At 42.8% G+C, this 56,659-nt stretch overlaps 3 protein-coding genes across 3 annotated transcripts; 2 read left to right on the top strand and 1 right to left on the bottom strand.

Moving 5' to 3' along the window:
- Positions 1-3,861: 3,861 nt before the first annotated feature.
- On the bottom strand, positions 3,862-5,019 carry LOC133884170 (uncharacterized). The gene has a single exon (XM_062323523.1). The coding sequence runs from the start codon at positions 5,017-5,019 to the stop codon at positions 3,862-3,864; it is 1,158 nt and encodes a 385-aa protein (XP_062179507.1).
- Positions 5,020-29,173: 24,154 nt separating this feature from the next.
- Positions 29,174-40,925, top strand: LOC133884782 (serine/threonine-protein kinase STN7, chloroplastic-like). Its single transcript, XM_062324332.1, has 11 exons — positions 29,174-29,613; positions 29,687-29,776; positions 30,146-30,265; positions 30,426-30,530; positions 31,276-31,444; positions 31,530-31,623; positions 31,785-31,878; positions 31,963-32,019; positions 32,792-33,205; positions 33,405-33,633; positions 40,789-40,925. Exons 1-10 carry the CDS (start codon positions 29,227-29,229, stop codon positions 33,561-33,563), a joined length of 1,689 nt encoding a protein of 562 aa, XP_062180316.1. The 5' UTR covers positions 29,174-29,226; the 3' UTR covers positions 33,564-33,633; positions 40,789-40,925.
- Positions 40,926-42,756: 1,831 nt separating this feature from the next.
- On the top strand, positions 42,757-48,651 carry LOC133884780 (putative clathrin assembly protein At2g01600). Its single transcript, XM_062324331.1, has 15 exons — positions 42,757-43,006; positions 43,173-43,242; positions 43,431-43,528; positions 44,376-44,514; positions 44,604-44,731; positions 44,865-44,957; positions 45,056-45,106; positions 45,673-45,738; positions 45,819-45,884; positions 46,000-46,080; positions 46,166-46,243; positions 46,667-46,843; positions 46,926-47,001; positions 47,092-47,213; positions 48,019-48,651. The coding sequence occupies exons 1-15, from the start codon at positions 42,917-42,919 to the stop codon at positions 48,370-48,372; spliced, it is 1,689 nt and encodes a 562-aa protein (XP_062180315.1). The 5' UTR covers positions 42,757-42,916; the 3' UTR covers positions 48,373-48,651.
- The last annotated feature ends 8,008 nt before the right edge of the window (positions 48,652-56,659 follow it).

Here is a 56,659-nt window from a genome sequence, read left to right as displayed (position 1 = left end):
GTATGACTAAATTTTAGTTTAGATTTTGACTTGTATCTCTTGCTGTAAATAGAGTATGATTTTGCTTAAGATGTGCTAGTAGCATATCGGGTCCTGAGAAGGGCTGGGGTGTTACATCCTGCCCGAGAGAACGGAGCAGCGTGTCGATCAAAACAAGGGCAGCTTTTATACCAAGCTTCTAGTCCCCATTCCGATTCACACGCGCACGTACTACAAACACGCTGGAATTTCCGTTCACAACAATGTGTTTAACCGGAAAGATATGTATGCATGCAAGCAGCCGGATTCATGTGGTACAGGGGAGAGAAAATAAGGAGAATCGCACTGTGTTCTATCTCGTGTAAAAGGCATGCAAGGTGATGGTAGCCTAGAAGGACGCTTACATAGTTACATGATGTGTATGTTGTCATGCGGATTCTGGTTGTTAGGCCACTCCTAATGTTAATTTCTTAGACACCAATTAGGTGTCCACTTAAGAAAAAAAAAAGATGTGACAAGTAATTTAAAAATGAAAAAGAATAAGGTGGTTTTTTATATATAAAAAAAACTAGCTCTTTAAGCAATCTAGGTGATTGTGAGATAATAAATTGTTTTAGAAGACATTAAGAAACAAGCTAGACTCATGTATCCATTAGAAACTTATTTTCTTAATATCAATTTCTTACCTTTTCTTTTCTCTTAGACATCATAAAAAACAAAGCATCGGATGTGGCTTTAGGATTTGAGCAATAGCCACTAGCGTTTATTACATGATGAATCTAATAACATCAATCTTATATTATCAATCTATATAATTTTGTAACTGTTGCTGATCAAAACTAAAAATACTTAAGTTAGGACAAACATAAGAGGATTTTTTTTCAGCTATCGCAAGGGCGCTTATTTAGTGTATGTTATGATTTAAATTCTGGAGTGTAGTAGTATTTCATATCCCATGACAATTCAAAGAATTGCGATGGTGTGAAACGGAGTGGCTCCCGATGAAAATCCTGACTCACACGCGTTTATAAGCGACCAACTCATGCACCAAGTGTGGCTCATATAACAGCTCAAATCGTGCTCTACATAAAACTTTGTTTCGATAATTTTTTTAAAAAACTTTTCTCAGTAATTATTTTCTCAAAACTTTACTATGTAACTTGTTCTTAGTAAACTTTTGAGTAGAAAAGTTTTTTGATAACTTTTTTTAAAAAAAGAAAAATTACGAAGGGAAAAAATTCCTAAAAAGGTAAGTTTTGGGGAGGGGAGGTTCGAGCTACCCTCTTGACGTGTGCGCGGAAAAAACTTTTCCTCACGTGACTGCACGCAGCTAACACGTGGACTACTGTAGCTTGGTCTCATGCAAGTTTTTTCTCGAAAACTTTTCCTCAAAACTTCTTAGCAAACTTTTCTTCTTATTTTTTCCTTAACACTTTTTTAGGTAAACTTTTCTTGTGTAAATATTTTTGTAAAACTTTTCGAACAAAAATTTTCTCCTGCAAGTGTTTTCAAAAACAGAAAGACATGGAAGAAAAAAGATTCCGAAAAAGAGAAGAACGGGGCTGTCTGGAGATTCTCGCGCTGGCGTCCTGCACGCGCGCTAATTAGCGGCGTCCGGCTGCCGAGCACACGGTGCCTTAGTTTCCATCATTACCAGGGCGCTTAATTGCGTTAGAGACTAGAGAGCTCCTACACGTCTTTTGACCGCAGTCCAGGTCAATACGGTCCGGCCCGAACATCTGGCAGGAGATCGAATTACTTCCCTAGTAACTACACTGATTCACTTGGTCAAAGTACGTTGAAACAATATTTACCGAGGGTGGTTTTCGCGCAAATGCCTCGGCGTAATCAAGAGCCAACGAACGGAGCAGGAGAAACGGGGAGACCGGGGGAAGGAAAACGGCGTCGGGCGCGCGTGAATCGCAAGTGCCAGTTCTCACGGTTAGGGATGAACGCGAAACAATTCATAGATCCACCTGATTGCTCAGGTGGTGCTCATCCAAGCTCCAGACTCCAGAGATGAAGCAAATCCCGCCCTGGCCGAGGGTCGCGCGCCAGCTAGTGCGTGTCAGCTCACGGCGAGTACCTAGCCATCGCACCGGCGGCGGCGGCGGCGGCGGCGGCGTCATGCATAGTAAATCGCCGCGAGCCTTGCGCGTTGCGCGCGTCTGGTAATCTGGTTCAGCCGGCGCGCGCGTGGGCGAGGACAAGGGAAATGTAGCCCTCGTGGTGCCATCCAGATGTGTAGTCCGATCTCCAATCAAGCTGGGCTGCGTGAAGGCGGCGGCGGCATCAACAGCCCTGGGCCTTGCGCGCCGAGGTCACTGCCGACGAGGCGGTCCTCCTCGTAGCCCTGTCGTCTTAAGGAAGGGCGTGTTTGGTTGAGATTCGGATTCTGAAAAAATATTTTTTTAAGTAGTAATTCTAAGAATTAGATAAATACTTTTAATACTGTTTCACGTTTTAACAAGAATCATCTCACTAATTTAGAGAATCACTCGTCGATTGGTTGCGAGAAACTAGAATCTATCCAGAATCGGAGTTGATTCTCGCAACCAAACGGGGGCTAAGGTATGTTTGGTTCAGTTTTTCAGAAGTAGAAATCGAATTAAACAATTTAACTGAAAAGTTAATTTTTAAGAAAATGAATTAAAAGTTGAGAGACTGGATCGATAAACTTTTCTAACTTTTTATGTACTAAGAAACTAAAATTTTATTATTAAAAAATTAATAATAAAAAACCATCATCCAGAAACTAAACAAACCAAAATTCAAAAGCTTAAGTCCAACCAAACATGCACTAATTTATGCGACGCTAGAGCAAGTCAGCAAGATGAATGAAGAGCGTGCGAACATACGTAATTTACGTTGTGCCAACTGCCAAATCTCGTTGTGCAGGGTTCCGAGACCAAAGAGAGTCGGAGGGGGGGGGGGCGCTTAAGGGTATGATTGGCGCATGTTCTATTACTTGTATAAATCGTATACGTAGGCTGAGTGAATGTAAGACTGTTGTAGAGAAGAGTATTTTGTTGGTTGTCTGGATAGACTGAGCTGAATTTCTATTTGGTTGATTGAATTTGATATCGTATGAGTGAATGTAAGAGCAAAGATTTTGATTGATTGCTCACATAAAGGTGATTTTATGACACTAACAAATAGACTTATTTGTATAAGCGGATGCAACAGCCTGCATCCGCCCAACCAGACTGCGGACGTACATTTGTATCCGCTAGGACACATTGAAACAGTGCATACAAGTAACCAAACACACTTCTCTCTGAGATTATGCGCATCCATAGAGTCGAGATCTATTCATACAGCCAACCAATCACTCCCTAAGTGCATGCACAATGAGTACCTAAGATGATGTGCTAAAAAATAGTTTATTTATATCATGCGTGTTTATAGGAAGGAGCATGCGCTTAAGTTTGCTTAGGTGTTTAAAATGTGCTAACAATGTACTCGAATCGTTTTAAGCACCCATTTGTATTGGAGAGAATGATTTTCTTAAACGTGCTTAATGACATGACAATATTCTATTTCCTTAAGCACTCGTGTCTAAGCACCCTGTTTGTACATGAGCAGCGGGAGTCATGCTTGTGGTGTTTCCTCGACCAAAGAGTATGCGATTTTTCAACCCATCAAATCCGTTTGTGAAACTAAAACAAAAGGTGTTTTTTCTACACCCTCAAAAGATAGACGATATTCTTTAAAAGGAGGAAATTAATCCGATTGGATATCAAATCGTGCAAACCTTCAAGAAGTTTTGAAAGCTTAATTAAGATACATTTGTGATGAAGTTTTAAAAGGTAAAAGATATTGACAAATGTGATGAGCTAAATAGATATATATATTTACACTGGTAGACTGCATCTATGGAAACTAAGCAAATGGAAGACTTCTGTTCTTTCTCTCCAATGCCATGTCGAATGGGCCATCAGGGTACAGCTGCCTGCACAGCTCCATATAGGTGGAGTAGACCAATCTGTCCTTGGCGCCGCTGCGATGCTGATTGGTGTGCTCACAGAAGTGTCTTAGCTGCTCTAGGGTGCACAGCCCCAGCGTTTGTCCGAGCAACAAAAACAACCAATTGATCTTTTCTTTCTCTGCTGCGATCACCGGGCGTAGGCTGTTCTCCTGACCACACTCGTCACAATCTTGTAAGGTTGGATATAGCCACTCCGACGGCGCGCGGTCATGCATGGTCTGGATGTTACGCGCGATGAAGTTGTACAATTCATTGAACTTGGCCTTGATGTCAAAAGCTATAGTCTTGTTCATGTCGCAACGCTTGCAATGGACCTCGCCCACGATGGTGTCAATTCCTCGCTCCAAAAGCTCCGCAAGCGAGTGGTGTACAACAATGCGATCTGTCGCCCATGGGAATGGCGGGCTCTCGATAAGGCTACCGTCGGTAGGTGCTTCCCTGCCGCGGGGGCCGTTGCCGTTATCTGCCGGCGACAGGCCGTTGTTGGCGGCGGCGTGGTCGGACGCGGTGCTTGGCGAGGAGCGGTTGGTGACACGCGGACGCTTTTTTGGAGGTGCAGATGCCTCCTTTGAGGCAGGAGAAGTAGCCGACGGCACCACTCCTTTGCGCTGAGCTGGAGGTGCGGCATTAACATCGCCATGGACGGGAACGACGCCATTACCATCGCTAGGAAATAGCGGTGGTAACAAAGAAGACACCTGATGATCAGTCGGCCTGAGGACATCTGGGGCGAGGAAGGCATCGCTGCAGTTGACTTGAACCACCGGGGAAGCAACGTGCGGTGCAACAACGGCCGGAGCAGATGCGCCGGTTGGCACAGACGACGTGTGGGCTGCCGTGCCATCGACGAACGCCGCGCTCAACACAACGACGGGGCGCAGCGGAATCGGCATTGCCAGCGTCACCGGCGAGCAGTCGTCAGCCAGCGCCGTGGAGCACGCCCTCGCCGCGGCTGGGTTGTTGACGATGGAGCCGAGGGACAGTTTGAGGAGACTGTCGTCCTCCTCCATCTCCTTCGCCTCGTCGGGGTTCTTCGGCTTCGGATCTGCCATGGAGTAGTGGGCGTTTGGAGCAAGTAGGAGTATGGCGAATGGCCGGCGATGGGGTTTTAAGGAGAGAAGCTAAGCGCGTCGATCAGGACCCGGGCCGGAGGGTTCTGTTGAAATTAACCAGGAGAGAGACTGCGTGCATGCATGTGACTTGCAGCGGCCACGGTTTTGGAGACCGACCTGCGGCGCGCCGAGGAATCGGGAGTATGTTTGTTGCTTGGATCCGAGTTGTTACGAAATGTACACTCCTATCCGATTGAACAAGATTGCAATCCTCTCTCGTGATCGAACAAACGTGTCAAACTACTCGTGCAACAAGTATTTTCTCCACGAAAGTACTACACAAATATGACCTTACAGCTGGTTGATTGTCTGCATTTAAAGATCTACCTAGCGGAGCATATATACTTGTCCCGAGCAAAAAGGATGTGTTCTTTTTTGTAGTCTCTCATGAAGTAACGAAATTCCTATAGAAATGTTTTACTCTAGCATTATACTCAGATCCACATATTCTGATTTTAGAACAGTTTCTCTTTTCTGTCAGTATTCCTTAATTGGCTGAAGATCTTGCAGCAGCACTTAAAGCAAGCAGAATGAACCCTGGAAAGACCAATGCCAATGATACGGTAGCAGATATATTTGCAAGATATGTGTTTTTGCGAAAATATGTGTTAACTTGTTAACTTCTTTAGCAGCATTGTTAGGTGCTGATAATTTGATTGTGTACTTACATGTGCAACCCCATCAAGTTTGGGTCATTGGAAGTATTCCTGTATAGATAGTATGCCGTGCTACTATATAAGGTCAACTATGCAAACCTCTAATAAAAAACATCAGAAAATGGCACCGGTGAAATGCTAATGCAAATCGTCAAGCGCTAACCTTCAGTTTTTTTCACCTTGACATCATATCAGATATCAGAATGCTTTAGTCTAAGATGAAAAATGACCTTTGTAGCAATGCTTTGGTGATCATAGCGGCAACCTTTAGCAAGTTGAATCCTCTGCTAGCATGTTTCAGACGACCGTGAATTTGCATCCACCTTAATTTTGTGCGTTTTATCTCCTCAGACAATATGCTTTTGCATAGAGAGGGCCCATACTAAGTTTATCTCATCCAGCAGGGCCCCTGTTTCTTTTTCTTTGTGTTAAATCTTGTCTCTAATTCAAAGTGTCAATCTTACTCTGTAATGTCTTGCCGCTTAACGTGTGGAATTTATACGGTCATGATTTCGATATTTTTACTTTAAATCCAATGGCAATGCAAACAATGCTCAATCTTACGCAGATGGTGTGAAACCAGCCAGCATCAGACCGATAGTGTGGGTTTGCTTGGAGTATAAGGTTGGATGAGACAAAGCCATTTTTGTTTTTTTATGAGATGAACTAGTTTTCTGTTTGGTTGGATGGATGGGATGAACCAACTGTTTGTTTGTTTAGTGGTATTATGGTGAATATGATGAGTCAGTTTTTTATTTAGTTGGATGGATTGGATGAGTTGAATTGAATGTGATGATTTTTTAGTGAACACCTCAATTTATTCATATTCATATTTATATGCATTCCATAAACGTTTAGAATTTATGCATCTTTGAATTTGTTTGAATTCAAATTTAATTAAAAAGATAATATCATATGAAATTGCTAGGGTTGAAAATAATTTTAGAAATTATTACACCAGATGAAAGGAATATTAGTGAGTTTTCCTAGATTTTTGGGAATTTCTTTGAGGTCTTAAAAATTGCTAGAATTTATAAGAGTAGTCCTCTTTGGAGATTTTTATTTTGAAATTTACAAGGGATATTGAGATGAATCCTTTTAAATAGATTCATAATAAATTATAGAACCTAAAGAAAAAGTTTCATCATTATTAAAACATGACAACCCATTATCCAAATAAGGAAAATTTGAAAGTAGACGGTATCCAACCCATGTCATCCGCTGCTGATAGGAACAGGATGAGTCACGGACGAGCAACCGAAGCTAGCGGACTCATCCAGCTAGTTTTTGGGGATCGGATGATTGGTGGAGGTGGATGACCCCAGCTGAGTCACCTAACTATGCCATACAACCTGCTTGGTTTGTGGCCTATATTAGCTATGTTTTATCGCTACAAATTTTTAAGTCACATTGAATCCACATATCATACTCACGTACTACACTTTATTAACACTATTTTAAGTATTTGGTATGGTCACGACGCAAACGTCTCAACTTTAATCAAAATTTGGTTATACCTAGATTTTGGCTATGGCCGAAGGCTTGGCATGTTAGAGACACAAACCAAATAGCCCATAATTATCTAGGTCCAATTCGTAGTTCAGTTCAATACGGTCCGGCCCAAATGAGTTGGAGAGGTGATTTTTTATATAAATTTTAAATAAAATTTGCAAATATTTACGTTCGTTTTAAAAAAATTACAGATTAGACACGTTTAAAAATATAAAAAATACTTAATACTCTTAAAATTTAAAACACTATCAAAATAGTCATAAAAATTCTAAAAAAATATGTAGTACTCTCCAAAAAATTTCAAATCAAAATAGACACATATATTTACAATTTTTTATTTTAAAATAAAAAAATCCTGGAGAGTTATTCCTCACTCCACATATTTCAATTTCCAATGGTGCAAGCACTTCGTAACAATACAGTACAGTACTTGTCTGTTTACTGGGGGTGGATTCAAATGCCTCGGCGTAATTAATCAAGATCAACGGCCGGAGCAGGAGAAACAGGAGCACGAGGGAATCCACGTTGCACGTGCGCGAATCGCGCCAATTCTCCCGACCGGGTCATGGTCATCCGAACTCCACAGCTGCGCCGCCCTAGCTGCCGATTGCTATCGCCATGTTTTACATAGCTAAAATTTATAAATTTTTATTGAAAAAGAATTTTGTTAAAAGTTTCTTATGTTTTTATCTGTTGGTTTTTACAAGAAATTTTTTAGATTTTTAGCACATCAAAAATTAGAAAAGACATTCTTAACTAGCTTATCAGATTTTAATTCATTTCATCATAGACTATTTTTAAAAAAATCACGGTTACCGATCTTCTCGGTCCGGTCCGATTTCAGAAACCGAACGACAACCGAAATTTGAATTTAAAAAATTCGAAAAAAAAAATCAAAAATCAAAAAAATCTTTAAAAAACTAGACACAATTCTAAGACCTTATGTGAATTTTTTTTTTCAAAAATAATGTTGTTTGCATCATATTCTATAGGGATGAAGTTTTAAAAAAAATGAAAAAATTGAAGCGTGCAGTTCAGTTATTAACTCATGTTAAGGAAAAGTGTAACATGCAAACACATATTTTTCTTGTGTAAAATGTATTTTAAGAGAATCTTTAAAATTGATTTCACTTTATTTAGAGTTTTATTAAATTCTCTATGATTTTTTACAAAGTTCACAAGCATAAAGTGAATATGTTAAGAAACAACACTGTAATTAACTTTTTCATATCTACTATTATTTTTTCTATGTAATTCATAGTATAAATAAGCTAATGGAAGTGGTTTCACTAATTTTTGAGGTGTGATGGGTCAATTATGAATTAATCTAGTCGCAACATATTTACACAATCATGCAAGTTACAATAACTAATTCATGAGTTATGTATTTTTAAAAGATATAGGATCATGTAAGAAGACTAACAAAATTAGTTTCATAATTTTTGGATTAGCAAGAGTAAACTATGCATTTAACTTGGTTTAAAAAATACAATTTCTCACAGAAAATTTTGAACTTTTTTATGAGTATAAATACTTTTATCATGTAGATCATGTCACAAGGAAACCAACAAAATTTGTTTCACTTGATTTGAAGCTCAGATGAATTAATTATTAATTTTAGAAGATTAAGATAATTTTTGGATATTTTGTTGAACTTCACTGAAAATCGAGAAAACCGCTCGATAAATCAAGAAAACCAAGCGGTTACCGAGAAAACCGAGCGGTTACCGATAATGCAGAAAATTCGAGAAAACCGCTTGATAAATCGTAAAAACCGCTCGATAAATCGTAAAAACCGCTCGGTAACCGGTCGGTTTGGACCGGTTACCGAAAGGCTAAAATCGCGATTTTTTTTTCAAATTTTAAATTTTATCAAATGAATTTTCTCTAATTTTTTTTAAATTTTTGACCTGTAACCACGATTATCGTGAATTTTCAGTTACCGACGGAGATCAGTAACTTTAACCCTGCTGCCAGCTAGGAGCCTAGGAGCCTGGAGCGCGGTGCTTGGTTGTTGGTTCCATCCTACGAGTAGCAAGCCGCCGGTGTTTGGTTGTTGGTGCATTGGCCGAAATATTATTTCATCTTAAAATAAAACTTCATCTAAAAAAAGTAAGCCATCGCACCGGCGGCAGCGTAGACCGCCGTGACCGTGAGAGCCTTGCACGCTGTGTGTGTTTGGTTCGGTCAGCGTGAGCGCGTGCACGAGGCCAGAGAAAATAAGGATGAGCCTGAGCAATACGTGAATTTATTTTTATTGAATTAAATCATCTAACTAGTTATTTTAAATAAATGAAAACAACTAATTAGTTAATTAAGTTTTTTTTATAGTAATTAGTTAATTAAGTTGTATGTACTCCACTCTCATTCCGGAAAACACAGCCCGCGTGGTGGAATCCAGTTGTGCACGGGCCGACGGGGCGAGCACACAAATCGGTGCCGTGTCAGTCCCAACGAACTCCAAGCAGGATGGGCTGAGCTACGGTTCCATGGGCCGTCAACAATGGGCCACTATTGTGGGCACTTTTCCTCTCGACGAAGGAATTCTGTCTATATATATTTCAAATATTTCAAGATTATATATCCGTTTGAAAAATAACGAGATCTATCCTATCATCGTCTGTTCAATGATGAGAACAAGGTTTTACCCGTTGAACGAGAAAGACTTTATTAGCCTGGCTACCAACGAATTTAATAACCAGAGAGAGAAATATCCCATCCATTCAGCGGGCGAGTACTTGATCTCGCCCGTTAAACGGGTGGTACCTTCATCTCGCCCGTATAACGGGTGGCATATTTGTATCGCCCACCTTCCGAGCAGTACATTCGATTTAATTAAATTTTAAAAATATATGTATAATTAATTTTTTAATATAGATTTTGAATTCGATAAATTGAATAATATTACACATTCATTCAACAAAAAATAGTAGTTATGCATATATTTGTCTAAACAGTTCATTCTATCCTTAATTTTAGTTGGATATCATTTTGTCGATATTTCTTTATTTAGTTTGTATAAAAGTGTGTGGAATTTTTTTTATGAAGTAACTTTGTGAGAATATAAAATCTAATTTGTTCAACAATAGCACTCGTTGGGCTCAAGGTAGCATTACTAAACCTATAAGTCTGAAAGCAAGTCATCCCCTCATTGCTCAGTGCTCCCTGCAGCTTCGCAGGGCTGATATCTCCAGGTCTTGTCACCAAAAACCTTCCCCGATTGACAGAACATAGTTATGAATCATAAATATCATAAAAATCGGCATGAAATTTATATACGCTAATAAATATTACATAAGATATGGAGTTTTTTTCTTCGTTGTGCGAATGGATCATAACTATAAAGAGATAACAACAAACGTTGGCATATACGATACGCCTAAAGGTCAACCTAATAGCGTATTACTGCTAAACCTAACATACCTTAGGGAATAAAAATATATCAGAGTACAGTAGATATTTTCTACTGAGTGAACCTAGGATATTTGCCTTTTTCTCAGGGCATCGGGGCCCTCCACCTTAGCACGATGAGTCCTCTCCTACTTTATTTCCCTCTCTGCTTCGCGTGCTTCAGCTGCATCGCACTCCTCCGCTGCCTTTCTAATGCGCTCTTCCTCCTGATGCTTCGGTCGTAGTTCCTCCTGTTGTTGCTCATACTCTTGGTATTTCTAAGCTTTCATCCTCCACCGCATCTCTATGTCAACTCACCGCTAATGGTGCTCATTTTTCTCCATATCCAGCCATTTCATGAAGTCACATATAGGCGGAGGAGACTGAACAAATGATGCGACCCCTCACTGTCAGCGTTTCAGATTGATGTAACCTCTCGCTGCCACCTTTTTAGAGCGATGTGACCGCACACTGCCGACTACTCAGAGTCTAGTGACCGCTTGCTACAGGAAGGCATCCAATGCATGCACTATATACAAATTGCATACCTACACTTGGTCCATACACTATCGGTCCCTTGTTATAAAATGCGAGGTCGAGGCAAAGATAAGGTCATGCCATCGCAGTTTTCTGAAAAACCACTAGCATCTGATACTTAATACCACACCATGGATGTCTCCTCAAGTAGACATTTCTCATGGACATCTAAATTTTCAATGATAGCCCTATAGAGTGTAAGGGAGACCCATGCAAAATGTGATGATGTGTTCAAGGAGAACCTGAACAAAGTGTTGTCGAAATGGCAAAAAAATGACCTGTTGTCCTTGTTTCACCACGAAGGAATGATGGCGAATGGTAAGTTATGTGACCTCTATGGACCTAAACACGCACTTGTTAGAGTATCGTCAGAGATATATCAGGATGTGCGAACTTGCCGACATAGCAAAGTGTTTAGCAAGTGAGCACACACCATATTTATGCACCCTCAGCAGTACAAGGAGCACATTAAGATATGTTCATCATTATTGCATGTATCAATTATTTGTTTGGATGCACTACTAAGACACGTTTATATTTTTGTATGCTCTATTTATACTAGTTATTCCCTCATGACGAAGAGTTGTTGAACTAACCCATCGAGAACTTTTCAGGGCTACATCTGCTCGTCGGTGACGGCTACCTACTCGAACATAACTGGAGAAACAGAGATGGTCATTTGAGACCTTCACACCATTGCTATAGAGGTGATGGTTCGAGCTAGCGTGAAGAGGTGGTCGTTTGACAACCACCATAAGAGAACATGCTTCTACCACTTCCGCAACAACCGAATGGGTTGGTTCTGACGATGATGACTTTATGATTACTCCTTAGAGAACTCCATGTCGTTGCGAATTCTCTGACGACAGGGTAAATGACTGGAATCCTAACTTTGATTATTTTCTGTATACACCGCCACCACGTAGACCAAAATCCCCAAAATACGATTACCATTGGATGAACTGGGAGATAAGGCACAAACAACTTCAAGGATCATTTCGTCCATAATATTTATGCTAATAATGTTTACCTTAGCATTTTGTTATATTTTCTTGTACCGTGTTCTTCGTAACTGAATAAATTGAATAAATTGGTCTAGACTGGTGTTTATTTGTGGGAACCGAACAACTAAGCATCCAACATATAACATGCTATAATAGATTGTTCAAATTGTACACAAATATGTAAACAAATTATAACATAACACATTACAACCTCGTATATTGTGACCGTCTCGGTACTAACACAGTAAAGTACAATAGTGTGTATATGAATATCCATCACACCACAAATTACAACATTAATTGATCTCAATGAGTCGATGAAGCCGGCGATCGATGACTATGAGGATGTCTCCTATCTGCAGCAGACTCGGAAGGACCTGCTTCCGCGGGGTTCACATTTGAGACACCAACAGTGTATTTCTTGTAAGTGTGTCCTGTTTTGTTGCACTTATTGTACCATTTCATGCGACATCTAGTTTCTGCTTCATCCATATCATTACGGAGCCTTATAGTCCTGCGCCGCCCATTCTTCTGTTTTATCTTGTCGGGATCATATATAAACACAGCATCGAGCGTAGGTTCCTTCATGAAAGAACCATAAATCCTGAAACCATAGACCTCATGGTTCTAGGTGTCGAACAGAGCTTCTTTCTTGAAGTAGTCGGAGACGTACCTCCGAGTCCTTATCCCATCACAACACACGCGGCAATCACATGGGAGCATGGCTTATGCAGTAGCATCGACTTATAGCAGGTGCAAACACACCTATCATCGAAGATGGTGTACTCGTGGATAACTCTCTCACGCTTGCCCTCTCTCCTTCCTTTGTTCCTGCATAGAATTTCGTATTTGTGCTATGGGGTTCCCATGATCTTCACCTGGTGCATCTTTGTCTTCTCTGCCTTGTCTTCAATGTACTTAGTCATCTTTGTTACATAAATCATACTAGCATTATTCAGCGATGTGTGCGCTACTGCATAGAGGTTCTTGAAATACTTGTATATCCCTGTAAGTATGAACTCTACAATCCCCATCAGGGGTAACCCCCTCACACTTTTCATCACTCAATTGTAAACCTCTACAAAATTTATAGTCATAATGTCGTACTTAGCCACATTTGTGTCGTAGAGAAGAGCTCACTTCTCCTTGGACTCATTCTCAATCCACCTGCTAAATAACCTAGTAGATGACCCTCTCCTCCATGTGATGCTAGCTTCATTGTCATTTGGCAGAGACTCAAGAGGTACCGGAACATCCTCTTGTCCTATCACGGGCCTCCCTACACGTTCTTGTGTTTACTTATTCGTCAGCTCATCTAGTGTCTTTCAAAGAGCATCAAACTTTTGCTACTAGTTCTGACTACACAACCTCTTGAACGTGTTCATGAGATTCTTGTTCTTGAATTAGCGAAAGAAGTTTTCACTCAAATGCTTCAGGCACCATCTACTCTGCAGATCTAGCCACACAGATCCAATCAAGCCATTGTTTATTCCATTTTACAACTCCACAATTTTCTTGAGCATCACTGCATACCGGTCATGTATAATGCACATGTTCAATCGAGCACCAACAATTATCATACTCACATGGTACAAGAACCAATACCAACTGCTGGTGTTCTCACTCTCCACAAATGCAAAGTCCAATGGTAGAACTTGATTATTCCCATCATCCTTAATAGAAGTCAGGATCTGTCATGTGAACTTGCCAGTAAGGAAAGTATCGTTGATGCACATGATAGGTCGATAATGCTTGAAAGTTTCGATACATGCTCCTATTGTGAAGAAACATCGCTTCAAGATGTACTTGCTAGATTTGAACAACAATGTGTACTTATCAATATCATAATATGTCTCCGGGTTCCTTCGAGCAATGGTCTGTAGCAAATGTGGCAAATTGTCATATGACGCTTCGTAGCTCCCAAACATCATCTCAATTGCCTTCCTCTTCGCTCTCCTTGATATAGTTGATAGTATACTTGTATTCCTCCTTAATTTGTCTGATTATGAACCCTGGTTCGTAGTTCAGATTGTTCACAATCTGGGCATACATCATATTGGCGACAAAGGTTGAGATGATGTTCCTGTGGGTGGGTTCAAGTTCATCCATCATGCAAGTGTGGTCGACCACAATCGACACCTCCAAATAGTAAACCCACTTCCCCTTGAAGTCGTACACCCACCACAGGAAACCCTCATTCGTGCACTTCACATCATATTCCTTCTTGCTTGACTTGACAACATAAAACTGTCGTCGAAGTAAGGTCATTCATTGAGTCATAACATCCTTTATGACCTGACTGGTAGGATACCTGGCAATCATTCTGCGTATACTCCTAGACCACTTGATTTCTCTTATTCACCACAAGATTGTTCCAGTCCACAAGAACTGGAGCATCGTCCTCATCATCCGAGATATCATACTCAGGAGTTTTATCAGCCTAAAGTTCATTTCGCTCCATCTGTCCAATTAGAGAAGGGATTCGTTCTCCTTCATCTACCTCACTGGTCGGTTCAGTCGGATAATCCGATGAATGTGCTCTTTCTCATTATTCTCCTCCTCCACGTACCCTCCACCCTGCATCTCCTTAATTCTCCTTATTCTTACATTGCACAAGCAGCATAGGAGCCCAACCTCTATGCACAATATCCTGCAAGTATTTCTCCTACACTTCATCTTCCTAGAGTGGGAATACCTTCTAGTATACATCTTCTCTGAAATAGTTATCCACAATACTAATGATCATATCTTGAACCTCGAGGTCTATTTTGAAACCCCACATCAACCAGACATACAAGTGTGATAATTTTGTGCATTGGTCTGGATATACCCTTGTCCATTGATTAAATACGGACAATACTACCCCTTTCAGACCATATAAGATTTCACTGTCCCCATAAAAATTCTAAACTATCACATATTCAACATACCTGGCAACCATCGACAAAAACTATAAAATTAATGTGACAGAATAGAAAGAATCATGCTAATACATCTACAATGTAAAATTCATTACAATCGTAGCCCAACATGTAATCTATACTACAACAACATATTCCCAATTCGCTACATAAAACATATCTAAATCTTACATCTATCATATCAATTATGACTATATTATATCTAAATCTTACATCTAATACCTAACATATGTCTAAATACTACATTTAATTACTAAAATATACGTATAAATATAATCTAATTGCTGAACTATATCTAACCCTAATTCTAAAACTAGATCTACATTTTAACCTACGTCTAGTGGCTATCCTACCAGGTTTGTAAAACAAAACCTAGATCTAACATCTAACCTATATCAAAACCTAGCACTAGTTGCTATCCTACCAAATTTGTTAAAAAATAGGAAAAAAATTACCTCTTTTTTTCCAACAGTGCTTCGCTGCACAAATAGGAATGAAATGAGATGCGATGCTAACGTCTCCACCCCTCCCCTCTCCTCCCTCTTCTCTCCTCTTCTCTTGGCTGAACAGGAATGAAATGAGATGCTGATGTCGGTAGGGCCGACCGCGCCGGCTTAGATACTCAAAAGATTTCGTCCGTTGAACGGACGAGACTTTTTAGGTGGGTCTGCGAGGCATCGCAGCCACGAAGATCTCGTCCGTTCAACGGGCGAGACCAAGTTCTCACACGCTGAACATATGAGATCTTTCTCTCTCTAGTTATTAAATTAGCTGACAGTCGTGACCCATAAAGAATGGGCGAGACATTGTTCTCACCCGTTGAACGAACGACGGTAGTATAGATCTCATTATTTTTTAAACGGGTATGTAATCTTGAAATATATATATATATATATTTATATATATATATATGTATGTATGTATGTATATAAATTCCTCGATGAAGAAGAAGAAACTGGCCTTTTTCCTAAGCAAGAAGAAGAAACTGTTTTTTCACTCAAAGAAAAACAAGTGGCTTTCATCGTGGATCTTACAAATTCCAGGCTTGGCGTTGGAGATTGGAGCTGATCGCGGAATGGAGGGCTTGGATTGAGTTTCGAACATGTGCCAACATCCTTTGTTGCATGAAACGGCTTTAGTATCTTTTACCGTGTAACAGAGCCAAAACACATCTTTGTTGTTGTACAAGCACTAACTGGCTGAACCAGTTTGACTCATCAGCAAAAACAAGAAAGGTTCAGCTCATGAGCCACGACCCCAACCGACCAAACACTTTGATATTCCTTCATACGAACAGTGGCTTGGGTTCTGACTTACAACGCTAAACAAAACTATCCGGCTATTTGACTTTGGAGTAGGTTGACCTATGGCCATCTTGCTGCGTTTCTTTTAATTGCTTCAGTTTTTTTTTTAAGTGAGGATGGCTTTTTTAAATATTTGACTTACGATCAACAGTCGCATTCAAAGATACGCCGAACCAACTATGAGCTGTGTCAAATATTTTTATACTCAGAAATGTGAACAATGCTAATCTTCTGCAGATTATATTCCAGTCCTCAACATATCTCACAAAGATGTCACATCTCACATGCCATCGCATCGCATCGCATCACACTTCCATAGCACTTCCTAACCTCGTCGGTTAAACCATCAAGATCAGTGGATTTTCATGTAGATGCCACTGAAAGGTTAGGATACCTAAATTGCAGATTAGCAATTTAATTTCTGGGAGTAAACAATGGCTAGGTATCAATAATGGCCCCTTTGCATGTCGATTTCTTACGTAACATGAACAGCAAAAGAACCCACGCGCGGTGACTTTTTCCTTGCTGATCTTTGGTTCCCTTGCAGTCAGGGGTGGAGCTAGGTACTGCTAGGGTGATGCATTGGCACCAGTGTAAATCAGAATTTTAATAGTAATTGTTTTAGTTTAACCATATGTGCATATGGTGAATTAAACTCTAGAACTAATATTACTTTAGATTATGTATTTGGTACACCGTAAATTAAGTTCTCGTTTCGCTCCTGCTTGCAGCAATAGCTCATACTTCAGAGCTACTGGTCGAAGTACAGCAACTAGCTGTACAAACGACAAAGTAATGGACCGTGGTTGGCTGCCTCCATTAGAGAGCAAGTAAGCTGTTAGACTCAGTTTACGAACATGTTTACAGCAGTGGCCTGAACTTGGACATGATTCCTGAAGCAAGTGTTAAGATTTGCATAAAATTTTACTGTTGTTTAGACTTTTTTCCGGTTCTCTTATTGGCCCATTCGTCTTTGTGCGGTCCAAACCCACTTGGTGGTCTTATGGGGGAGGCGCATCAGGGTAGCTAGACGGTCTGGCTAGGAAACAATCACATGAGAGAGATGGTGGCGGCTAGTGGAGAGGCGGCAGCGGCACAACCACCTCCGACTCTCTCAGGGTTATGTGTTGGAAGGCTTCGCTGCTGCCTCTATAGGGGGGGGGGCTTCTTCTTTCGGTGCAGACTCAGAGAAAAAATCTTTTCCCCCCATCTACTTTCACCGCCTTCTTTGATTTTGGTCCGTTGATCTGAAATTGAGCCGAGTGCGATTCTGGTGTTCAGATCTTCGGTGCTCAGGAAATTGATTGGTGGAGGTGTTGTGTTGGTGCTCCTCGAAGATGTATTCACCGAGGCTCGCCCGTACCTATAGTGATGGTACGATTGAGGTGTGGTATCTCCGTCTTCTTCTCACCGGCGGCAACTGGCGGGTGATCGGATTTCTGGGACAACGGCTGTTAAGCCGTGCCTTGCCTCGTTTATTGACTTATTTGATTGCATATCACTGTGAGTATTCAAGTTTTTCTCTCTTTCTATGTTCTGGACTGCACATATGCTCGATGATGATGATGAAAGCCATTGAAATTGGGCGTGTAGTGTAAGTACAATAGTCAGAAGCAGGATAATTCTCTGTTTACCTTACCGATCCAGGTGATTGTGCTATCTGTGGTTAGTTACTCTCTAGTTTAGACTTGTATACCGAGCTCTATCTTATTTGTCTCTATGTAGACGGCTAGTTTACTTGTTTCCTGGTTTCAGTGCTGTTGGTATTGGTTGGAACTGTAGAATTTGATGATTTAGTCTCTTTTGATCTGTTGGTCTTCAGCTTGTTTAACTTCAGTTTGCATAGCCTATTTCCTATTGTGATTCTGATTTGATCAGCATCACTGTCCTGGATAAATAGTTTGGTTTCAGAGATTTTTTTTTGTCCAATTCTGTCACTAGGTGTGATCTTAGCTGCACGCATAAGTTTTGATGTATTGTGTGATTAGCTTAGGAGCAGAATTTTAAGTTTCGAGGCTAGCTGTATAGAACCATATGAGAGCAATATTTCATTCTATTATCTTACGGTTCAGTACTGTCTTTTATATATATGATGAATGATCTTTCTATTTATACACTTATGGTTCATTCTTGCAAGTTCATGTATATACTTTATATTCCTCTGAGCTTTTATCATATTTTTTTAAAAAAAATTTAGATACATATACTCTTATTATCGAACGTATTACTACAGCAAGTGGTCGTAGGGTACGCATTCCTATCGCGAGCTCTGATGACGGGCAAAACGCTGGCTTTTGACGACCCTAGGCAACTAAGAAGGAACAGCTTGTTTTAGGTTGAAGTCTTTAGGCGATCCAATGCAAGAGCAGCGGTCGACTCACTACACCATTTAACCAAAAATACTGCTAAGATGTATCTATTACAAGTTGGGCATGTATCCATTCTTATGGGGAGAGAATAACATTTAGCCAAAAAAAATTGCTGAGATAACTGAGCCTCCATAGTTGCCATGCACTAATCGGCATTTTTAATTTGATGTATTTTCATAATACATGCCTAGTCATTCAACGATATAGTCGTTGGCCAATGCAGAAGATAAGGTCATATATTAGCACCTGATGCAATGCTTGAGTTCACTTTTTTTTTTTTTTGAAAAAGAAAGCTTCATTAACTCTAATAGTTGCTGATACAACCACACAAAAAATTAACCTTGATCTACTCTGCATCTCTCTGATGCACACGGCCAAAATCTAAAATACAGCAAAATGCTACATGAAAGACAAAGCATAGTAAAGTCGAACAAGATGACAACAGATCTCTTCTTGGCTTCGGTTCATAAATGAGCTGTGATTCAGTTCGTAAATGAGTTGTGCATCTCAAAATTTAAGAATAAGAGGCAGGCCATGGATGCAAGTACCTTGAAGCTTCTTATTTATTTGTGGTCCAGTGCTTACTGCTCACTGTACCCAGTAGTACTATCAGGCTTAACCTAATGTAGCACAGATTTTCATGGTTCATTTTTTTTGCAGTTTAAGTTTGAAAATATGCATATTTCTTGGACAGACTGTTTTGATTGCTGCTAGAAAACTAAAAGTACCATGGGCTACTTGCCAACTTGGTGAGTTATTTACCAATTTGTGAGGAATCGATTCTTCTAAAAAAAATTGTGAGGAATCTACATGCTCGTTAGTCATTACTAGTTGAAAGAGAAACCGTAGCACAGGAAAACTGGGAAAAGCATGTGTATAAGGAGTATCATTTCCAAACAGTATTCAAATGCTCAGAATGATACAGAAGTAAGGATGTTGTTTGAACTTTGAAGAGCTTGTGCGGATAGCAGTTTTGTTTTTCAAAGAAAATCAACTAACAATATTCAAAAAAAGAATTGCACCTGACGAAAACGTGAAACTGCAATGATGCTATTTTTCAGAGTTCCACGTAGCATTGAAATTTGCCAAGATTTTATTGATATATTCAGAATTACTTGTAATATATACTATGTCCTTCTTTGATTATGTGCACAAATTAATTTTTTGAATACAGAAGAATCCCTCTTCAGATTTTTTTTCTAGATGTTAGCGCGGCCGGCACCTTCAGATGGTTACATATGCAAGATCACGCGAACAGCTGTATTAAACAGAATCTGAATGTGAGACAAAAAGGAAATACCAAGAGACAACTTTTTCTGATTTTGCATTTCTTATAGAGCAAATACACAAGAAGATGAGATGCCAACACCTAACAGTACATCCTTGCCACTGTAGGACTTAGGAATAAAAAGTAGTTACACAACACACAGAAGTTAAAGATGGAGACCGTCAGTAGCTTCCTGAACTACCCTATGTACATCAAAGAATCGTCAATCCTGCAAGCTAGAAACTGAAAGATCAAATCAACAACACCTAGAGTCAGTCAATGGTCAGGAAGAACAGCGAAGACAGCAGCAGGAGATCAGTCATGGTAGCAGAGGAGCATGACGACGCATCGCCGGATGATGTAGAGCCTGGCCTTCTGCTCCCTCAGCACCCTGCTGAGTCCTCCTCCCCTCTGCTTCCCCTGTCCACTCCTTGGCTTATTCATCCTGGCTGAATGAACAGAGGCTCCGAGGGTGGGGAGCTCGGCAGGAAGACTCTGTGCCACTGCTGCTGGATCTGCTTCTGCTGTGGTGTGGTCAAGTGAGAGAGCATCTGGTAGGTTTATATAGGAGGTGAAGTCTCGCATCTTTGCCTGGTTTATTCACCATGGCTGCCTAGTGCCTACTTGTGCATATCATAACAACATCTTGGAAGGGGCATTATACCCTTTCTTGGAAGCGGGAGGCTGCCACTCCACAAGCACATGCAGCATCCCGTCAAGTTGCACGAACTTTGATGCCGTTCTAGGGGACAATGCCTCCTGTTGACACCGAATCGATTCCGTAATTAGGATTACGATGCTTAGTAGCTCCCTCTGGGATTCATGTCCTGCAAAATATTCCTACCTGCTATATATGCTAGTGGCTTTTTTGACATGAAATTGATTCCATGAAGATGCAAGTAGCTAGGCAACTCTGTTTGCAGAACTGTTTTGGACGGCTGCTCATTGTGCACACAGTCTTCAGTCTTTGTAAGGTCGCACTATTCTAATATCAGAAATTCAAGGGAGTATTTTTCTATTCATGAAATAACGATTTTGTTGAGCTATCATTAGTATGGTGCCGTACAAGAGCATGCATCTGAAAAGGAGTACTAACCTGAACTGCAATGCTGAGCCAAGTTTAAATTTGGATAAACTTCGAAAACTTATTCACATCGAAACAGCTGAATCTTTTCATGTTCATTGAGCACGGAAGCACGGACATGACTTGCAGTTTTCATAGCCGGAACTGATTAGGCAGCAGAGACTCCACGCATCGCTGATGCAGTCGAGTGAAGCTCCATCTGCTCGGGTCATATGACAATCACATGCTCGGATACCATGCTTAACCTGCATTTTCGTGCAGCTGAAAGGTCAGTGATTAGGAGCGTATTATTGCCGTTCTTTTACGGGTGGCCGTACGACATCTTCGAAAACCACAAGTGTCACATGGGGGCCGCGTCTGAACACAGCCAGCCTTCGCCACCTCAAGGTGCCTGCTTGGTGTTGGTGCTATCTAATTATGTGAGCAGGCAGGAACAGCTAGATCCATTTTGTTTCAGACTAGCAAAGATTCATATACATGGTTGTTCCCATGTTTGTTTCAGAAAAGGATTAGTCATGAATCATCAGGAGAAGATCTTTCATGTATCTTGTGATGTGTGTGGTCATGTAACTGAGAAATTCAACACTGCTGATTGTGCATCCGTATTTTCAGGACAGGATTCTGACTTTTGTTCAATGTAAACTGAGACAATTTTCAGGACAGGACTACTACTTTCCAGCACAAAGATTCCTGAAGTCCAGAGCGAAAACAAAGGAGAAATTTTTGTTTAGTGCCCTAACCAACTATATGATATCTTTGAATAATTATAGGACAAGCATATAGTATATCATTAAAGATGCTATCTACAAGTTAAATGTATAGAAGGATCCTAATCATCCTAGGGAGTAGGGACAAGGAATCATATCTAGGATACCTGAAATAATAGTATATGTGTCATGACATAATTTTGATTCATATTCAAAGGAAATTACATCATGACTCATTTTTGAGACAATATCCATACTTCAAGTCAAAACAAAGTAGCAAAATATACATGAAAGGAAAAAAGAAAATGCTTATGTGCTATTCCACCCTGCACTGTGTGCTTCTTTTTAGATAATGGAATACAATTATCCCAGCCTTCAGCATCCTGCACTATGTGCTTAGTTAGGTGACCTTGCGATCTGGCTGATGAACTATACTATCCTGAAACCTCTAAACAATAACATCATCAAGATTTCATTCCATGCAATGCCCATTTTATTCTCCTTTGACTCTGCAAATTAAATCAGTTGTAGTCAGAAGCACAACAATGTCACACCCGGTTTAAAAAAACAAACCAAATGCATTCTACATGTATACCAAAATCAAGTTTCATATATGCGGCGACTTCATAAGTGATAACATAACAATGTCATCACATAGCGATAAGATTCATTATAAAAGGACCCGTAGGTCTTAAAAAACACTAAAATAACTTCCAGCGGTAGCGAATCTTTCATCCATCCACAGGCGTTGTCCGGGGAGCGCCAGCCTAGAACATGGTCTTCAGGTCGAAAACTTTCTTCGCCTAGAACTCATCATCCATCATCCGGGACGTCCTCGAAGTCTTCACCTTCTGAGCAGTATCAAGAGGTTGGGAGAAGACAAGCGTGAGTACATAGAGTTCAGCAAGTGTGAAACAATATAACATGAAGGGTTAAGGCAAGAAAGGCTCGACTCAGGTTGATTGCATCTATATCATCATAATCTAGGACTCAAAAAGGACTTAGCAATTCTATTTACTATGTGTGACGACACCAATATTAAAGAAACATCTCATCGAATTCCATTCGACTACTAGACTCACAAGATATCCCATATCCGGCTACCAACTCATCAGGGTACCATCGCCTAACTACCCAAAACCACCATCTAAGATCCTCACTAATCATAAAGAAGTCCAAACCCGCTCTTGACCGTGAGCACAGTTGGTCAATCAGTTTTATACTCTGCAGAGTCTGCACACTTTATCCATAAGTTGTGATCAACTCTTTTACCGATACTCATCGGTACCTTACACACTTTTGATGTGTGCATCGAGAGATCACTACAAGGCCTTTACAAGGTGTATCCAAATCCGTAAACACCCACTAAGGTTTCACCGCTAACAGGGATTCCATCCATTGCAGAGATCTTCTCTTGTACCACTCAACCGTTCACATGGAAAGTACTAATAAACCTTAAACATGGGATTCATATTGATAAGCATGCATTTAGAGAGTAAAAAACACACTTTCTTATAATAGGATCAATGTGATCAAGGACACTTGCCTTCAGCAGCGGGTTGCTCAAAACTTTTCAAAAGACTGGTCCTGCAGATTCACGAACTGATCGTCTCCTAATGCAATCACGCACGAAACAAATAAGTACAAACATCTAAGAATAATACACTAAACAGAAGCAAAGTGCTATAAAAAGCCTACTAACAGATAATACTCGCTGTACGATCGTGTGAGCGCAAGAAACGCCTAAAACAGAGCTTGTAAAAAGTTATGAGGGTTTTAAGCTATAAGTGCTTTTTTGAAAAAGAACATGGGCTAATTTGTAAAAACAGAAAGTTCTGGTGCTTATTTGTAAATTCAGGGACCTATTTGTAAATAAGTAAAAGTTTAGAGGGCTAAAAGTAAAATAACTGTATTGACAGGGGCATAATTATGAAAATAGTAAAGTATAAGGTCCTAAGTGCAAGATCACCTAATTTCAGAGATTAAAGGATTTATTTTTGAATTGAAAAACCTAATTAATGCATCAGCGGGCTGACTGGGCTCATGTAGGTGACATGGCCGATACGTGGCTGACGTGTGGCGCTGACGTGGATCACATAATCTGACTGGGCTTATGTGCCACATGTCAAAATCATATTGTCTCACGAAGGGGTATCCGAGCTTCTAATCGCGGTCATCCATCTATGATCGCTTGACCGAGAGTGGTTATGGGGGACACGGCCGAAACATCACCGATGACGCTCGATAAGGAGCTAAGACCTACCAAATGCGACGGGAAGCAGCGTAAAATAGAGACAGGGCGACGGGGAGTCTCACCGAGGCTTCACGACGACCGAAGATGGCTCGGAGATGGATGACGATGGCGAGATGACGACGACGATGATCGGCGCTTGACGGGAAGGCGGGTACGACGATGAGGAGGCGAAACTGAGGACCGGGGAGGCTTTCTGGGGGTCATGCAGTGCCGAAGAGCGGGTCAGTGGGCGTCGGGACGCTACCAGGCAAGCTAGTGACGGAGAGGAGCGGCGACGCTTACTGGAGCTCAGTGGAGATGGCCGTGCAGTGGCGGAACGACATCGAGGAGTGGCGGAGAAAACTTCCCATGCCCCTACAGTGCCGATGACGTCCCCAGACGCGGCAGGGAGGGCTTGGGCACGACGATCAGCGACAGCGGAGCTCCGAGCGGCAACAAGGGTGGCTCTGCGAGACAGGGTTGAGCGGGGATGGGGGAATTGGGAGCACAGCAGGGTTGGACGACATTTATAGGCATGAGGGAGTGCATGCCGTTACGGAGACGTGGGGTGTGGTGTGGGGCGTGCGTCGGTGGTTTCGATGGGCGACGGTTACGAGCACGGCGCGCAGGAGCGGGTGTGGCTGGAGTAGAAGAGGGAGATGATAGGCGAACTCGGGCTGTCGTTGAGAGGGAGCTAGAGAGTGGGTTGGGCTTTGGCTGGACCTCAAGAGCGGGAGATGGGTTGGGCCACAGCAAAAAAAAGGGGAGTCACAAACAAGCATGAATAGATTACCGAGGGCTTGATGCCCCAACTCTCAACTCATGCACAGAATGCATGCCGGTTGAGTGGGAGGAGGTTATTTCTTTGGATTTGATTTGTTGCAAGAACAGCTTAGTTACATTTGACCGCGATAAATAAGGACGTTGTGTCCATGTTATGTAAGCATCCCACGATCAGCGAGATTTTATTCCACCGACCTGCAAGTAGGTGAGGAGAAGGCCTGTAGCATCTGGTTAAGATTGAGACAATGAATCGAGAGAGAGAGAGGAGTTATAATTTTGGACATTGAGGTGGGCTCATCAGCCTGTAAAGCCCGCGATTAAAACTCCAGTCAAAGGAGCCCAATTTGGACGGGCCATTACTATGAACAGTGTAGGTTAGTTGGCCCATGAGCCATGGTCACATGAGGTTGGAAGTCTACTCTATAAAAAAGAGTATTAGAAGGAAAACTCTCTAGATGTTCCAGAGGCCACTAGGCGATTCGACCGGCCCTCTCGCCTTCGATGGCCTCCCGGCGTCAGAGGAGAAGGGTGGCCCGGTCCCTCTGGTGATTAGTAGTTTTTTTCTTGGTATTTTAGTTGCTAGGTTACTTTTTTAGGCTGTCTCGGTGGATTTAGTGTGAGATACATTGGTGCTTTTGTTTCTCTATGGCTTCTCCAGTTGTGTGAGGTTTGTATGTGCGTTTATGTTACTTTTAGGTGAGATGTTCTTTATCCTATGTTCTGCAAATTATTGTCTTCGGGCCGTCGATTCTCAGTCCAGCAGCGCCGAAGTTATCGTCTGGCACTCCATCTTTGGTGCAGCGAGGGTGGAGGTGTTATCTTTTTGGGTTATTTAGTCAACTGACAACTCGGGGTCGTGTGATGCTTCGGGCGTCTGATCCCATGTCTCTCAATAAGAGCATGTTGAGTCTAATGTGCTTCTCATTGTGGCAATAAAACACTTAAAAACTTCTTCGCTGGGATGAATTTCGGCTTCAACTTGCAAGCTTGATGGGCCCTCTTGACAATTTTTGGTGCGGCGGGGGTTCGTTAGGTGGTTGCTTTATTTGCCGATGACAAAGACGACCAGGAGATCCTTGCAAGGACTAGGTGTGACTTTTGTTTTTTTCACAAGGTTGTCTTTATAAGGACTGCAATGTAATACTTTATATATATGTGTGAAATACAACCTGTTTTTTTTTAAAACACTAGAATTACAATGAAGATGTATAGTGTGCACACACTACACACGACATGCAAATACGCCTCTTATGGTTTATCACATGTCCAACACGTGTGCCACCACGGACACACGCTTCAAACATTGAGTGCACTCGTATGTGCGTAAATAGGTAAGTTGCACCCCACAACTCTAAACGTGAGTATATTGGTGCCATCTTACAAGCCATCTCATGCATTAACACGTAATCTTGAAACGATTAAACAGATAACTCATAAAGTGAATTGTCTTTTTTAGTTGTCTCGTAGTAATTCCACAATATCTTATTTTGTGCATATAATAAATGAATATTATAAGTTGTGTGGTAATGATAACTCATACAGTTATGCGAAAGTAGTTTCATAGTTTTAAATTTTAGCTTATGATATTGTTGCTTCGCAAAACAATGATTTCTTTCTCTCACCTCTTTCTTTCCTTCACATCACCTAAAATCCTATGGTATTGCATAAGATGATACATAAGATGGCTAACATGTTCCAATGTACTTACCCTAACACTCATCACAAAGTATTTTAGATGAAGCAAGTTTTATTTCAAAATGGAATAATGTTCCGGTCATTGCACCGAGCATGTACATGTAACCAATGCATTGAAAAAAAAAAAGAAAACACACACAAAACTCAGTATGCACAAAGTAACACTGAATTTCAAACCAATAACTTCGACTGATAACCACAATGCATTATATGTCTTCAAATCCTATTTGTTGCTATTTCCACCATCCACATAGCTAGGGCTGGATGAAAAACTCATAGCTCATGAGTTGGCTTAGCTTGTTTTCGGCTTGCCTCTATTCAATTTTAAACGAGCAAGCTGAAGATTTAGCTTGTTTAGCAAGCTGAAGATTTAGCTTGTTTCGTTAGCAAGCTGATTCAAGCTAGCTTGCGAGCCAAGCAAGACCCATGTAGTTAGCCTTGTCTGTTACGTGATCATGGGCTCGGAGACTGTATTGCTGGAGGCCAAAGTCTTGAAGTGTGGCACCAGACAACATACATCCCGACCTGAAATGCAACCGAGTGGATTTGTTCCCCATGTTCAAGACGCCACCACTCCTGCTCAGTCACTCCCTCACCACGCTCGCTCGACCACGCCCTTGCCTGTCGAAGCCCATGCTTGGACACAACCATGCTGCCAACGCGCAGACACGCCCGTGCATGGCTGCTTTCCCACTTACCGTCGCCAAGGCATGGATGCACCCACATGTGCTCGCTCCCCAGCAGGCGAACGCCCACACAGCCACAACTCTGAACGTCCGCCATTGCAGGTCACCTCACCCCACAGCGCGTGCCCACTCCCATCATATCAGTTGTTTTTATATTCAGCTTATGAGCCTAACGAGCCAACTCATAAGCCTAACCGAGCTAGTTTTTTTACTCATTTTGTTAACCAGTCAAGCTAAACTAGTTTGTTAAACTAACGAGTTGGACCAAGCCGAGCGAAGATGAACCGAGCTAGCTCGATATCTAGCCCTACACATAGCTTAGAAAACACGAGCCTTCAGTGACCTTGATGACTCCAAAAATCCGATGTCGGCCCACAAATAGAAGAAGAGAAGGGGTACATACCAATGCCAACCAACTTGGAGATGGCATTAACAACCTCTCCGCCGGTCGACCAGAACAACATCAAATATCCAAGCCTTCACACATAAATACTACCACTAAGGCAACTCACAAGCATCCATATCGAGCTCTATTGGCAATTTGGCACCCAGCACAAGCTATGGTTCCAAATCCCATCGAGTGCTAGAATTAGTTCATTTGCTACTTAATGTACTTGAATCAGGGTTCGTTTGGTAAAGCTCTCTCTGATTCAAATTCTCTACGGGGAGTGATTCTCTGAAGGAAGTGATTCTGTGGCTGAAAGTGATTCTGTGGCTGAAAGTGATTCTCTAAAATAAAATATATGGAAGAAGTAATTTTCTACGGGAAGTAAATCAGAGGAAGCTGCTTTTTTTAAGCTCTCCAAATTTTAGTTTATTTCAGAGAATCACTCCCACGGATTCCACTCATAGAACTAAAAGCTGAAAACTAATGTTTAACAGAGCTTTTACTGATTTCAGCCGAAAAACTGCTCCAAAAAACTACTTTAAAAATTCTGTTAAACAGACCTCAATCATGCAGTGATGCAAGTAACAACAGAAGTGACAGCACTAATTTGCGCCCCAGATATTTTTCTTAACCGCGCAAACTTGACCAGTAGTTCTACGAGTCAAATCAGTGCCTAGGAATTGACCAGCGTGTCGCACCGGAGACTGAGAGCTGATTCTGGCCACTAGCTCACTGAAGCTGATGCTTCACTCTATGTCAATCTTCCCTAGCCACAAATTATGGCTTGCCCGTTTTTGTATTTTCCCCACGTACCTAAAGTTAAACAAAATCGTGACAGTCTGAGCTGTTCCAATTTCCATCCATAATCTACTCCAGCATGCACTGTTTAGTAGCAGTATTTGTGAAAGTCGCAAGCATATAAGCGTTGCTATAATTGCAAAAAATATTTCCAAATATCGTGGAAATTGAACCAAATATTTTTTTAAGCACAATCGAACAAAATCTTATGATTGTAAAATTTGCCATTTAGTATGTTTGGTTTGTATCTAATATTGCCATGTTTAAATTTAGAATATGTTTATCTTAGCTTAAGATTATGAGAATCCAATTCACTCTGTAAAATTTGTGGAAGTTTCTTCCTACCAAATTATGAATTATATAATTTTGTAGTACAAATTAACTCGTGAATGGTGATAATCAGCTTTTATTTTGTAGTCCAGTTTATTTGGTTAACTGTCATAACTATATTAAGTTATACTTTATTAGTCATCTAGTCCACACTTCGTACATTTAATTTTTTAACTAATTTTATCATATTTATAACTAAAAATTTATTTACCATATTTTTTTAGCAAGCCACGTTTAAATAAGTTTAGTCATGACAAGGCTATCCAGAACCAAAATCTTGCAAACTTTGAGTCCGCACGCCCGGCCAGAGCCTTTGTTTACAACCGACAGGTGGACCCGAGGCCACGTGTCAAGCCCATCCGATCCCACACGTTTGGATTATCTCTCGACGATAACTGGGAAATCAAACGAAACTCACACGGAAGAATAAATTGCGCGAGCCACAATTTTCGAACAAAAGAAAAAAAAAAGGAAAAATCCAAAATGGCCGCTAGTGGCCTTGGCCTCTCCACCTCCTTCCTCCCCGGCCACGACACCCTCCTCCGGCGCCGGCGGCTGGGGCCGGTGAGCCTTTCCGTTGCGTCGTTCCGCCCGGTGACGGCGGAGCTCGGCGGCGCGGCGGCGGAGCTGGGGCGGCAGCTGGTGGAGGCGGTGGGCGTCGGGCTCCCCTGCACCGTGATGGCGTGCGGCGACGTCATCTACCGCAGCACGCTCCCCCGGAACGACGGCCTCACCATCACCGCCCCGGGCGCCGCGCTCGCGCTCGCGGCCGTGTCCTACCTCTGGGCCACCCCCGGCGTCGCGCCGGGCTTCTTCGACATGTTCGTCCTCGCTTTCGCTGAGCGCCTCTTCCGCCCCACCTTCCGCAAGGTGTGCACGTGCTTCGATTCCGGGTCCTAACTCTTATACCGCCTCGATTCGTGCTGATTTGGTGCTTGGGCAGGACGACTTCGTGCTCGGGAAGAAGCTTGGGGAGGGCGCGTTCGGGGTCGTGTATAAGGCGTCACTGGCGAACCGAGAAGCAGCGGAGAAGGTAAAGGCTAATATTGCATCCGCATGTGACGGCTTCAATTGTGTAAAATTCTGGCAGCTAATGGATATTTGCTGCTTGCCTTAGACGAGAAAGTGGAGTAGTGGGGTAAATTGAAAGTAGAAATGCTGTGCACCTGGGCATATTGATTATTGAAAAGTGCGTGCGTGATACTAATCTCAGAAAAGGGGAAGAAAATTAATTGTGCTCCTGAAGGAAGTGGAAAAAATGTGTGGGTGCACGTTCAATATTGTGGTCGGTTGGTCACAAGAGGGAAACTGTGCACTGATTCCAGTACAGCTAAAACACTGGAAATTTTATGAAACAAAGCTATCATACTAATGGCTGTGATTTCTTTTGTTCATCTTGAAGCAAGGGGCTGTGGTCGTGAAGAAGGCAACAGAGTATGGCGCGGTGGAGATATGGATGAATGAGCGTCTCAGTAGGGCATGTGCTAGCAGCTGTGCAGATTTTCTTTATGGATTTCGTGAGGTATACTCTCAGTTAGGTGCTTATGTTGGAGCCTTTTTTGTTCACCTGGCCCCTTCTTTTCTCTTAAGTCTTAACATAGGATTTAGTCCAAAAATGGACTTAGCTTTCTTTACTAGAATTTGATTGATTCCTGAAACTCGCATTGCATGTTGCTTTTTAGAGCAAAGCTAAAGGTAAGGGAGCTGATGAGTATTGGCTAATTTGGCGTTTTGAAGGCGAGGATACACTTTTTGATCTCATGCAAAGCAAGGAGTTCCCTTACAATGTAAGTGCTACAATCAAGCTTACAATCAGTCTTACGTCAGTCAAGTTGCTTCCTTCATAAACTTCAGTTGAACCAGTTTCTTTTCTGAGGTTTGTCATGCTATTCGCTTGTTTGCATGAACTGCAGTTAATTTAATTGATTATCGCCACCTTGATATCGAGAGCTTCTCAGTTATACTTGCTTGCACTGTGTTGACTTGCTGAGCTGTACTATAGAGATCAAGTTGATTAACCAGTTTCAATCTCCTTGATATGTTATCAGTTGTATTTGTTCAGGACTATGCTACCTTAATGGCATAAGCGTAATTTGTTTAGCTCATCAGATTTCATTAGCTTCAGTTTATGATCCTTGGTTCTAGTGTTTGTGGGTGTCCTTGGTCGACTTGGCCTTGTTGATCCAGCTTCTTTGTTTTGTTGTTTTTTGTTAGCTTTGTTTTGTCTATTTTCTGTTTTTTGTTCTTTGTACAGTGTACCTTCTTTATTCCTTCTTACTATAATGACGGGTAGCTCTCTTGCCGGTTTGAGGAAAAAAAAGAATAGTGACTCAGATATGTCTTCCTTTTGTGACGTTAACATTTTCATTGCATGGCGAATTGGCAACCCTTTCCTTATCATCTATTGGTGATGAGACAACTTAAACCTTCCATGTAACGTGTTCTAGATTCTGAGTCAACAGAAGCCACACTAATTTACATTGTCATGAAGCAGCTGTTCTTAACAATTACAGTTCAAATTTGGTCGATCAGGTGGAGACAAAGATTCTTGGCGATGTCCAAGACTTGCCAAAGGGAATAGCAAGAGAGAATAAGATCATTCAAACAGTGATGAGACAACTCTTATTTGCTCTTGATGGACTTCATTCAACGGGGATTGTTCACAGAGACATAAAACCCCAAAATATTATATTTTCAGAGGGTAACAACAAAACATCAGTTTGTTTGTAAGAGAGTCTCATGATTAAAATCTTTTGAGTCAATTTTTCATATTTTGTCTTTGATAGGATCACGAACCTTCAAAATTATTGACCTTGGAGCAGCAGCTGACTTACGAGTAGGCATCAACTATATTCCCAATGAGTTTCTTTTGGACCCAAGGTACTCAAAAAGACACCTTCGTGTTCATGAACTGAATAACATGCCAAAATTAAAGAATAATTTTCCCACCACCCACAAATTTGACCTTTTGAAGTTGTTACTATGATTTGCTAATATGGTTTGACTAGTAATTTGGTTTATTCTTTACCAATGCTTTGAAGGTATTCTGCACCAGAGCAATATATTATGAGCACACAAACACCATCTGCTCCTTCTGTTCCAGTTGCAACAACTTTGTCTCCAGTCCTGTGGCAGGTATTCTTTAAATTAGTCACTAAAACATTTTTTCCTTTGAGTCCTCATTGCTTGAGCTAATGCAGTAAACCTTTTCATTGACAGCTGAACCTTCCCGACAGATTTGACATATATAGCTTGGGGCTCATATTCTTACAGATGGTAAGTTACTATAGGAAACAGCATGCATCTAAAAGAAAATAGATAGAGCACCCTTATGTATTAAAAATCTGAATATTAAGCTATTTAGATGGAGTACCTTTATGTATTAAAAATCTGAATATTAAGTTATTACCATGCATGCGAGGTGTGGGTACATCTCTAGAGCACACAACTAGGAAACTTTAAATGTTTAGTTGCACGACAAGCTCTCAAACTGTCCTTCCAATATCCATGGTGAATCTTCTTGTCCATTGGTTTGAATGTCAAAATACTGATCTCCCCACCACACTACACTGCTGCTTGGACTGGCTCTTCTACTCTGTTAATCTCTTGTCAAAACACCTTCCAGTTTCTAACTATTTGCTTCCACCGACTACTGCATTAGTTATTACTGACATGCAAGTTTGTGGCATTCGCTGATCAGGTTATTATGAGTTATGACTAGTATATCACACGTGTCTCCGCATATCTTTAGTCCATGACCATGATATATCACATGCATGTATGTTTTCCTCTCTTCGCTCGACCTCCTTTTCTACCTCTGCTTGCTCAGCTAGCATGTACATTCTGCCCATGTCATCTTAATATATGCGGAACATGTTCTGCAGTTAGCTGCATCCCCACACACTGCTTCAGCTAGCACCATCCATATGTAAGGGACACCAAACATGACATGTTTAGGCTGCCATTTTCAATACATGATTTTTGTTTCCAGAATTTCATAAAATATCTTGTAGTTGTTAACCTTTTTTAACTCAACATTCTTTTGTAGGCATTTCCCTCATTAAGAACTGACAGCAGCCTCATACAATTTAATCGCCAACTGAAGAGATGCGATTACGACTTAGAAGCTTGGAGGAATTTGGTGGAACCACGAGCTACTGCTGAGCTTCGCAGGGGCTTTGACATCTTGGATCTAGATAATGGCATTGGATGGGAACTCCTCACATCCATGGTCCGGTACAAAGCGCGGCAAAGGACAAGTGCTAAGGCTGCACTGGCACATCCGTATTTCAACCGTGAAGGCCTTCTTGGCCTCTCTGCCATGCAAAACTTAAGACTGCAACTGTTCCGGGCAACCCAAAAGGACTACAGTGAAGCAGCCCGATGGGTTGTCGGCCTCATGGCAAGATCAGGAACTGAGGCAGGAGGAGGCTTTACAGAAGCACAACTTCAAGAGCTTAGGGTACGTCCGTATGCGTGACATCGTTATTATTTTTTAGAGAGTATGACTGCATTTTTAGAACATACAAAGAGATTTAAAGCAGGAGCTGTTGCATCGGTTTTCCGACAAACATTTCGTTTCGTTTTCAAAATGATGCGGACAAACATATGATCTGCCAGGAGAACACTGACCACCTTTGTTTTTTCTCTTATCTGTGTAGGAAATAAAACCAAAGAAAGGCAGCGCCCAGCGGAACGCGCTTGCTTCCCTGCTGCGCGTGCAGAGAAAGATCGTGAAAACGATCAACGAGAGCATGGATGAGCTTTCCAGCCAGCGCAAAAGCATTTGGTGGAGCCGGTGGATACCGAGGGAGGAGTAGGCTGTCACACCTGTACATTGTTCACTTCTTTGTAGAAAACGTCGCCCGTTAGCAATGGTATAATATACTTGTTGTATAATTTGCGATATAATGAGCATATATATATAGATCCCAGATAACAAATACAATGAGCAGAAGGAACTTCTGAGCAAATACAAAAATCTAGCAAAGAATTCTGTAATACTGAAATAACAGAACCTAATAAAATTGCATCTGAAACTGAACTGAATTGGATTTATTGCAATGGCTCTCAGATCACTAATATCAGTTGGCCTCAAACCTTCAAGAGTTTGTACCATAACTGATCTGATTAACATATCATCAATTAAATTAGAATATGAGATCACACCTAGATAGCATTCTTGATCTAGTGTGCTCTGAACATGGCATATACTTGGGCAAAGGAACAGCACCTGTATAAACAGATGACTACACAGCAGATGAACCAAAATTTTAATCAACAGCATAATCCAAAGATGACAGAAACATCTCAGAGACAGAAACATCCCCATGGCATGCTGCGGTCTAAATCAGATCTTCAACTCTCACAGCACAAATAGATCACAGCATGATGTTCCTGCCCAAGTATAGTGCTCCAGACAGTGACACCAAGAGAATAATGCTAGATCCAAAAACTGATATTGATCTTGCCGAACAAATTCAAAACCAGGTCACTGTCTAAACTAAACAGAGCATCAAGAATGCATCTATTGTACTCAACATTCTAATTTAATCTCATCAAAATGGATCATCACAGAGCATGGTAATAAGAGCACTCTACAGTTCAGATCAGAGAGGGAAACTCACAGAGAGAGTGAAGCAAGTGAATCAGTCACAGAGGATAAGCACGGCGATGAAGCCGCTGCCCCAGAAATCCAATTCGCCGTCGTTGACGCCGATGTGGAAGACGGAGGTACAAATCCTCACCACACCGCTGACGGCGCGTGCGGGCGAGCCTAGACAATCGCAGCACCAAAAGCTCCAAACACAGGACTCCCTCACGGATTCCTTCCTGAATCAAATCACAGCCCAAGCCCCGCTCAGGTGGACTAGCCGATGATTCCCAGAACCACCGAAGAAACCAGTGAGGAAGAACAGAAGTAAGAGGGGAAAAAAACTCATGCGCAGCAGAGGAGGCCGGTGTCCCCAAATAGCAGCCGCGCACCGGCGCCTTCCAGCCCCCGTTCCCGAAGGAAACGGAGGCAGTTGCGCCGGCCGCCGCCAGAGCACAGCAGCCGCCAGCTTCTCTCCAGGGCGCCCAGCTTTTCCAGGGTTGTACCGAGCGCAAGAAAACCTAGGCGCCTCCTTTAGCCGGCCAGCCAAGAGGCTCGGCCCAAAAAGAAGAGGAAGGCCTCACAGAATGAGCCCATTAGAATTTTCAAGAAAATACAACAATCCCCACCAAAATTTTAATGTTGGTAGCATTCGGTTTAATATACAAGTTTTGAGTATAGTGTACCTTTCGGGTTTGAACACTATACCTAGTCATATAGACTTTGGCTCAAACAGACAGAGGAGGATTACACCTTGATCCTCTATCTTGGTGTAAGAGCTTCCATCCATATAACACCCTGTACTAGGCTGCTTAGCCTTTAGCTCTCGGGATGGACGTTACGGTCATGTCCGAGCACCTTCTATTCATGAGTGTCTCTTAGAGAAGTACCCGGCTTCTCTGTGATTGCGACCACACAATCACACTCACATAGGTGAATTCTCCTAGATGTCCTGTAGGACGACATCTATAGCTATTCGGCGCTGAATTCATTAAGAGCTATTAGCTCAGCCTCTCCTACAGAAGAGCAAGACAACAAATGGGATCGATTTGCTCTTATATCCACACAGCTTGTTATCCTAGAGCCTAGTTCACGGGATCTCCGATCTCCTAGGATAGGTTACTGCCGGTGTGGACCTTATCAGTGGGTAATAATCCCATTCCTCTTGACGCTGCTTGAATGACTGTTCTAGCCATTCCTTTTGTGAAAGGATCAGCCAGATTCCTTTCAGACTGAATATAATCCACAGCGATTATACCCGTCTCTAATGCATGCCTTAGCGACTTAAGTCGCCGTTTTATATGCTTCGAAGACTTCATATTGTCCTTCCTACTCTTCACCTTAACCAGAACGGTTTGATTATCGCAGTAGGTGAGAACAGCCGGAATTGGTTTATCCAATATCGGCAGGTCAGAAAGGAGTTCTCTAATCCATTCTGCCTCTACAGCTGCTGAATCTAGCGCCACTAGTTCAGCCTCCATCGTGGAGCGAGTAAGGATGGTCTGTTTAGATGACCTCCATGACACTGCTCCGCCTGCTAGAGTGAAAACATATCCACTCGTAGCCTTCATGTCATCCGAGTCACTGATCCAGTTGGAATCACTGAATCCCTCTATGACTGCAGGATGGCCAGAGTAGTGAATCGCAAGGTTCTTTGTCCCCTTCAGATACTTGAGAATCCTTTCCAATGCTATCCAATGATCATCTCCTGGGTTGGACGTATAACGACTCAACCTGCACACTGCATATGAGATGTCAGGTCTAGTTGCACTGGCCAAGTACATAAGAGAACCTATCACCTGCGAATACTTTAACTGGTCTTTTCCATGACCTACATTCTTCTTCAGCTTAGTATTTGGATCATAGGGCGTGGCTACAGACTTACAGTCTATCAGACCAAAGCGTGTAAGCACCTTGTCCACATAATGGGATTGACTGAGAGTTATCCCATTCTCGCCCTTTTGGAGCTTGATGTTAAGAATTACATCAGCTTCTCCCAGGTCCTTCATATCGAAGTTCTGAGATAGAAAAGACTTAGTCTGGTTAATCATTTCTATATCTGTCCCAAATAGCAATATGTCATCCACGTATAGACACAGAATGACACCTCGACCCCCACCATAGCGATAATACACGCACTTATCGGCTTCATTGACACAGAAGCCGACCGAAGTCAGTGTAGTATCAAATTTTTCATGCCATTGCTTAGGGGCCTGTTTGAGACCATACAGGGATTTGATTAGCCTGCATACTTTACGCTCATGTCCTGTTACCACGAATCCATCTGGCTGCTGCATATAAATCTCCTCATCCAGCTCTCCATTAAGGAAAGCGGTCTTGACATCCATCTGATGCACAAGGAGATTATGCGAAGCTGCCAATGCTAAGAGCACGCGGATAGTCGGTAATCTGGCTACAGGAGAATAAGTATCGAAGTAATCCTCTCCTTCCTTTTGCGTAAAACCCTTAGCCACTAATCGGGCCTTGTACTTTTCTATAGTACCATCAGGTCTCCGTTTTCTTTTAAAGATCCATCTACAGCCGACCGGCTTGTACCCAACTGGGAGGTCTGCCAACTCCCAGGTTCCGTTAGAGATGATAGAATCCATCTCACTACGGACTGCTTCCTTCCAGTACTCCGCTTCTGGTGAAGCGTATGCCTCTGAAAGGTTTCGTGGTTCATCATCCACGACATAGGTGACAAAGTCATCTCCCAGTGATTTTCCCGTTCTTTGCCTCTTGCTCCTCCTAGGTTCCAAATCATGAACCGTGTCATCAACACTCTGAGGAACATGGATATCAACTGAAAAATCATGGGATCTAGTCTCCTTTGCTCTCATGGGAAAAATGTGCTCAAAGAATGTCACATCCCGAGACTCCATTATGGAGTTAACTGCAATGTCTGAGATCTCAGAATGGACCACCAGGAATCTATAGGCTGTGCTCTGGTGTGCATACCCTAGGAAGACACAATCGACAGTCTTTGGTCCCAATTTCCTTTTCTTCGGCAGGGGAATATGAACTTTAGCCAAACAACCCCATGTTCGAAGATAGGACAGATTCGGTTTTCTCCCCTTCCATCCTTCATAAGGGGTTACCTCGCGATTCCGAGGAGCGACCCTGTTCAGGACATAATTTACTGTGAGAACAGCCTCACCCCACCATGAGTTAGCCATACCAGAACTTTGTAATAAGGTGTTAACCAAATCACAAATTGTTCGGTTCTTTCTTTCGGCTACTCCGTTGGCCTGTGGTGAGTACGGTGGTGTGAATTCATGGATTATACCACTTTCTTCACAGAATTCGGAGAAATCCCTGGGAATATATTCCCCACCTCTGTCAGACCTCAGTCTTTTAATTGTCTTCCCCAGCTGGTTTTCCACCTCGGCCTTATAGATTTTGAAGTATTCTAATGCTTCATCCTTTGTTCTGAGCAAATAGATATAGCAGAACCTGGTAGCATCATCTATGAGAGTAAAGAAGTATCTCTTGCCACCTTTTGTTAATATTCCATTCATCTCACACAGATCAGAATGGATCAACTCAAGCGGCGAGGTGCTTCTCCCCTCGACCGAGATAAACGGTTTGCGGGGCTGCTTAGCTTGCACGCACACCTCGCACTTGTGGCTCTTATCATAGTTATATGAAGGAATAAGATCCATCTTGCTCAATCGCACAATTGCTTCATTATTAACATGACACAAGCGAGAATGCCAAATATCAATGTTCTTATTAGAGTACGAAGAATAGAAAATGTTTGCAGAGCTATCAAGAATAGAAATGCGGAACATGCCTCCGCAATCATAGCCTTTCCCTACAAACGACCCACACCTGGTCATCACTACTTTATTCGACTCGAAGACTAATTTTATTCCTTGCCGGCACAGCATCGATCCACTGAGTAAATTGCGGGTCATGGCAGGTACAAATAGCACGTCCTTCAGGACAAGAGTCTTGCCAGAAGTCAACTTCAGGCTCACTTGTCCTACTCCGCGCACTGCTGCCGAGACCCCGTTCCCCATCAGTACGGATCCACCATCTGCGCCCTGAAGAGAAGTAAAACACGTCTGATCAGCACAAATATGCCTTGTAGCACCTGTATCAATCCACCAACTTGTGGAGTCAGGTGAATTTGCCATATAGGCCTCAGGTGCATACCCACTAGTGGAGTCGCCTTTGCCAGTATCATTGGCCATTGCGACCGCCACATTTACTTGGGCTTTGGCTGCCTTCTGCTGCTCAGGTGTTGGCCCTTTGCCTTTACGATTGCGGCATCTGTTGGCTTTATGATCCAACTCGCCGCAGACGTAGCAGATAATCTCGGGTTTTTTCCTCTTCTTCATAGCATTGACCTTCGGTCCCGAAAAACCAGGTTTGGTCTTTTCTTTCTTCGCATTCTTGCCAGGATGGTTCTTGTGTTCGACAAGGTTTGCTTGAGCAGAAGCCTTTCCCCCACCATAGCCTGCCTTGGACTTCTCCTCGACATTTATCGCTGCAATGAGCTCATTAAGAGTCAATCGCTGCTTCAAATGCCGACGTGCAGTGACAAAGTCACGCCAAGAAGTAGGCAGCTTGGCCAAAATGGCATTAATCTGAAAATTCTCCGGGAGGACACAGCCATACTGGCCTAAGTCCCGCACGATCAGTTGAAGCTCATGGATTTGTTCCATGACTGATCTGCCATCTCCCATGCGAAAGTTCAGATAGCTTGCCACCATGAAGGACTCGTTGCCGTTGTCGCTTTCAGCATACTTGTCATTCAGCTCCGTCCACACCTTCCGCGCTTCCCCGAAGCTCACGTACACGTCGAAGAGCCTGTTCGACAGAACGGCCAAGAGACGTGCCAGGGCAGAAGCATTTGCCTTCTCCCAACGGGCCCTTAATGCGTCAAGACGCGTTCTTTCAACCTCGTCTAGCACGGCTTCCCCTTGGGGGGCGGGCGGCTCTTCGGTGAGGACCCAGAATAAACCGAGCTCCATCAACCACAGCCTCGTCCGGGCCTGCCAGCGCTTGAAGCCGGTCCCATCAAAGCACTCAGGCTTAATTGCGTCAGAGGACGACGGAGGAAGAGCAGAGGAGCTAGAACTAGCCATCTCAGAAGCAAAAATTGGATTTCTGGATTGTTGTATAATTTGCGATATAATGAGCATATATATATAGATCCCAGATAACAAATACAATGAGCAGAAGGAACTTCTGAGCAAATACAAAAATCTAGCAAAGAATTCTGTAATACTGAAATAACAGAACCTAATAAAATTGCATCTGAAACTGAACTGAATTGGATTTATTGCAATGGCTCTCAGATCACTAATATCAGTTGGCCTCAAACCTTCAAGAGTTTGTACCATAACTGATCTGATTAACATATCATCAATTAAATTAGAATATGAGATCACACCTAGATAGCATTCTTGATCTAGTGTGCTCTGAACATGGCATATACTTGGGCAAAGGAACAGCACCTGTATAAACAGATGACTACACAGCAGATGAACCAAAATTTTAATCAACAGCATAATCCAAAGATGACAGAAACATCTCAGAGACAGAAACATCCCCATGGCATGCTGCGGTCTAAATCAGATCTTCAACTCTCACAGCACAAATAGATCACAGCATGATGTTCCTGCCCAAGTATAGTGCTCCAGACAGTGACACCAAGAGAATAATGCTAGATCCAAAAACTGATATTGATCTTGCCGAACAAATTCAAAACCAGGTCACTGTCTAAACTAAACAGAGCATCAAGAATGCATCTATTGTACTCAACATTCTAATTTAATCTCATCAAAATGGATCATCACAGAGCATGGTAATAAGAGCACTCTACAGTTCAGATCAGAGAGGGAAACTCACAGAGAGAGTGAAGCAAGTGAATCAGTCACAGAGGATAAGCACGGCGATGAAGCCGCTGCCCCAGAAATCCAATTCGCCGTCGTTGACGCCGATGTGGAAGACGGAGGTACAAATCCTCACCACACCGCTGACGGCGCGTGCGGGCGAGCCTAGACAATCGCAGCACCAAAAGCTCCAAACACAGGACTCCCTCACGGATTCCTTCCTGAATCAAATCACAGCCCAAGCCCCGCTCAGGTGGACTAGCCGATGATTCCCAGAACCACCGAAGAAACCAGTGAGGAAGAACAGAAGTAAGAGGGGAAAAAAACTCATGCGCAGCAGAGGAGGCCGGTGTCCCCAAATAGCAGCCGCGCACCGGCGCCTTCCAGCCCCCGTTCCCGAAGGAAACGGAGGCAGTTGCGCCGGCCGCCGCCAGAGCACAGCAGCCGCCAGCTTCTCTCCAGGGCGCCCAGCTTTTCCAGGGTTGTACCGAGCGCAAGAAAACCTAGGCGCCTCCTTTAGCCGGCCAGCCAAGAGGCTCGGCCCAAAAAGAAGAGGAAGGCCTCACAGAATGAGCCCATTAGAATTTTCAAGAAAATACAACAATACTTACTTCCTACCGGCTGGTGACTGGCCAGTAAAATTTGTCTGAAAGACTGCAGTTCACGCTGCATAGATGTAAATATTTTGCATATGCATTGAGGCAAAGCTTATGAGATTCTTACTATCAAAAGTTCATAAACATTCACCTGTGCTTGATTAGTTCGTGAATCGTGATTGGGGTTTCTAGTAGCTTGCTGCTCTGGAAGTATCTGTGGCACACGATTCCATGACAGGTCACTTATATGGCGGTACCATGGTTGGCACCGCAATCTTTTTAATTGTAGCAAGACTGCACCTTGTGATGACTGACTGCTGAGTGTAGTTTATGATCCTGTTGTACGATTTTGGCCCTTCTCTATTGTCAGCCGAGTGGTCCTCCATGGACCATGGTCCTCTTCTTGGGTCATTTTGCCAAAGGTGGTCGTTGTCCAGAACTGCAGAACATGTCGACATGGCATGGCAACAGATGCCTGCCATTTCTTCTGCAAACAATCCAAGATAATACTGCCAGCTGAGGTAGGTACTGTATACTGTAGTGTATAAAACTATAAATGACAGAAGCAATGAATTTTCCTCGTGCAATGTTGGTGAAGTTATTTCTGCCATTTGTGTGGTTTCCTGCTTGTTTTTATTCAGTTATGATGTATTGTTGCGGGTATATATTAACTCAGGGGAATGAAATTTTCTTCTTTTAAAGGTTTAATTTGGACCTTGTAAAAAATACCAGCAAAACTGAATCAGGTATTCAGGCCCCAACTAGTAACAACCGAACTCTATCTAGGAGTTTAGGAAGTACAATTATTGCAGCAGAACTCCTGACCAGTGCCATTTATCAAGCTAGCAACAGCCATAGATTCATGGTTGCTTAAACCTAAATCTGAGCAATGATTGGACACCAGTCATTATAACGGAAAACAATATTGTCATTGGTGTCAATTTTATAGCCATCCTTTGTCTTGTCTTTATGTAGCAACAGGTCAATGAACCAATGATCACACCGGAAGGCTGAAAAACTATGATGGCCGTCAGATTGTTCAATTTCCCATTACAATTCAGACCGAAAGCAACTGTTGAGGAAACATCACAGGAAAACCGTTCATGTCCTTTTCTCCTTTTGGCTGTGTGGCATGAACCAGGAAGACAGCCCAGCGGGCTTTCGTTGGTCGAGGCTCCAAGGCGTCCGTTCGGAGTGCCTGACACCGAAGCGAGCAACCGAAAGGCAGAGAGCCATAAAAGCATGACGCATGGTCCTGTTTTTTTACAGGGAAAATCTTTGAGGCAAATAATTAAATGTGAGTAAACATGTAAATAATGAATATTGTTCATTCGATTTTTATTCGAAGCCTGCAATTGATCACACCATCCGAACAATGGAGGTGTTGATTTACAGAAAATTCACGTGTGCTTACGAAATACCGCGAAATAACCTTTCCACTGATGAGATGATAAGATTAACCGTAGACTTCGTATGAAATTGAACAGATGTCATTCGTCCCGTTTGCACTTATTTAATAGTTTGCACATAAAAATTCCCCTTTCTTTACTTTGGAACAAGACTATCTTTCACATTGTTTTTTCAAATACATATCTTTCACGTTGTTTTTGTCCAAACATAAAATAATATAAAAAATAATATTTAGAGAGCGATTTGTTAGTTTGCACATCAGACCCTTCACTCCTATGACACACCATCACATTTTCTGTCAACTGTTTGATTTTTATACGATGAATACAACCATGTCTACGTAAGGCACTGACGCACACAAGAAAATCTAAATTTTAGATTATCATCAGGTTTATTCCAACATGACGCATCAGTTGACCCTTCCAGGGTCAAAGAGAGCAAAATCCATCGTTATCGATGCCTAGCCTCAATCCTACTTCTTCACAAATTTTTGCTGCCTCGGAGGGGCTTAATGCAAAAAACAAGGCATCTATCAACCATAGCGTTCTTCAAGTCTCGAACCTTCCGCTCGTAAATCACGAGAGAAAAGTCGTCACTCGACACGCAACTTCGCAAAAAGCAGCCTCAACTTGTTCATTTTTGCTCCCTGCGTCGGCGAGCAAACGCGGCCCCTCCTCCCCCACAAACCGCGAGCGGCGGCGAGGGGAGGACGAAGAAGCGGCCGCGCAGGAATGGCGGCGATGCAGAGCTGGCGCAAGGCCTACGGCGCCATCAAGGACACCACCACCGTGAGCCTCGCGAACCTCAACTCCGACTTCAAGGTCCCGATCCAGTATTTCCTCCCTCCGTTTTTCACGGTTTTTTTTTTCCGACCTAAGTTTGGTCAAGTTCATCCAAACCCTAGTGTTTTGATCGGCTTAAGCGCGTTGTGCTGTGTCTGGGTTCTCGGATCTGTGGGTTTTGATTGGTGCCTGCTCACTATTGTAGGATCTGGATGTGGCGATCGTGAAGGCGACTAACCACGTGGAGTGCCCGCCCAAGGAGCGCCACCTGCGGAGTGCGTTGATTCATTCTTATACCCTGTATTTCCGCGTACTAAAGTTTCTGCCTAATTTAGTGTTTATGAGGTTAGGAGTAGATCGTGCCACTAAGTGGGAGGGTGTGGAGGCGGGATGGTATGAGGCGTGTGTGCTTTTTGCTTGAGTTCGGTATTTGATGGGGGTAATTGGTGTGGTGGTGCTGCAGAGATTGCCGCGGCGACATCCATCTCTAGGCCCCGGGCAGATGTCGCCTATTGCATCCACGCCCTTGCCCGCCGTCTTGCCAAGACTCGCAACTGGATTGTAAGTTCTATGCTCACTTGAAATTTTTTGTTGTTTGTGTTGTCTCTATAATTTTTGTTGTTTTGGAATAAGATTTTGGATGGCATTCTCTGATGAGATGCAGAACCTCTGTTGAGTTGTGTGTTTTCAAGTTGCATTTTTTGTGGTCATTGAAATGAGTAAGCATGAATAACATTATATCATACTGTTTGCCACTTTTTAATCTTCTGGCTGATGGAAACTTGTTGTTCGAGTTAAGTTAATCTTCTTAATGGTTTGCATATGAAAATCTTACATGAAGCATAACCTACAGTGGTTCTTGTAACTTCTCATCAATTGTTTACTGGAGTCTAGCAGAAATTGCAATGCATATTTTCTGTTGAACATATATGGCTTCAATGTAGCGTAGGCTGGTTGTTGTAGTTTCCAGCAAAGATATTAACTGGAGATTTGAAGGAACTTCTAATAGCTGCATTCTGTTATGACTGTGTGTCGATCCTTTTGGACCTTGCTTACCAATTGTTTGTTCTTATCGTTTGGAAGTGCTTGGTTGTCCTTCTGTGGTAACTGGTATTTCCATTCTAGGTTCATTTTTAGTGCATCATCTTTCCAAGGAATTTTGGATGTAAACATGTGAATGTATGTACTGTAGGGTATAAACTTTGGTATTATAGAGCTAACCATTTGGTTCTACAAGTCCATTATTCAATTTGATAATGCTGTATTGTAATAGCCATATGTGTATGTTCAATGACTGTATGAGTCTTCCTGAATGAGTAGCAAAGCTAAATGTTATAGGTAAGAAAATCCCAAAACTCTTTTTATATGCTGGCAGTTAATTCTTTACATCTTTTTTTGTGGCATATAGGTTGCATTGAAAACACTTGTAGTGATCCATAGACTTCTTCGTGAGGGTGATCCTACATTTCGAGAAGAGCTTCTTAATTTTACACAAAGAGGACGGATTCTGCAACTTTCAAACTTTAAGGATGACTCCAGCCCAATTGGTTGGTATTTCTTCTTATAATAGGAAATTGCCCTTATTCTTCTTATTACCTCCTGATTTCCCTATTTTCTGATACGGAGTGTTGTGCAGCTTGGGATTGTTCTGCTTGGGTTCGCACATATGGTTTGTTTTTGGAGGAAAGATTGGAATGCTTGAGAGTTCTGAAGTATGATGTTGAAGCTGAGCGTTTGTCTAAACAAGGTCAAGGCCCTGAAAAGGTTTGAAATGTTGCATCTCAATTTGGTGCTGCAAGCTTGCAACTGATTAGTTTCGAGGATTCAACTATGTTGACTTTCAGTACCAGTTTTAGTGCACTAACTAATTCTTCAACTGATTTAATTTTTCCATCAGGGACACAGTAGAACTAGAGAATTGGATTCACAGGATCTGTTAGAGCAACTGCCAGCTTTGCAGCAGTTATTGTACCGACTTGTTGGATGTCGGGTGATTATCTCTTTAACTTTTGAGCTATCAAGTCGACAAGCACCTCCCGTATCTTTTCTTCTTGTAACATAGCATGGCTTTTGCTTTTGTTATCGCAGCCTGAAGGAGCTGCAAATAACAACTACTTGGTGCAATATGCTCTAGCTTTGGTAAGCTCTGTTGTTTGGTTTGATTTGTTTGTGTTCTAGTGCGTCCCACCTGCTCTTTTTGGCTTGAAAGCAATATTTGTTTTCCCTTTTTACTCAGAAGGCTAATTTTATAAACTCATACTTCAGCCTCAGCTCTTCAACCTATCCAAGTGATATTGGTGAAAAACTAAAATGTAACAATTCTTGTTGTTTGTAGTTTGCCTCTATGCTTCGATGTCCTACTAGATACTCTCCAGACACCATCGCAGAATATTGATTCTTCCTTTTGTGTCTGCATGATGCTTATCCTGGACTTTAAGAAATATTTCCTTTAATGATCTATATTTGGTCACTGCTGAGAAATATTTCCTTCCATGCTCCATGTTTGTCTGCTTCTAAAGTAATCCATGGAACTCTGCGTTATATTATCATTCATGTCTGTGTCCTCGTATCTTCTGTCCTGAAGGTTATCATCAATTTGCCAAATAAACAAATAAGAAATAGAATGTGTCCTCATATCTTCTGTCCTACTTGACTACCGTGCCTTAATAGTTTATTTGACTTCTGATTGTGATTCTATTGCACAGGTTTTAAAAGAAAGCTTCAAAATATATTGTGCGATAAATGATGGAATTATCAACCTTGTTGATAAGGTAAAGGGTGGTTTTCAAGTGAAAATATCTTCTCGTGCGTTGCTGACAATGTGTACTTATGTTAGTTTTCGGTTGTCTAGTTTTTTGAGATGCCAAGGCATGAAGCACTTAAAGCTCTTGAAATTTACAGAAGGGCTGGCCAACAGGTAACTCCAGAGTCAGAAGATGATAATCAAAGTATATCTAGATTCTGGAAAGATCAAAACTTTATGTTTTGTTTGTCCTTCATCTTAGCTGGTTTGGTTATTTGACACATTTCAGGCTGGGAATCTATCAGACTTCTACGAGAATTGCCGGGGTTTAGAACTCGCAAGGAATTTTCAGTTTCCCACTCTGAGGGAGGTGAGGATTTGTACTGGCTGTCTAATCTTACACTATTTAAACTGGATTTTTCCCTGTAACATCTTATGTAAGAAATTTTCCTCAGCCACCACAAACATTTCTTGCAACTATGGAGGAGTATGTGAGGGAGGCTCCACGTATGGTTCCAGTTCGAGAACCCCTGGTTAGTACGTGGGTGATACCATTAATCTATTGGTTATTCAATTCGGAAATTACATAGCTATTGTTATGTTTCTGTTTTTCAGTGTCAAGACTGCTTTAGCGAAGCTATGTAGCATTATGATTTCAGCATGCTATCCCTGTAGCTTAAACCTCATAATGTCTTCACCAGAGATAGCAGTTTTCATTTTTGAGACACGCCGCTAGTGTGGTAAATGGCAGAAATTACATTTATCTGTCCTTTCAACTATCATTTTAGACACCAACTAATTTATTACATTGAGTAATGCTTCAAATGCTGAACTTTAATTTCACACTCATCCTTGTATCGACCAGCTTGAGATTCTGTGGTTTTCCCCTATTTGGTATTCTTCTGATCACTGGAAATAAGGTCAATTCATCAATTTCGAATCCCTTTTTTTATCAGGAACTTCCTGAGAGGCTTCTCCTTACATACAAACCAGATGAATCAGAGGAAATTCCTGAGCCTGCTCCTATTGAAGAGGAAAAGCCACCAGTTGAAGAACCTATTCCGGTACCACCTGTTACCAAAGTGGTTTCACCTCCTCCCGAGACCAAGGTTGCAGATACTGGTGATTTACTGGTGGGTAAAAGAATGCTTTAATATCCGTGATCTAAATCTTACGTGCTTATTTCCACAATCTAAAGTCTCATTTGCTCGATAGGGCTTAAATGATCCAAACCCTGGTGTATCAGCAATAGAGGAAAACAATGCTCTTGCCTTGGCTATTGTCCCAACAGGTAATCTGTTATCACTGAATTCCTAGTGATTGTTAAGGATCTGTAAGGAATCTTCCGTTAACTGATTGAATCATTTTACATCTTTGTTAGATGCTGGTGCTTCAACAATTGGTGGCACTGCATTTCAAGATAAGGGATTTGATCCTACAGGATGGGAACTTGCCCTTGTTACCACTTCAAGCAACAAAACATCTGCTGCGAGCAGTCAATTGGTTGGTTTCTTTAAACCTCATCAGTTTTTTTTCTGAGGTTTTTATGTTTTTGTTGCAAATCATGACGCACTATGAGGTCAGAATGTAGTGTTGCTTCTGCTTTATTAATGCATCACCCACGTCATAAGCACTATTTAGTGTGACATTCCATATCGTCCTTTTACTGAATTAAGTGAATCCATACATTTTGGTCAGAACTTTGCCGCAACATTTCTGTAGACATTGTTTCAGAGGATGACAACTTATGTCCTGTTTAGTCTTATCATGCACTGGTGTAAATGTGCTAGGTTGTGCAGTGTCCCAAAACCACATATTGCTTAATGTAATCATAATATTTGCCGAGCCTCAGGCATGAGCTTGCATAGGTCTAAGTAATCACACATATGACCATTATAGGGCATTTTTAGTTTTTCTTTTTCCCCCCGGGTCAGTGTTATGGATTCTTAGCTGATGGTTCTGCGTTATAGCGGTTGGAAAGATGAACATGCATGGGTCCTACTTTGCCCTTCTCTCCACCCATAATTTAGGTACCTGGGTATGTGTAGCTGTTGTCAATCGGGATACTCTTTCAAGTGCATGGTCACGTAAATGATATTATTGTATGCGCTATGTATGGCTAACCATGTGTACCTTGAGCAGTTGAGTCAAAATAAGAGGCCAATTGATGGCTATGCTAGAATGTGATGTAGTAACCAGTTCTCAGTTCAGTTGGCTAAGCATTGAATATTACCAACAGTATTTCATACAATTTGCGGCAATGCCAGCTGCCTTCGATTAAAATAAACTTCTGAGGCCCTTTTTACAGGGTGGTGGATTCGACAAGCTCATCTTGGACAGCCTTTATGATGATGGAGACTTCAGGCAGAGACAACAACAGCAATTATATGGTTCAGCAGCTCCTAACCCATTCATGACAAATGATCCTTTCACTATGTCGAACCAAGTCGCTCCCCCACCCTCGGTTCAAATGGCTGCCATGTCTCAGCAGCATCCGCAGATACCAACGATGATGCAACCGAATCCGTTCGGACCACCAATGCAGCCACAGATGGGCATGGACCCTGCAACGAATCCCTTTCTGGAAACTGGCTTTGGGCCGTTCCCAGTGGCAAACAGGCATCAGCAACCCAACCCATTCGGTGGTGCCCAACTTCTGTAGGCTACGTAGCAAAGGAGCAAATTTGTGTCCCGGCAAATGCGATTTTGTGTGATTATATCATGCATTGTGCCTGGCCATTCGTGTATGTGGCGCGTGTATTGTGTATTGGTTTCACCAAACGGGGCTGCCCAGTGACCCTTGTAAAGAAATTAGTGACTTGTGTAACGCTAAATATATGTCAATAAGCAGTAGGACATTGTTATAACAAAACAAAAGGGTGGTGTAATGTAGAACAGTCCTCTATATTTATTTCGTTGCTGTTTGATTGCCAGTCTCTTACATGCCGTGTGATTGATGATCATGTGCTCTGTTGAATATTTCTTTCTAGTGCCACCTGCCCTCCAAGCCTCAAATTGGAGTATGTTATTGTATCTCTGACCTGAGGCCTATGGTACTTGTGAGTTCAGGATACTTTACATTGTCTACAGCTTCTTTATCTGATTGCCTGATGAAGCACTATGTACAATGATTTACCTTTTTTTTTTATCTGGTTGAATGTTCTCCTTCACTGGCTGGTAAGAACATTTCTACTGAAATTGACTTCTGCGCCAATTATGCACCAGGATTATTGTACGGTTGCCATTTCTTTTAGGGCGCATTTGGATTGGAGGATTTTCATATGATTTTTGTAGGATTCATTTCCTAAGGATTTTTTTCCTACGAGTACTCTTTGGAACATAGGAATGGAAAGAAAATAATCCTATGGAATCCTTTTCTATGTCCCAGTTTCATAGAAAAACAAGAATGTGGTTAGATGTCTTGGAAAGAATCCTGGTAGGAAATGATTGTGTGCTCCGTGCTCGTGTGTCACTTGCTCCACTCTCATTGCTCGTAGCGGTCAAACTTCATAATGACTTCTGGCATTACGTGCTCATCCGGAAGGAAACCAATAGAAAATTACTATTTTGTTCAAATCAAAGTGTTTTGCAAGTTTTAGATTCGCTATAGTGCTGTCAAAAGGTTTCTCTTCTCTATTCCTATATTTTTAATTTCTATAAGATTCAGGAAACGTGACACTTCAAATCATATGTTTTTTTTATTCTTACATTTTTCCGTTCCAAATTACCTTTTCTCTTTCCCCTTGTTAGAGCTGATCGACGTTGCATCGCAAATAGCGATATCTCACCAATGTCCTGAACAGGATTGTTGTCTCTTGACTCAGAGAAAAGTAGCAAACACGATAATCTCAATCAGACAATCAGTGGCCCGGCTGGCTTTTCGCCTCGTGAAAGGCTCTCAGATCCTGGCTATAATAGCTAGCCCTCACCTATGTAATTGCCATTGGCATAGCCTCGTAGGGTTCATTGTAATCTCAACAAGTGAGACCTCTGCAACAAAAGGCAAATCTGGAAAATGATTCAAACATGGATCCACAAGCAAATTTCTCGATCACTAGAAAGAAAAAAAAAAAGCAAAATTCTTGAGTTACAATTGTGATACAAAAGTGATTTTCTTGTCATGTCGTAGAGAATTGGTAAGAAAAAAAAGAGAGAACTTGAGTATCAATATCTTGTTAAGATGCCTCAAGTGGCCCTGTTTGAGTTGGGACAAATAACAAATGATATAAGAGTTATGTGTTTGCATCGTAAACCAATGGTTGCCTGTGTATTATCAGCATATTCAAGCACCTTTTGCTTTGAAAGTACTGTCAATGTCAGCACACAGGAAATAGGCACTCATCAAAATGCTGCTAAAATTGTGTCAACCAAATGCACACTGACGCCCTTTCGCTCAAAGAGTGAGAGAAGCACTGTGGATACGGTTTTCTGCGTACGCGCCTTTTAATTTCTGATTGCAACAGACTGCATTTCTTACGAAGACGAAAATTTGCAATTTGTCAGTGCGGTATCATGCAACAGGACGAAATAATCGATCAGTGGGGATCCACCAGGGTATCCCAGGGTATCAAACTAACCCAATTATTTAACTCCACGTCAGGCAACACAAACGCAATATCCCCTGTCCTATGGATCACCAAGCTCGTCCACTACATTTCCACCACGTCTCTGAAGGTCATGTTCTGACTACTCCTTCACATGTGCTGCAGCAAAAATCAACAGAAGCATTTCGTCTTTCATGAGATTTTAGAAGTGTTTTATTTTTAAGTGTTGTAGCTACTCAGCTATGTTTTATCTTTAAAAAACCTTCAATGGAAAAGCTTCAGTCATATAGAACGCCTCAATGGAAAAGCTCTTCGTTGCCAAATACAATGTGGTTTATGATCCAGAAACTTCACACATAGGCTTTGGGGTGGAAGAACTAGAACACGTGTCGTCTCTTAGAGGCGACTCGGGGTGACCTAACTACTTCGCCAGAGGCCCCTCTCCATGGCCCTGCACGGCCTTCGTCACAACCGTCAACTGGCAGAGGCCGCAATGGTGTCGAGCGGTGCCATGCGCCCTCTTCTCTCCTTTCCTCTCATTCCTTCTCTTCTCTGTTTAATAACCTGCTCCTGTCAGTCATTCTTGCCCCTCTTGCTGCCGTTTGGTAGCCACCGGCACCAAAGGGCTGTAGATCCAGGGTGGGCCGGCCCGATCTGGCCACCTATGGCCGAGTCCGGTAGTGGCATGTCATTGTCTTGGCGGGGCAACCTGGTAGATGCTAACGGGAGTCTCCTCGAGATATCGCAGATGGCCTTGCTATACGCGTTGTCTTGCGGCGTGGGGCTCGTGGCCTTCTTTGCCAAGGCCATGACGGTGCGGCGGATGAGCTTGTGGGTCGGCATTTGCGCTCCCTAGAACCACCATGTGCCGGCATCCACACCGCGTTTCTAGGTCATTGATGTCGTGCCGGGCAGCGCACTGTAGTGGCTCTCACTCCTCCCCGCGCTGGTGGCCCACCGTTTGCTCTGCATGACAGACTTCGGCATGTTAGCCTCAATGCTCCACCGCAATCTCGCGGGTGGTAGCCCTTGCAACTGCTCCTCTTAGGTGCTCCACAGGATTGCGGCTGTTGGTTCTCCCTTTCTCATGGTGTCTGTCTCTGGGCCTCCCACCGCTGCTTGTGCTCCTCCCCTTGCTGAATCTGTCTCTTTTCCTATAGATCTGGTCCGCGGGGAGCTCGACGGGTGATGGCTCCGGGACAACGCTTGTAGGTGGGGATTATGATCGCTTTCTCGGTGTGTGGGATGTGAGGCTTCGGGCGCCCTGCTTGATTTTCTACCAACGATGACGGTGATGCCTTCGGGCGCCACTCCCCTCCCTAGAGGTGTCATCGAGAATCTCTCCTGCCCTCCCACACAATCACACAAGGGTTTGGACTCTCCGGGTAAAAACCCTGCTCTGGGCATCTGGAGTGACGATGGTGACATCTTTGGATGTCGTGCCCTTCTTGGAGGCTTTGCTTTGTAGGTCCTTTCCTTGGTTTGGAGCGGCTATCGGCTTTGGTGCGGACCATGGTGTTTCTTGATGATGGTTTTTCGACGCCTTTGGAGGCTTGTCATATGATCCATCGTCTTCTTCTGTAGGTTTACTCTTACGTCCTCAATTTTTGGCGAATCTTCATTCTAGATTGGCGCTTCTCAACTACGATTTGGTCCAATACGCGCTCCTCCGAAGCGACACATTGCCTACTTGTGTGACTGAAAAGGATCTGATGTTGCCTAGAGGAGGAGGGGTGAATAGATGAAACCTAAAATTTTTACAAACTAACCACAACAGATCAGCAAAATACGGACTCTCCGTAGATTTTTTCGGAACTTCCGCAAACATACGGAGGTTCCGCAAAAATCTGTGGATACTCCTGATATTTCTGTGAGAACTCAAATTGATGCCTATGCAACAATAACGTTGTCGGTGACATGGGAACTAGGGGTCCCCAAGTCCTGAGGTCAGGACAGCAGATGCCACATGGCGCCTTCCCTCGGGGACTATCTCCCCGAGGCCCGAGAAGACCCAATGGGCGCTCGGGGCCATGAATAGTAGTCTCCGAGTACCCGAGTTCCCCGAGGACCCGAGAAGGCAGTTTCGGGAGAGGGTACTCGGGGCCATGAACAGTGGTCCCCGAGTACCCGAGTTCCCCGAGGACCCGAGAAGACACAGTTCCGGGAGAGGGCGCTCGGGGCCATTAACAGTGCTCCCCGAGTACCCGTAGTTCCCCGAGGACCCGAGAAGGGACGTATCCGGGAGAGGGCGCTCGGGGTTATGAACAGTAGTCTCCGAGCATCCAGAGTTCCCTGAGAACCTAAGAAGCCCCTTGCCGGTGGACCCCACAAGGGCTCAGCGGTGAGGTGTCAGTTGGTGAGAGGCCCGATGCTGCATTCAAGATGGAGCATGGCCTGTCACTTCCAACCACTCCCCCCACGCCTGTTGTCAGTCCTTGCCACCGCCTGGTAGGGAGGCGTGGAGACATCCTGTGCGGCTTGGAGATATCGTCGCTGGGCTCGAGGCATATCGCCTGCCGCCCTGCTATGTCAGACCTGCTTTGACCGGACGGGCACGCGGGGTTGCTCGGCGGCTATCTGGTGGGCCCCCCTGCTGCACCCGTTAAAAGGTGGCATAATGGGCGACAGGACCGACCGAGGGCGCATTTTCAACCCCCGTAACATCAAACTGCAGCCCCATGATAGTTGCTTTCCATTTATGGCTCATGGGGACTCGTGCCCTCCTTTCTGGGCACGCCAAGCCTCCCCCGACAGGATAAAAGGGAGGGGGGGGGGGTGCACCCCGGAGAAAGACGGGTTCAGATAAGCAACAAGCCAAAGCAGACAAGTTTTAGAAGCTGAACAAGTCCGGGCGAGTTGAAGCACAAGCTTTGACGGATCGAAGAAGAAGAAGCTCTAGACTTAGACAAAAAACCTTGTAACATGAGAGATCCAGAGAAAGGCATTCCCAGAACATTAATAGCATACACACAGGAGTAGGGTATTACGCTCCGTGCGGCCCGAACCTGTCTAAAACCCCTCGAGCATTTACTCCCACTAGCAACCGATCATCAGTCCGGCCTACATCTCACATACTCGCATTAAATCCACGTACGAGATAGATTCAGAATTATCCCCCCGACCGAATCTCAAAGGGGGCCCCTCAGGATCCTCGCTTAAGGAGTTCATCCTCCGACAAACGTGGATCAAATCTACGGATTACCAAACACCAGAGGATGTGTTCTAACCTATTTCTCCAAGTTTAGCACAGGAACAAATCGCATCGGTCGCGGGTCTTGCCTTCCTTCTGCCGTGCCCAGGTAAAGCTTATTCTTGCTTCTTTTGTACTTGCTGGCTGGTGAAAGACATCCTCAAATAGGGAAAGCGCTGCTGCATATGAATAATGGCCGGCAATAGCCACCATTAATCAATGGGTATTGCGCCACAGGGCCATTTGGCCCATGCGTAGATGTTATAAAATCCAGGTACAACTGCTGGTATTGTTTTGCCGGACGGGGAGCAGTCTGTGCATGCAGGGCAGTATGCCATCCTCTTTGTCGAGGAGTTTACTACTACATTGCCTCCTTGCCAAGAGACCATGTCGTATTCATGAATGAACAAACTTGATTATCTTCACGCAGGCTACACATAATAGCAGGCTTGTCCTTGTCATGCTTTCTCTTCTCTAGAGGGTAACTTATATATGCGTTTGCATAGCGTAGGGTTGTTGAGGTGGTAGATCTTAACCCATAGTATAGCAAGGCTATAGGAAGATAAATATGTGCTCTGCCAGAACATTGTAGTTATATATATATATATATATATATATATATATATATACATATATTATTTCTTATTACTCCCTCTCCCTTTTTATGGTTGTACAATAATACTAAATTTTTGCCCCTTTAAAGGTAAGGTACTACTCCTGACCTTGCTGATGCCTGACAATTACCGCGGCTGTTATCCGGTTTACCCAACATTTGGCAGGAATAGAGGTGCAGGAAGGAGGGGGTACTTCCGTGATAACCAAGAGTACAACAATAGTTCTCAAGGAAGAATAATAGGGGATTTTCCATCTGAAGACCCCCCCCTATCAGAGGACATGGTCGAGGGCACGACCAAGGACGTGGCCGACCACGTTGGAGAGGATCCTTTCAAGGTCGTGGGAGGGGGTTTCACTGGTCAGAGCCCCGCATTGAAGAACCTCGCATTCGTGATAGACAAGATTATACTCCTGGCTTTCCAGGAGCTCTAGAGAACTCTCGAGCACCATCTCATTCAGTTCAAGAACCTGTTCAACAACGTGCCGCTGGTTGGGACGTAGGTAGCATGGGTAGGACTAAAGGTACATCGAAGAACCCTCAATAGGGAGGTGACTCTTCGAATGGTGAGAAGGTCAAATCCAGCTCCTCCTCCAAGCAGGTACAAGCATAGCAAATTTTCTATTTCTTTACATTCTTTCAAAATACCTAATACTTCCTCTTTTTGCAGAAACCTTCTCGGGACTCGTCCAAAGTTCTTGCCCGTATCAACATGACCGATATAGAAATCGATGAGAGGGCGGGCAAAGATGGTGCTATGGGAAGAAAAAGATGAGATCTATAATGAATATGTTTCAGACATAGACGCCGACGAAATTCCTGTGGATAATAACACAGACCAATACATTAATTCTATAGCTGAACTAATGTGTCTTGAAAGAACCAAGAGTCTCAAGGTCACAGCTCATCCCATCAATAGGTGCGAGGTTCCTACACCTCCTCGCGAGTTAACCAAAAAAGTTTTTCGCTATGAAGGGAAGCAGGATGGGTTAGGAGAACCCGTAATCAAGGAGAGAAACACCAAATTCATCATTTTGGAGCCTGTTCTAAATGAAGCTTCACCTGTCAACATAACCTCATTGGCGCAAGAATTCTTGAGGTCTCTCGCAAAGCGGTGGTGGAACAATTCTGTGCTTCGTCTTCATATTGAGGTTCCTTATTGCTCAAAACAGCTAGTTTGGGCCCGAATGATGCTTATGTCTGAAGATGACAAGCCGAAGCTGTTGAAAGCTGACATTTTCCAGGGTGTCTTGGCCTCTCCATACCGTGTTCCAATAAATCCTTCACTGCTTGCAGCTTTCCTCTCGTTCTGGAACGTGCAAGGCCACACTCTAATCACGGCTCAAGGGGAGATGGGCTACCCTCTCCTAGCTATGTATGACTCCATGGGGCTACCAATTTCTGGACATGTTTATGAGGAGTTTATCCCACAATTTTCTATTGTTTCGGGAGTTGTCAAAACTCTTCACTCATTTATGTTAATTAGTGGTTGTCGCGTGCTGAAGACAAAGACTCTGTCACTGTACAAGAGTGGGTGGATCACTTCTTGGGTAAGACGTTGCATGCCTCTATTCTTTCATAGCACTGAATCTACAGCTATTTCATCTCTATAATTTCTTTTATCTCACGTGTTCTTTCAATCTCCTAATTCTCTTTGCAGGTGAGGACCTCGGCCCTACAGCTCAAGCAGGAGCAAACATGCCATGTGATTTCTATGCTAACCCTTCTGATCCTCTGCTCACAAAGCTACAATTTCGTGTTGTTGAATTGCAAGGGTGGTGCTCAGCGCGGTTTCCAAACCATGAATTCTTTTATCGCCAGAAGTACTCTCCCGAAGTGCACCGAGCTGCTTTCCTCACGACTTGGTTTTGTACATACTGCATTCCCATTGACATGGGAATGTATATCCGCCCAGAGGTTTTCTCTGCCGTAGCTAAACTTTCCCAGGGCATTCACCTCGCCATCGGCACAGCGAGCATGATGCACTTATATCGAAGCATCGGCAACATCTGTGAAAACATCATTGCAAGTTTTCAATCAACTAGTGAATGCTGCTTGCCATTACCAGCTCATTTCATCATGGGCTGGTACTATTCATATTGGAATGTCATGCCTCTACAATCGGTTGTGAATCCTCAACTTACTCACTTTCCACCCTTCATCACTGATTCCTGGAGAATCACATACATAGAAATTTGCTTGTATGCGGCACACAGATTGTTTCTAGAGTTAACAGAGGATAAGAGGTCTCTTGTTTCACCGTCATTCTTCAGTAAATCATCCATACGCTTCCCTAAGTCCGACACAGAAGTTCCCCTATATGATAAGTCCGACACAGAGGTTTCCCTATATGATACACGGGAGTTCATAGGCGGCGACCGAAGCTTCATCCGTATCACAGCAATCGACATGCTGACTAGCGCAAGTGTAGGCGCTATCACCCACATCAGATGCCAATTCCATTACAATCTAGTTTATTGCCCACATCGCTTTGCCCGGATGCACGGGTGCGATCAAGAGGTTCCTGACTTCCTAATGGAGGGGCGGAACGGGACATTCCTCCTGCAATTTTTGACCTATTTGAAAGGAACTCGTGATGAGA

This window comes from Phragmites australis, chromosome 11, assembly GCF_958298935.1.
Source record: "Phragmites australis chromosome 11, lpPhrAust1.1, whole genome shotgun sequence".
NCBI lineage: Eukaryota > Viridiplantae > Streptophyta > Magnoliopsida > Poales > Poaceae > Phragmites > Phragmites australis.
This window is presented reverse-complemented; position numbering and strand designations above follow the sequence as displayed.

Bases quoted from the DNA above. Each gene is read 5' to 3' on its own strand.
- LOC133884170 (XM_062323523.1), bottom strand. From the start codon at position 5,019: ATGGCAGATCCGAAGCCGAAGAACCCCGACGAGGCGAAGGAGATGGAG.
- LOC133884782 (XM_062324332.1), top strand. From the start codon at position 29,227: ATGGCCGCTAGTGGCCTTGGCCTCTCCACCTCCTTCCTCCCCGGCCAC. The intron at 29,614-29,686 runs GTGTGCACGTGC...GTGCTTGGGCAG, and splicing joins TCCGCCCCACCTTCCGCAAG to GACGACTTCGTGCTCGGGAA. The intron at 31,879-31,962 runs GTATTCTTTAAA...TTTCATTGACAG, and splicing joins TGTCTCCAGTCCTGTGGCAG to CTGAACCTTCCCGACAGATT.
- LOC133884780 (XM_062324331.1), top strand. From the start codon at position 42,917: ATGGCGGCGATGCAGAGCTGGCGCAAGGCCTACGGCGCCATCAAGGAC. The intron at 45,107-45,672 runs GTAAGCTCTGTT...TCTATTGCACAG, and splicing joins TGCAATATGCTCTAGCTTTG to GTTTTAAAAGAAAGCTTCAA. The intron at 46,844-46,925 runs GTGGGTAAAAGA...TTTGCTCGATAG, and splicing joins CAGATACTGGTGATTTACTG to GGCTTAAATGATCCAAACCC.